We start from the raw sequence: 72,089 nt of genomic DNA, 5'->3' as shown, positions 1-72,089 counted from the left end.
ATATCATGATGTTCAAAAAACCTTTTTTCCCTGTCTCCTTTCTAGAGTGTTCACTTATTCAGCATATATTATTGTGAAAACAACCCAGTGTGACATAAGGTATACAGAGACCTCAACATGGACAAGACCTGGGAAAGAATCACAGCCTTGCAGCATCCGGCTCTGTGAACCTCAATTACTGTTCAGATGCTTTGGAAGCCCTACAATTCTTTAACATAGCAGAGGCGATGAAAAGTATCATTTCTGGAGCCAGAAATACATGTGGGCGTGCTCAGTTGCTTCGCTTGTGTCTGTTTGCAACCCTCTGGACTGTAGCCTGCCAAGCTTCTCTGTCCATGGGATTTTCCAGGCAAGGATACTGAAGTGGGTTGCCATGTCCTTCTCCAGGGGATCTTCCCCACTCAGGGATTGAACCCACATCTCCCGTACTGGCAGGTGGGTTCTTTACCACTGAGCCACCAGAGAAGCCTCATATAAGTGATTTCTTCTTTAAAACACAGATCTGCATGCTTGTACACACACACACACACACACACACACACAAATGAAAGCTATTATTTCAGAACTGAAGCCATCAGATGAGAAAATCAAAACTCCCCTTTCTTGTTTCTGCATCCTTTTCTTTTCACCCCTCACTTGGCCAAATTCTGTTCTAGATTTCCTGATTCCCTTGTTTTTACAACTTTGTATATGTGTGTCTTTTAATCACTGTAAGCTTCCTTTGCCTACTTTGTATGCATTATAAATTTTGGAAGTTTTCCATTCCCAAAACACAAGCAGGAGCAGAACCCAAAGAGCATGTTGTACATATAAATCAGAAAGGGAAAAGGAAGCGCGGGAGCCTGGAGAGAAGTCAGTAGGTAGGGGAAAGGACTGGAGCCGAGGAGCCTGGTTTAAGACTCTCACTTACTAATGCCTACTAATATTTAACAGCCCTTCATAAAGTGGGCTTTGCAGAGAATCGGACCTGGTGTGAGTCTTGCCTTGAGTATACACTAGCCGTGTGCCTTTGGTAAATTATTTATCTGGCTGAGTCTTAGTTTCTTCATCTGTAAAATCAGGGTAATAAAATTACCTCCCTCCTAGCACAGTTACATAGATTATATAATATAAATTAGGTGAAGGGCTTAATAGAGTATCTGAAACATAGAAAGTACACAAGTAACAGCAGTTATGACTATTACCACTAGCTTCCCCTTAGTCACAGAGGAGTGTGGGGAAGGAATCACCTCTATCAGAAAGAAGGAAGAGAAAAGAAACCTCCCAGCTCTCTGCCTTTCTTCCCTTCAGAGGACTGATGCTAAAGCTGCAGCTCCAATACTTTGGCCACCTGATGAGAAGAGCCGACTCACTGGAAAAGACGCTGATGCTGGGCAAGAAAAGGGGATGACAGAAGATGAGATGGCTGGATGGCATCACGAACTCAATAAATATGAGTTTGAGCAAACTCTGGGAGATGGGGAAGGACAGGGAAGTCTGGGGTGCTGCAGTTCATGGGGTCACAAAGAGTCAGATACAACTTAGCAACCGAACAACAACAACAAACTTCTGAAAACACCTTCGCCTTATTCTTGATAGAAGAGAAGTGGGCTAAGGAGAAACCACAGGCTGCTGCCCAGGAGAAGACTTACCTTTAAGGAAATCAACACGAAAACCGAAGCTCAAAGAACTTAGGAGGAAAGTATTGTCTTTGTAAGGGGCAATAACAATTCTTTGTGCCTGAAACAAAAAAGAAACAAACAAACAAAAAAAAACCCAAGCCAAATATGCCAACAGATCAGGAAAAATTAAAGAATGACTTGAATAGATCATAATCTTCACAAGCGATTACATTTGTTCCATTTAAAAAAACTGACACTTATTAATTAGGGTAGAACAGTTCAAGTTCACGATTCAAGGACTTACAGAATCATCCCAGTGTGGAAGCCCATAAATGAGTCACTTGGAGAACAGCACATTTTTCTCTTCTTCCAAATTCAGTAACAGCAGAAATCAAATCTCTAGAAGCCACAGTGATAATCTGCCTTATCCAAACTATTTTCACTTCAGGAGGAAGGATGGTGTGGGGACCCAGAAGATTTTTCCTGAAGTTTATGATGGGTTATCTAAACAAACATGAAGTCCACTTTTTATTTTTTTTTATTTTATTTTTTTACTTTTTTTATTTTTATTTTTTTATTTTTTTTCATTTATTTTTATTAGGTGGAGGCTAATTACTTTACAATATTGTAGTGGTTTTTGCCATACATTGACATGAATCAGCCATGGATTTACATGTATTCCCCATCCCGATCCCCCCTCCCACCTCCCTCCTCACCCCATCCCTCTGAGTCTTACCAGTGCACTAGGACCGAGCACTTCTCTCATGCATCCCACCTGGGCTGGTGATCTGTTTCACCCTTGATAATATACATGTTTCAGTGCTGTTCTCTCAAAACATCCCACCCTCACCTTCTCCCACAGAGTCCAAAAGTCTGTTCTGTACATCTGTCTCTCTTTTTCTATTTTGCATATAGGGTTATCGTTACCATCTTTCTAAATTCCATATATATGCGTTAGTATGCTGTATTGGTCTTTATCTTTCTGGCTTACTTCACTCTGTATAATGGGCTTCAGTTTCATCCATCTCATTAGAACTGATTCAAATGAATTCTTTTTAATGGCTGAGTAATATTCCATGGTGTATATGTACCACAGCTTCCTTATCCATTTATCTGCTGATGGGCATCTAGGTTGCTTCCATGTCCTGGCTATTATAAACAGTGCTGCGATGAACATTGGGGTGCACGTGTCTCTTTCAGATCTGGTTTCCTCAGTGTGTATGCCCAGGAGTGGGATTGCTGGGTCATATGGCAGTTCTATTCCCAGTTTTAAAAGAAATCTCCACACTGTTCTCCATAGTGGCTATGCTAGTTTGCATTCCCACCAACAGTGTAAGAGTGTTCCGTTTTCTCCACACCCTCTCCAGCATTTATTGCTTGTAGAGTTTTGGATAGCAGCCATCCTGACTAGCGTGTAATGGTATCTCACTGTGGTTTTGATTTGCATTTCTCTGATAATGAGTGATGTTGAGCATCTTTTCATGTGTTTGTTAACCATCTGTATGTCTTCTTTGGAGAAATGTCTGTTTAGTTCTTTGGCCCATTTTTTGATTGGGTCATTTATTTTTCTGGAATTGAGCTGCAGGAGTTGCTCATATATTTTTGAGATTAATCCTTTGTCTGTTGCTTCATTTGCTATTATTTTCTCCCATTCTGAAGGCTGTCTTTTCACCTTGCTTATAGTTTCCTTTGTTGTGCAAAAGCTTTTAAGTTTCATTAGGTCCCATTTGTTTAATTTTGCTTTTATTTCCAATATTCTGGGGGGTGGGTCATAGAGGATCCTGCTGTGATTTATGTCAGAGAGTGTTTTGCCTATGTTCTCCTCTAGGAGTTTTATAGTTTCTGGTCTTACGTTTAGATCTTTAATCCATTTTGAGTTTATTTTTGTGAATGGTGTTAGAAAGTGTTCTAGTTTCATTCTTTTACAAGTGGTTGACCAGTTTTCCCAGCACCACTTGTTAAAGAGGTTGTCTTTTTTCCATTGTATATCCTTGCCTCCTTTGTCGAAGATAAGGTGTCCATAGGTACGTGGATTTATCTTTGGGTTTTCTATTTTGTTCCATTGATCTATATTTCTGTCTCTGTGCCAGTGTCATACTGTCTTGATGACTGTGGCTTTGTAGTATAGTCTGAAGTCAGGCAGGTTGATTCCTCCAGTTCCATTTTTCTTTCTCAAGATTGCTTTGGCTATTCGAGGTTTTTTGTATTTCCATACAAATTGTGAAATTATTTGTTCTAGTTCTGTGAAAAATACCGTTGGTAGTTTGATAGGGATTGCATTGAATCTATAGATTGCTTTGGGTAGTATAGTCATTTTGACAATATTGATTCTTCCAATCCATGGACATGGTATATTTATCCATTTGTTTGTGTCCTCTTTGATTTCTTTCATCAGTGTTTTATAGTTTTCAATGTATAGGTCTTTTGTTTCTTTAGGTAGATATAAGCCTAAGTATTTTATTCTTTTTGTTGCAATGGTGAGTGGTATTGTTTCCTTAATTTCTCATTCTATTTTCTCATTGTTAGTGTATAGGAATGCAAGGGATTTCTCTGTGTTAATTTTATATCCTGCAACTTTACTATATTCATTGATTAGCTCTAGTAATTTTCTGGTAGAGTCTTTAGTGTTTTCTATGTAGAGAATCTGACAGAATGTGGTCCACTGGAGAAGGGAATGGCAAACCACTTCATTATTCTTGCCTTGAGAACCCCATGAACAGTATGAGAAGGCAAAATTATAGGATACTGAAAGAGAAACTCCCCAGGTTGGGAGGTGCCCAATATGCTACTGGAGATCAGTGGAGAAATAACTCCAGAAAGAATGAAGGGATGGAGCCAAAGCAAAAGCAATGTCCAGTTGTGGATGGGACTGGTGATAGAAGCAAGGTCCGATGCTGTAAAGAGCAATATTGCATAGGAACCTGGAATGTTAGGTCCATGAATCAAGGCAAATTGGAAGTGGTGAAACAGTACATGGCAAGAGTGAATGTCGACATTCTAGGAATCAGTGAACTAAAATGGACAGGAATGGGTGAATTTAACTCACATGACCATTATATCTACTACTGTGGGCAAGAATCCCTTAGAAAAATGGAGTAGCCATCATGATCAACAAAAGAGCCCAAAAAAGCAGTACTTGGATGCAATCTCAAAAACAACAGCATGATCTCTGTTCCTTTCCAAGGCAAACCATTAAATATCACAGTAATCTAAGCCTATGCCCCAACCAGTAATGCTGAAGAAGCCGAAGTTGAACAGTTCTATGAAGACCTACAAGACCTTTTAGAACTAACACCCCAAAAAGATGTCCTTTTCATTATAGGGGGCTGGAATGCAAAAGTAGGAAGTTAAGAAACACCTGTAGTAACAGGCAAATTTGGCCTTGGAGTACGGAATGAAGCAGGGCAAAGGCTAACAGAGTTTTGCCAAGAGAACGCACTGGTCATAGCAAACACTCTATTCTAACAACAGAAGAGAAGACTCTACACATGGACATCGCCAGATGGTCAACACCGAAATCAAATTGATTATATTCTTTGCAGCCAAAGATGGAGAGACTCTATACAGTCAGCAAAAACAAGACCGGGAGCTGACTGTGGCTCAGATCATGAACTCCTTATTGCCAAATTCAGACTTAAACTGAAGAGAGTAGGGATAACCACTAGACAATTCAGGTATGACCTAAATCAAATCCCTTATGACTACACAGTGGAAGTGAGAAATAGACTTAAGGGACTAGATCTGATAGACAGAGAGCCTGATGAACTATGGATGGAGGTTCGTGACATTGTACAGGAAACAGGGATCAAGACCCTCCCCACGGAAAAGAAAGGCAAAAAGGCAAAATGATTGTCTGAAGAGGCCTTACAAATAGCTGTGAAACGAAGAGAAGCTAAAAGCAAAGGAGAAAAGGAAAGATATTCCCATTTGAATGCAGAGTTCCAAAGAATAACCAGGAGAGATAAGAAAGCCTTCCTCAGTGATCAATGCAAAGAAATAGAGGAAAACAACAGAATGGGAAAGACTAGAGATCTCTTCAAGAAAATTAGAGATACCAAGGGAACATTCCATGCAAAAATGGGCTCAATAAAGGACGGAAATGGTATGGACCTAACAGAAGCAGAAGATATTAAGAAGAGATGGCAAGAATACACAGAAGAACTGTACAAAAAAGATCTTCACGACCCAGATAATCACGATGGTGTTATCACTCACCTAGAGCCAGACATCCTGGATTGTGAAGTCAAGTGGGCCTTAGAAAGCATCACTAAGAACAAAGCTAGTGGAGGCGATGGAATTCCAGTTGAGCTATTTCAAATCCTAAAGGATGATGCTGTGAAAGTGCTGCACTCAATATGCCAGCAAATTTGGAAAACTCAGCAGTGGCCACAGGACTGGAAAAGGTCAGTTTTCATTCCAATCCCTAAGAAAGGCAATGCCAAAGAATGCTCAAACTACCACACAATTGCACCCATCTCACACGCTAGTAAAGTAATGCTCAAAATTCTCAAGCCAGGCTTCAGCAATACGTGAACCGGACACTTCCAGATGTTTAAGCTGGTTTTAGGAGAGGAGGAGAGATCAAATTGCCAATATCCACTGGATCATTGCAAAAGCAAGAGAGTTCCAGAAAAACATCCATTTCTGCTTTATTGACCATGCCAAAGCCTTTGACTGTGTGGATCACAAGAAACTGTGGAAAATTCTGAAGAAGATGGGAATACCAGACCACCTGACCTGCCTCTTGAGAAACCTGTATGCAGGTCAGGAAGCAACAGTTAGAACTGGACATGGAACAACAGACTGGTTCCAAATAGGAAAAAGAGTATGTCAAGGGTGTGTATTGTCACTCTGCTTATTTAACTTATATGCAGAGTACATCATGAGAAACCCTGGGCTGGATGAAGCCCAAGCTGGAATCAAGATTGCCGGGAGAAATATCAATAACCTCAGATATGCAGATGACACCACCCTTATGGCAGAAAGTGAAGAAGAACTAAAGAGTCTCTTGGTGAAAGTGAAAGAGGAGAGTGAAAAAGTTGGTTTAAAGCTCGACATTCAGAAAACTAAGATCATGGCATCTGGTCCCATCACCTCATGGGAAATAGATGGGGAGACAGTGGAAACGGTGTCAGACTTTATTTTTTTGGGCTCCAAAACCACTGCAGATGGTGATTGCAGCCATGAAATTAAAAGACGCTTACTCCTTAGAAGGAAAGTTATGACCAACCTAGATAGCATATTAAAAAGCAGAGACATTACTTTGCCAACAAAGGTCTGTCTGGTCAAGGCTATGGTTTTTCCAGTTGTCATGTATGCATGTGAGAGTTGGACTGTGAAGAAAGCTGAGCACCAAAAATTTGATGCTTTTGAACTGTGGTGTTGGAGAAGACTCTTGAGAGTCCCTTGGACTACAAGGAGATCCAACCAGTCCATCCTAAAGGAGATCAGTCCTGGGTGTTCATTGGAAGGACTGATGCTGAAGCTGAAACTCCAATACTTTGGCCACCTCATGTGAAGAGTTGACTTATTGGAAAAGACCCTGATGCTGGGAGGGATTGGGTGCAGGAGGAGAAGGGGACGACAGACGAGGAGATGGCTGGATGGCATTACTAACTCGATGGGCATGAGTTTGAGTAAACTCTGGGAGTTTGTGATGGACAGGGAGGCCTGGCGTGCTGTGATTCATGGGGTCGCAGAGTCGGACATGACTGTGCGACTGAACTGATGTAGAGGATCATGTCATCTGCAAACAGTGAGAGTTTCACTTCTTCTTTTCCTATCTGGATTCCTTTTCTTTCTTTTTCTGCTCTGATTGCTGTGTCCAGAACTTCCAAAACTGTGTTGAATAGTAGCGGTGAGAGTGGGCACCCTTGTGTTGTTCCTGATTTTAGGGGAAATGCTTTCAATTTTTCACCATTGAGGGTAATGCTTGCTGTGGGTTTGTCTTATATAGCTTTTATTATTTTGAGGTATGTTCCCTCTATTCCTGCTTTCTGGAGAGTTTTAATCATAAATGGATGTTTCATTTTGTCAAAGGTTTCTTCTGCATCTATTGAGATAATCATATGGTTTTTATCTTTCAATTTGTTAATGTGGTGTATTACATTGATTGATTTGCAGATATTAAAGAATCCTTGCATTCCTGGGATAAGGCCCACTTGCACCTTCCTTTTTGATAACTGCCTTTTCCTCCTTATGTGTGCTCATTGCTATGGTCATGTCCAACTCTGTGCAACCCTATGAACTGTAGCCTGCTCCCGTGTCTGTCAGATTTCCCAGGCGAGGATACTGGAGTAGGTTGTCATTTCCTCCTCCAGGGGATCTTCCCTGATCCAGAGATCAAACCCACATCTATTATGTCTCCTGCATTGGCAGGTGGGTTCTTTTCCACTAGAGCCATCTGGGAAGCCCCTTTCCCCCTTATCTAATGCCAACTCAACTCAACTTGTTATTAGGTTTCTATGACTTCAGTGTTCTTCCTGGAGACTCAGCTCTTATAACTAACTGTTATAGCTGAGGGTAGTTTAGTACTTTGAACATTATTAACTCATTGCATCATACAGGTTGGACACATTTCCATCAAAAGCTATTACCTTGTCCTCCAGCCTAGAAACCTTGGCATGATGCCCACTCAGAAGGCCTGAATTTCATCTAAAACCATGCGGCAAGAAGGAAACCAAAGATGGGCTGTCCTGGGAAGATTTAGGCTGGGAACAAAGTTATACTGTCCAAACAATAGGAAATCAGCCACATTCAGAACTGCTCCACTGGCCAGTCCATAAGTTTCCACATTTCTCTGAGCAGTTTTACTTGCTTCCATACTTCTGCCCTATCTTGACCCCCTCCACTTCTACTATAGTGGCAAATAAATAAAAAACTCAGTTTCAACCATGTCTTCTTTCCAAAATGTATAAAACTTCAGTATACCAGGTATACTTAATGTTTGTCATAAGCCAATAATTATTTTCATGGAGTAGAAAAGAAATTCCTCTTTTCTCCATCATCCAGTGGTTGTCTTTATGAGTCTCATGCCTAAGGATAAATAGGCTTGTTTCTGTTATTTTACTGAAGTTTTACATGGTTACTACAATGGATATGAGGAAAGAATGCTTGCTAAGTACACATTATATGTCAGTTCCATTTTCTGACTTCAAGGATCTTACATTCATGTTGTTAATATAAGGCTAACAAGTTCATATTAATGGCTACCACTTTTTAAGCACTTGTAGTGATCCTGTGTTATGCCTCTATGAGTTTCTCTTTCCAGTCTTTGTTGTTGTTCAGTCACTAAGTGGTGTCTGACTCTTTGCAACCCCATGGACTACAGCACCCAAGGCTTCCCTGTCCTTCACTGTCTCCCAGAGTTTGCTCAAATTCATGTCCATTGAGTCGGTGATGCCATCCAGCCATCACATCCTCTGTCACTCCCTTATGCTCCTGCCCTCAATCTTTTCCAGCATCAGGGTCTTTTCCAAAGAGTTGGCTCTTTGCATCAGGTGGTCAAAGTATTAGAACTTCAGCATCAGCCCTTCCAATGAATATTCAGAGTTGATTTCCTTTACTAGTGACTGGCTTGATCTCCTTGCAGTCCAAGGGACTCTAAAGAGTCTTCTCCAGAACCACAATTCAGTCTTCACCTCCTAAAGAGAAGTCCCACTGAAGCCCTCCTGGGGATCACAATGCTCATACTTCTCATTTTCCCAATAACTCAGGTATAAGATTGCATATGTTCAGGTGTTTAATAGCATGAAATTAACTTCCCAAATCACAGAGATCTGGCTCTCATTGAAGCTTGAGGATTATGCTGTCCTATATGGTAGACACTAAACCCTTGTGGCCATTGAACACTTGAAATGTGGCTTATGAAACTACAAAAATAGATTTTAAATTTTACTCAATTGTAATTAATTTGAGCTTAAATTTTAAAACAGAAGCAATGTAAAATATTTTTCCATTAAAACTTTAATTTTGGAAAGGTTACACTGAAAAATTATCATCTAAATTGAGATGTGCTATTAGTGTAAAATAGATACTGGTGTTCAAAGACTGACTAAAAAATAATGGAAAATTTCCCATTAAGCATTTTTATATTAATTACATTTTAAATGATAATATTTAGGATGCACTGGATTAAATAGAATACTTAATGAAAGTTAATTTCACCTGTTGATTTTTAATGTGGTCACTAGAAAATGTAAATATACATATGTGGCTCATTTTATACTTCTATTGGGCAGTGATGTTCTAGAAAAGAATTATAAAGAGAATAGAAAGCATAGTTTCTACACTGAAATGCACAGGGAGATGGATAGAGGAGGGGAAAATGAGAAACTATTAATTTAGCCTGTCTAACTATATGAAAAGGCTTCCCTGGTGGTTCAGACTGTAAATAATCTGCCTGCAATGCAGGAGACCTGAGTTTGATCCCTGGGTGGGGAAGATCCCCTGGAGAAGGAAATGGCAACCCACTCCAGTATTCTTGCCTGGAGAATACCATGGACAGAGAAGCTTAGTGGTGGACAGTCCACGGACGGGGTTGCAGAGTCAGACAAGAATGAACAACTAACACTTTCACTTTTCACACAACTATATGAAAGGAAAGTAATTTTATTTGAGACAAAACCACCGGCTCATAATTCCCTTCAGGGTTAATTTTCCTGAAGGTTCTATGTTCCTAACCAAAATGCTGCACTGGCCACTTCTGGGTGCTGAGATTGTTCTGTGTGATGCCAACTGCTCAATGCCTGGACAGGCCACGTCCCTCTCCCCTTATCAAAGTGCTTCAAATGATAGAATAAACACACAGCTTACAGCAATAGCATTAAGTGTTCCCCTACATGATATCTGTCTGGAGCTTGATTAGATGGAAGGATTACAGGAAAAGTTTGTTTCATAATGATTCTCTAAAGTAAAACCATAGATCAAAGTTCACCACTGCCAAATATACAACTTGAGAACAAACTCAAGTGCTGCTATTAATCATGGTTTCTAGGGATTTGATGACACAGATTAAACTGGTGTAAAGAATACTACTGTGCATGATGTTCTTGCAACTGTCATCAACGCTTTTGCCAAGTGTTCACAGAGCAGGAAGGAAAGCTGTTCAGCCTTCGCTGTAGGTGCCTCTCTCACTGAGATTAGTCAAAAATCTGCAACAGGTTTAAGTTTATGACAACACCACAAAGGTATCTGCAAAGCCTCTGCTTTCTTCTTGTTTAGTCACTAAGTTGTGTCTGCTTTCTTTGAAGGTGAGAAAAGTCTTGGAGAGATCGAGAGACAAAATGGAGGTCAAACAGCAGGTCAAGTAAATTGAGATCAGATTGACACTTAATTTCACTTCCGTTGAACTTTCAATCAGGTATAAACCTTTCCATAACGATTCTATGAAATAATTTTAAGTAATTTATAGTAAATCATGGGCTTCCTTGGTGGCTCAAATGGTAAAGAATCTGCCTGCAACGAGGGGAACCTGGTTTCAATTCCTGGGTTTGGAGGGAAGATCCCTTGGAAGAAGGCATGGCAACCCCTTCCAGTATTCTTGCTTGGAGAATCCCCATGGACAGAGGAGCCTGGCAGTCTACCGTCCATGGGGTCGCAAAGAGTCAGACACAACTGAGCGACTAAGCCCAGCACCACATAGTAGATCATATCACATATATCTGAGGGTATGGAGTTTTTTCTACATTTTTAACACCTTCCAAACAGAAATGCTTCTTGGAGTTGATGGCATCTTATAGTCTCTGTGGCCAGGCAGCAGCTATGATGAAATCATTGTTGCCTGTATGCTGTATGCCCATTCAATAATATTGGTCTTATTTTAATCACTTTCTTTGAGTTCTTTGCACTGTTGGTACAAGAGTTAACTGCAAAATATAATGTCTCTAAGAGGACTGCATCAGGATACAGTATTGAAAACAAAGGCTATTGTGCTCATAAACAGGCATGAGAGAGAGAGAGGAATGGGAGATGGGGCATAAATTGACATTAGTGAAGTTATCATTGGCGGGATGATGTCAATGCCACCTTTTCTTACAAAGCAACAGCCAAGTGCTCTAGTTCGTTGGAGACATGTGCAAAAAGGTATCCTATTGCCTGCCAAACAATGCAATGGAAGGCAGAAGAAATAGGAAAGAAACAATAAACTGGTGTGATTGATCAGGTGTTACACAGGATGATGATAAGGCCTTGTATCAAGTTTAACTAGCATCATGTTTTATTCTTAGTGGCTCAAAAAAAAAAAAACAAAAAAAAAGACAACACAGCTTATATTCCAAAAAATTCAATGTGTGAGTAAACATACAGACAGATAGTCTTAAAGAAAGAACTGTGCTCTCAGCCTGTTTTGGACCTCACTGATACACTCCTAAGAGACTTCTTTGTGTCTGGTAAACAATAAGTCATTCCCTGTTCTCCCTTCTAACATACGCAATGCTTGGTTAAAATTTATGTGTTTACTTTTTAAAGTGATTATTTTAAAATATGAATCACTTGAATTTTTCATTAGTTAGCGAGCAACATTCAACTATAAAAATGATAAAACTTCCCTGTGCCCTCTTGCTTGTGAATAAAATAAAATAAATCTTCCCTACTTCTTTGCTAAAGATCTAATAGGAATGACCATAGAGATTTGCAAAATAATATTGATAGGCTGTTTTGATTGCCAGGAGAATCAAATGCTTCCTAGTTAGATGGAAGATGAGAATCAAACACATGCCATTTTCATTTGGGTATCAGGCACATTTGCGTTTCAGGTTTGTGTTTTCAATACTGTATTCTGGCAGCTGCACAAGAAACATTCCCTTTTCTTCCTTAGTAAAGCAATTTCACAAACACACTTGACTCGTGGAAATTAGGAACTTGGGAAACCAGTGCTACTCGTGTTAGATGGTACAAGCGCATGTACTTATTTTAAACTTAAAATCAAGATCAAATATTCCTTTCTTCAATCATATTCTTCTTAGTCTATGCTCTCATAGCATCATGGATGCTCTTTTCATGGAGAACATTTATGCCATAGTGCTTTTATATTTATTTGAGCTATTGTTTGATTATGTCTCTTTCCTCTGCTAGATCATACACTCTTATCTGTGCAAGGCAGCTCTGTGTCTTATTCTGATTCTTAGACATTATTCCAATGTCTAGAATGAGACCTGAGTCATAAATAATGTTCAATAAATATTTGTTAAAGATTGAAAGAATGAATACCCAAATGATTGTGAGATTTATTTTCTAGTAGCTATGATGATTATTTTTAGTCTTTCTCACTAGAATTAGCACAGTGCCATAAATGTACTAGCATTATGCTCTAAACTTTCATTTTAGTAAAATATACATAACAAAATATACCATTTAACCATTTTAAAGAGTACAGTTCTATAGAATTAAATATATTGACATCACTGTGTAACTAACACCATCTCCAGCACAATTTTGTTTTCCCAAACTGAAATTCTGTATCATTAAATACTTACTCGCTTTTCCTATCTCCCCCAGCCCCTGACAACCACCACTCAACCTTGTGTCTCTTAGAATTTGACTATCCAAGATACCTCATATAAGTGGAATCATGCAAGAATTGTTTTTTGTGTCTGGCTTGCTTTGCTTAGCATAATGCTTTCAAGGCTCATCCATGTTGTAGCATGGATCAGAATGTCATTCCTTCTAAGTCTGAAAAGTATTGCATTGTATACATAGGCCACACTTTGTCTGCTTATTTGTCAAGGGACACTGGGATCACTTCTACCTTCTGGCTACTGTGAATGTGGCTGTACAAATATTTGTTTAAGACCCTGCTTTCAGTTCTTTCGGATATATGTCCGGAAGTGAGGAGCTGGGAGTTCTATTCTTAATCTTTTAAGAAGACACCCCACCTTCTTGCACAGTGGCCGCACCATTGCCTCCTGCAGCGCATGAGGGTTCCAATATCCATTCTGTTGTTTTATGAAATGATAGCTCACTGTGATTTTCATTTGCATTTCCCTAATGCTGTGTGATGTTGAGTGTCTTTTCATGCTATTGGACATTTGTATGTATGCTTTCAACTCCCTTGCCCGTTCTCTAGGCTTCCCTGGTGGTTCAGACTGTAAAGAATCTTCCAGCAATGCAGGAGACTCAGGTTGCTCATTCTTTTTTTTTTTTTTTTATGTGCACTTTATTATTATTACCCCAGCTCCACCTTACATTATCAGGCATTAGATCCTAGAGGTCCCCTGCTTTAAGCAGGTTGCCTTTTAAATTTGTTTTAATAGCCATTTCACACCATTGTATATGACAGATAGTTATCTGCATGGACTTGCTTACTTTGTGCATTATATATTAAGCTAATTAGTAAATAATATTAATCCCTTATCAGATATACGATATTTTCAAATATCAAATATTTGCAAGTATTTTCCCCCATTCTATAGGTTGTCTTTTCACTCTGTTGATTGTGGTCTCTGATTCACAAATGTTTCAGTTTTGATGAAGTCCAATTTATCCATCTTTTGCTGCCTTGCATTATGTTTTGTAACACAGGGATTATGGCAAAAACAAACCTGGAATCAGATGGACTTGAGGTCAAATCCTGATTTTGTTCCTTTCCAAGCTGGTTGGCCCTGGGTAGACCAGACCCTTATTTTGCTTCAGCTTGCTTATTTATAAAATTGTACTAAATAATACTTGTTAGGATCTTGTAGTGGAGAAGGCAATGGCACCCCACTCTAGTACTCTTGCCTGGAAAATCCCATGGACAGAGGAGCCTGGTAGGCTGCCGTTCATGGAGTCGCTAGGAGTCGGACACGACTGATGACTTCACTTTCCTTTTCGCTTTCATGCATTGGAGAAGGAAATGGCAACCCACTCCAGTGTTCTTGCCTGGAGAATCCCAGGGACGGCGGAGCCTGGTGGGCTGCCGTCTATGGGGTCGCACAGAGTCGGACACGACTGAAGCGACTTGGCAGCAGCAGGATCTTGTAGATCAAACCATGTAAATGATTTTGCAGATCATAATTCATGTTAAAAGAATATTAGGGAATGACATCAAAAACTGTAATATTTAAATTTGAAGCTGGTGTAGTTTTCCTTGAGCCAATACAGCTACAAGGTCAGTGAACTTTGGCATAAGGTCAATTTTTCCTTCAAGAAATGAGTTGATACCATTCTTCTTCTCTCACTCTTCACTATCTCCATATATTTGCTTCTTTGTTTTAAAAGGCATAGAAAAATAATTTTCTCAAATGAAGACCTGGTTTCAGAAATAACTTCCCATAGCATTTTGACATTTGATAAATATATTTCTAGGCTTCCCTGGTTGCTCAGTAAAGAATCTGCCTGCCAATGCAGGAGATGGGAGTTTGATCCTGGGGTTGGGAAGATCCCTAGAGAAGGAAATCACAAACCACTCCAGTATTCTTGACTGGAGAATCCAATGGACAGAGGAACCTGGCGGGCTACAGTCTATGGGGTCGCAAAAGAGTCGGATGTGACTAAGCAACTGAACAACTACAACACCACATATTTTCAGGGGGATCATAAGAGGGACAGCTGACCATTTCATTTTTCCTCTTCTCAATCCCTAACAGTAAATAAACCCCGTTATGTTAATTTTCAAGGCCATTATACTGAGATGGCTTTGAGGCTACCTGTGTAACCAACCCCTAATTTTAGCCTGCAGATGCTTCAAGTTTCCAAAATCAAAATCCTAGGGACAGCCCATCACAAACAGTCAACTAGGCTGGACTGTAAGCTGTAGTCAAGCAGTAATTCCCTCCTTTTACTTTGGACTTTATAATAGACTAACCCTAAGCTCCTGTCTGTGGAGCTCTCCTAACCACTTAACGGTTTAGCACTGCCATGTTAGAACCAATTTTTCGCTCAGATAAACTCTGAAAACATTTCACATGCCTCAGTTTATCTTTTAACAACTCTTAATATAATTAAGATTTTCCCACTGGCTTCCCACTGGCTTGGAGCCAGCTCCCACACAAGGTAGGGGCTGTTCCCAAGGAAGCAGGTAACAAGAGGAAGGGAGGCTGTACTGATAATTCTGGGAATTATTCCTGCCAACCAATTGCTTTTCCTGGAAGGAGCTTCATGTTTTAGTTACACAGAATCAGCAGGAGCACTTCCCTTCCCTTTTTTCTCTTCCCTTCTCTACCAGTTAGGATTTCCCCTCAACCATTATGACTGCCCCAATCACCTTCCTTCCGCACTATCAGACACTATGTAGGCATCAGAAAACAGGCTTTACCCCAGTTTGTCACCCGATGGCCCAGTGTTTGTGGGCAAGTCCTTAATTGTTGTGAACCCCAATTTCCTCACCTATAAAGTGAAGATGAAAGCATCTCACAGGAGTGGTGTAAGGACTAAATGGGATAACGTATGTGACTATGCAGTATGTTCTATAAAATGCTATGCAAACACTAGTCATTTTTTAAATAGCTCAGGTGAGGAACAGTCTGCATTAATTTTCTCCTATCTCCCCCTAGAAGGAGTTGTCTTCTTAATTTATTTAATGGAGCTGAGGCAAGAGAAGGAGGCACACTCACTAATAAATAGTTACCTGGACTTTACCACGGTTTGACAAAGGAATACAATGACAACCTTTCATCCTGTTATTCATCAGTGGGTACTGCAGGGACAGGGTAGGGACAGAGCAAGGAGAAGGGGCCTGAGGTATTTTTAAGTCGCCTCAGCCAGGAAGGAACCCACTAATACCAGAAAAAGTCCTTTTTGCTTCAGAATTAATAACCATTTTCCCCCAAAACAAGCCTTGTCAAAGGGAATTATCATGTGTAAAGACCCCTGAAAGAACTTTCTCGGCTTCTCCCTGATAGGAGAGAAATGACCTGAGGCCTGACTCATTGCTGGATGACTGTGTGACCAGCCCAGCCGTGTGGAGGACAAAGGAGAACTGCACAGGCGCTCAGTAAAGCTCATGGACCCATTCATGTCATGGATGGTTGCCAGGCAGAGTTTTGTAGCTTAGTCAGTTTTCAGTGACAGTAGAGTCACCACCTGCTGGTAATAGCCCTCCGGAGCATCATCCACACTGTGGCTGAACCGTGTATTGAGGAAGTTTTATTCTGTTATCCATTCCACACTTCTCTTTCTGCTTCATAGAGCTTTCTGGAGCTTCAGTGTCCAGCATGGTAGCCTCTAGCCAGGTGGTTTTATTTTTTATTTAAATTTGAAATAATTAATATTCAATGAAATAAAAAATCCGGTTCCTAAATCACACCAGCCTTATTTTGCAGTGCTCATTAGCCATGTGTGGCTACTGTAACGGTTGGTGCAGATAGAGAATATTATCACTGTTGCACAAAGCTCTACTGGACTACTGGAGAATTCTGCCCCAGAATATTCATTCCCTACTCCGGCAAGCCTTCCCTGAACTTCATCAAATAGCATCTCATCTTCATAGCTTTACTTGACCCCTCCTTGTCCCCTTATAACCTCAGTCACATCCTCCAATGTTCCCACAGCTCTTGGTACTGCCTCTATTGTGACATTTACTATATTGTGTTAGGACTGTGTTTTTGCACATGTTACCCTCTGATAGGGCTCTGAGCACCCCCCAAAGAACAACATTTTCTTGTTCATCTCAACTCCAGCAATAGCAACTGGCATGTGGCAAGTGTTCAACACTAAATACAGGGGTGAACAAATGATTGAAGTGCATGTAACTAAGCAAACACGTGTATTAGGAGCTCAGGGTGTCCTTCACAGCCTTCTCTTTGGGGCTGTGACAGGTACATCACACACACATGCAGAAAACAGAAAAAACAGAAATGAAATACAGTCTTATCAATCTGGGAAGATATCTGCTACCCCACCCCCCAAAGCACAGTTATGGTTAAATTTACTTTGTGAAGGCAGAGGATGCTCACTTCTTTATGGATGCTCACTTCTCTTGTTGTATGCCCATTTAACTCCCAATCTCTTAGGTGGATCTTATCACTAGAATGAAGAAAAGCCAAGCCAAATTCTCTCCTATATATCAGAGAAAAGGGAACAGGCAGGTAGCAAGAAGAGGCTCCTTCTATGCCCCAATACACAGTGCCTCACTCATCTAAGCTACTCATCCTGAAGACAGCACCAGATGCTAGGCCAACAGCCATTGTTATGAGTTTCCTCATAGAAAACAGATTTTCCCCAAGGAGTCTTGGGTCTCCACCAATGGAGAACATATGTTTTTTCCTGACAGAACACTCCTAAACCATGAGAGCTAGAAAGATCTCTAGGTCCTCTTCAGTAATTTTATTTTTTCATATTGCAAAATAATCACTTTTTCTAGATGAAATGATATTGCAATATGAACTCACTCACACACATGTACAATAATAACCTAGAAGTGACTATGTTAGTAACCTCATGTGTTATCTATGTTAGGAAGGAAGGAAAGAAAAAGGGGAGGAAGGAAGGAAGGAAGGGAAGGCAGGTGGAAGGGAAGAAGAAATAAAGTCTTTCTCTTCCTGACCTTCTATGAGGAGCTACTGACCTCTGTGTCTCTGCTGATAACAGCAGATTGGCAGCTCACCAAACAAAACTTCCAAACCTACCAAGTTTTAGATTCCTTTGCAAGTCTACAAAATTAACTCAATTTTTCATTAATTTATTCACGTACTTATTCATGTATCCACTTCTTCATTAATCACTTAAAAAAAACTTTTCACCACGTGTTGTGCAAAAATAAATGAGATACAGCACCCTCCCTTGTGGATCTCCCATTGTGGCTGGGCTGGTTGACCTACATGAAAAGCATATACTGAAGTACTTTTTTTTAAGAGAAGTACGCATAAAGTACTGTGCTGGCATTCTGGAGGGGGGCAGTATTTCTCCTGGGGAAAGGAAGACAGAAAGAATGGGAATTGGAAAGGATTCACTGAGGAAAGAGAAAGTAATTCCTTGAAAAATGAGAATGTAGGCTTGAAGGACATTCAGGGCTGAGGGAAAACCATAAAGAAAGACAAGGAAGCTTGAAAGTGTTTAATGTCATTGATGGAGGCTATCACTGAATTTTCTGAATATCTTGTTTGAAGCTTGTAGACAGATCAACATTGTTATTCTGAAGGTCACTAGCTACTCCACATATTACTCTCCTACTTGACCCCTCAGGATCTTCTAGCTCTAATTTTTATATTTCTGTCTCCCCACCATGCCCTCCCAAGGTAAAATTGAGTGGACAGCAGACATTTAAACATACACAATTTCTATTCCCTCTCTTCTCTACACACCAAGTTCATCAAATTCAGAAAAATAAAGCAAGCAGAAGCTTCAAGGCACCCATCATGATATTCATTCATTCCTTAGTGCCTAAAGCAAAGGACTACTAGAACTTTGTGACATTCCTTGACAGAAATGACTTTTGAAATTGTCTTTATTATTGCTGAGAGCTTCTGTTTTGTTGGGAAAAAAAAGAAAGTTCAAGTCATTTTCCCTTGAAATTCATTTAGGCAAATTAATAAAAAGAAATATGCAAATCTCTGCAAAGCCATTTCGCCAAATACCTTTAAGAAAAATGTGCAGGAGTTTTCCAAAACCCGAAACTAGTAAGTTTTCCCCTTCCTGTTATTAATAGAGAAATATCTTATTACAGTTCTGTAAACAGAGCCAAATTGAAGAAATTGCATTTAAATGATGTTAGGGTTTCCAAAGAAAACCACAAAACAAACTCAGAATTAAGGCGATAATGCATCCCTGTTGGACCTTGGCACAGGAGCAGGCATTTTGCAGTGACCATCTGGGATATGTAATATCATAATAAGGGCGAGGGCACCAACACACAGGGAAGCCAAGAGGCAACACTTTTTTCCTGCCAACTGTGATATGTTGCAGTTTGAAGGCTTTTCCCTAGGAAACCAGCATTTCAACTTTTACAGGACATTTGAAGACACCAAAAGTTTTTTTCCACTGCAGTTCCCCAAATGTCTAAAATAATGCCAATGTAGATGCTGGGTAAATACTTACTGATTGAACAAATATTGAAAGTGCCAACCTTTTTTCTAGGGTAATAGAAGTGTCATGATGTTTTGGGATCCTTTCACTTTCCTTTTAAGACACTGAAGGGTGTATAATTATTTTCATGTGCACTCTGTCACCGAGTCGTGTCTGATTCTTTGTGACCACATGGATTGTAGCCTGCCAGGCTACTCTGCTAGTGGAATTTTCCAGGCAAGAATATTGGAGTGGGTTGCCATTTCCTCTTCCAGGGGATCTTCCCAACCCAGGGATCAAACTTGTGTCTCTTGCATCTCCTGCACTGGCAGGCAGATTCTTTACCACTGAACAACCTGGGAAACCCATGTAACTATTTACCCAATGACAACATTTCAGGTGAGTTGGGAGGAGGGATAATTTCTAAAGTACTAGCAGATATATACACTCAAAAAGAACTTTAAAATGCACTTCTGTTACTACTACTTTTACTAAGAAAGTGAAATGGCAGATTTAAAAAAATCCATCCAGTGTCTCAGGCCTCATACCAAAGGTACAAGCAATGAAAGAAAGAAAGAAGTAAACTGAATCTCTTCAAAATTAAGACTTTTGTGAAGCAGAGGACATCAACTTAATAAAGTCAAAACAAAGCCTACCAAATTGGAGAAAATATTTGCAAATAATATATCTGATGAGATTTATATCCAGAATATATAAAGAAATCTTATAACTCAATAATTAAAAGACAACCCAATTAAAGATGGGTGAAGAATCTGAACAGACATTTCTCTAAAGATCTAAAAATGACAAATAAAGCACAGGAAAACATGCTCAATAGCATCAGTCATCAGGGAATGAAAATCCAGACCACAATGAGATATCACTCATACCCATTAGGATGGCTATATACAAAAAGACTGATAAATAACAACGGTTAGTGAGGATATGGAAAAATCAGAACATTCACACGGTGCTAGTAAGAATGTATAATGGTGCAACCACTTGGGAGACAGTCTGGAAGTCCCACAAAATATTACGACAGAATCCACAAAATATTATGACAGGAGTCATTCTTAGGCATATACTCAATAGAAATGAAAACATATTCACACAAAAAGATGTACACCAGTTTTTATCAGCATTATTCATAACAGCAAAGAATGAAAACAATCCAAATGTCCATCAATGAATGTATTAATAAAATTTAGTGTATACCTTCTGGAGAAGGAAATGGCACCCCACTCCAGTACTCTTGCCTGGAAAATCCCATGGACGGAGGAGCCTGGAGGGCTACAGTCCATGGGGTCGCAAAGAGTCAGACATGACTGAGCGACTTCACTCACTTAGTGTATACCTACAATGTAATACTATTCAGCAAGAAATTGTATACTGATACATGCCACAATTTGAATGAAGCTTGAAAGCATTGTGTTAAATGCAAGATGCCAGTCACAAAGGACCACATATTCTATTGTTCCACTGACAATGAGAAGTGGGCCAATCTATAGACTGAAAGTAGATTAGTGGTTGCCTAGGAGTTTGGGGTAAAAAAAAGTAGAGGGAAAAGTGAGTGACATTTGATGGGTATGGAGTCTTTTGCAGGGTGATGAGAGTGTGGTGAGGGTTGCACAATTATACCCAAAACTACTGAATTGTTCAGTTTATTTAGGCCACACCAGCGCAGCTTGTAGGGATCTTAGTTCCCCAACCAAGGATCAAACTCGTGCCCCCCTGCAGTGGAAGCTCAAGAGTCCCAAGCACTGGATCGCCAGAGAATTCCCTGAATTGTTCACTTTAAACAGGTGAATTGTATGGTTTGTGAATTATATCTAAATAAAGCTGTTATTGAGAAAAATATCTTTGCTTTATTATTAAGTTATTCTAGTGACTTGATTAATATAATTTTGAAATTGTGAAAACACACATTACCATATGTAAAATAGACAGCCAACGGAAATTTGTTGTATGATTCAGGAACTCAAACCAGGACTCAGTAGCAACCTAGAGGGGTGGGGTGGGGAGGGGAGGTGGGAGGGATGTTCAAGCGCAAGGGTACATGGGTAAACCTATGACTGATTCATGTTGGTGTTTGAGAGACACCAACATAATACTGTAAAGCAATCATCCTTCAACTAGAAATAATGTCATTTTTAAAATATTTTAAAATATAATTTAAAAATTAATATAATTTTTCTAATGAACAAAGAATAGGTATGTTGATCCAACCTTGTGTAAACTCAGTGAATTGCAGAGTAATCAGCTGTTTCGTATCTAATTCAGCATGAATAAAACCTTTCAAAAAGACTAATTCAGGTTTTTTGCCAATGAAAATTTAATTCTTTAAAATTTATCTTTTCATTTAAATGAAAGTTTAATTTCATGAAATTTAAATAAACTTTGAATGACTTGGAATTCAAATTGGAATCATTTCTAAATGTTTTACTAGATGGAAATAGATGGGGAAACAACGGAAACAGTGACAGACTTTATTTTGGGGGACTCCAAAATCACTGCAGATGGTGATTGCAGCCATGACATTAAAAGACACTTGCTCCTTGGAAGAAAAGTTATGACCAACCTAGACAGCATATTAAAAAGCAGACATTACTTTGCCAACAAAGGTCTATCTAGTCAAAGCTATGGTTTTTCCAGTAATCATGTGTGGATGTGAGAGTTGGACTATAAAGAAAGCTGAGCACTGAAGAATTGATGCTTTTGAACTGTGTGTTAGAGAGGACTCTTGAGAGTCCCTTGGACTGCAAGGAGATCCAACCAGTCCATCCTAGAGGAAATCAGCCCTGAATATTCACTGGAAGGACTGATGTTGAAGCTGAAACTCTAATACTTTGGCCTCTTGATGCGAAGAGCTGACTCATTTGAAAAGACCCTGATGCTGGGAAAGATTGAGGGTGGGAGGAGAAGGGGACGACAGAGGATGAGATGGCTGGATGGCATCACCAACTCAATGGACATGAGTTTGAGTAAACTCCAGGAGTTGGTGATGGACAGGGAAGCCTGGCATGCTGCAGTCCATGGGGTCACAGAGTCGGACATGACTGAGCAACTCAACTGAACTGATAATTATTTAACTTATTTCCAAACTGAAACAATTTTATACCATGCAGTTAAGAGCATCATGAAAAGGAAATTTTATTAACATCTTTTTCTGTTCACTATAAAATAGTAAATGCATTATTAAGTGCAGCTTCCTTCAAACAGTAATATATAAAAGTATGTGTTATGTATTATAACTAAATAAAGCACAATTCCATTTTTAAAAGTTGTAAGTAATCCAATAAATTTTTAAAAATCCTGGTAATGTAATGTTCTTTATAAAGATATATACCTAAATATATTTATAAAAAGATATCTTTTGGAAATATATATGTATCCAAATACTTGTACATATTTCTGAAAATTTTTATAAAACTATTTTTCTGTTATTAAGCTGAATATTATTTATACACCAAGGTTGTATGAATTTGAAACTGAAAGGACTAGTAAAACTTCTCATCACAGACACTCCTTTAACACGTAAAAAACTGAGATCTAAAGCAGTTACATTTTGTCTAAAATCATGATTGGGAAATCCATGGTTTGAAATCAGCTTCCCTCATTCTCAAGGAAGTGATGATCTCCTTCAAAATTCCAAAAAAAGAAAATTCATGATTTGAAAATCTATCAGCATGTAGACGGATATTAAGGTTTATAAACCTCTGTTGGATGTTATCTATACTTGAAATATATATGTATATATATATGTAAATATATGTATATAAATTTATATGTAAAGATATATGTATATATGTAAATATGTGTATATGTATATATATATGTAAATATATGTATATATGTATATAAATATATATGTGTGTGTGTATATATATATATATATACACACACACACATATATATGCATATATATTTCTTCATTTCCCCCGACAATATTTTTAAGCTTTGAGCTCCTGGACAGCTGTAATCATGTATGTCTACTTTACTCTTCACATAGTCAACTTCACCTGCAACTTCTCTGAGCACCTATTTTAAGGAATGATGATCACTGAGATTAAAACACAATGTGGTAATGATTTAATAAAATGATTTAATATCCAGTGGAAGAAACTCTCCATGTAGATGAGTCAATAAACTCTCCATGAGGACACCTGGCAGAGTTACACTTTGAAATAGAGGATTCTTTACAAACCTAATAGAAGATAGCATCGGCATAGCACCCACCAACTCTACCATGACTCCTGAAAAACACTTAAGAAATTATTTTTAATGGCTTTACACCAGACTTGGTTAGTGATCACTCTTCTTGCACCTTCTCCTTCACATCCAAATCTCAGAACTACCCTACTCCAAAATTTACTCTCTTCTCTTAATCAAACCTCCAGTTATCTCCAAAACTTCTGTGCTATCTATTTCATACTAAGGTGTGAGTTGCTTGTAGGTTTATATCTTGGGAGTGAGGTCTCAAGAGGAATTCGCATTTTAAAAGTGGGGTGCATTCTGTTCAAAATTCCACTAATATAAAGTGTGTGATCCACTGCCGTATCAGCAGTACTATGTCCCAACCTCCTCTGGGGGCCACCAAAGTCTCCTCACCCCGCTACATTCCAGAAACCAGGGGTCAGCAACTGGGTGCCCTACTAGAGAAAAGCTGTTGACCTCTGGGAGGGAGCTTGGATAGAAGCAAGTGTTAATTTTCAAAATGTGACTGGTTGTGATAGCAACAACCTCACCTCATCACAATGTCCCTTGGAATGTTTTCTGGGCAAGGGGTCTAAAAGTGATCTGTCATCACTGGTCAGTGGTACAAGTAGCTTATTCTTACATCCTTGCCCTTCCCCCTCGGACCCAAAACAAAACATCCCAGTCTGCCCTCCTCTTCTCACATTTGAATTTTCATGTGTTCACCATTTGTCAGGGCTTCACCTTCAATGACATGGTCAAGGCACCAAGAAATTATATTTAACACATGAAAAATGAATACCAGGCCCATTTCCTCATGCCTTATAATTGTAAGCTACAAAGTTTGTGTTTGGAGTCTGCATGTGTGTGCCTATTCTTGGAACACCGTTTATAGACACTTTAAATGATTCCTCTCCAAAGTCATAAAAGGGTTTAGTAACACACTTTAATATATAATTTCTTAAGTATTTTTTAATAAAATACAGATATATAATTATAATTATCAATGCATGTATGTCATTTAATATAGTGATAAAAGGCTAGTCTTTGAAGTGACATGAAGATTCATATTTACAATAAAACCTAAAGGAAATAGCACTTGTACAATATTGCTGATCAAAAGGAAAAGATTAAAAATTCTCCTCGTATTGTGGTATCATCTCAAATCACAAAGAGGAAAAAGGAAAATTCTCATCTTATATATATAGGAATAGATCACTACTTTCCATGTTTTCTCAAGATGGAAAACCCTCTTGTTCTCCTGAAATTATGCCAGATTCTGAGGCTGGGATATGTTCATAATAAGGACTTTTCCCAAATCTTTATCAAGCTATTAATACCATACACAAACATGTTACATAGATCTAACTATTGGAAATATGTCATGTACCTTCACACTAATTTTAAATTTAAAGATCAATACTCACTTGACGAATTGCTAGAGAATCCATGAGGAAATTTATCAGTATGTATAAAGAGTCACATTGTGTGAAAATACTGTTCAAATAGTAATCTCCCTAAACATATAACATCCATGCTGCTTTAAAGTAAAGAAGCAAATTAGGAACTACATTTTTTACCCATCAAACTAGGGATAGGATAATGTTTAGCATTGAAAGGAAACCCTACTGCTTTTGCTTGACAAACATATGAGACGTAATGAGTCAATGTCCAGACACATAATTTCATTCTCAACAAATAGATGGTAATGCTCTTCACCTTGCATTCTTAACTTTTCCTATTAATCTCATTTTGTGCTATCAAAGTTACTACTTGTTTTGAAACCATGCACACATTATTTTGTGGATTTTTTAAAAATAATGCCGTTTTTTCTCTTTTTTTTCCAGTTTCAAGGCTAAAAATGATGTTGAGGTTAAAAGTTTTACAGCTCCTTTATCATAATTGGTATCTTCCTCCTTAGTCTTCCAAGAAGGACTTTATAGTAATGGGTTTTGGCCTTTGCACTGCAACCCCCAAAAGACAGATTGCCGGAGATAACCTCCTGAAATTCCTTACAGCGCTATTTAACACCAGGAAGGCCTAGAATCTATCTGTTTTGAGAAAGACTCAGACAAAAGGACAAGGTTCAGGGAGGGGGGAGGTTTCAATTTGCAGGAATTTTCGACACATAAATAAGTAGTGTAAGTGACTTTTCTCTTTACTTCTAGATCATGGGTCAGGAATCTCAAGGCAAGATGGAAAAAGAAACCTGAATGAAAAAAACCACACTATAAAAACCTAAGGGAAAGCAGAAAATATTATTCCTCTTGATTTAAAATGTTAGACATTTTTCATTGGAATCAAAGTATTTGAGGTGGATTTATTTTCTTTTTGCCATTCCAGTCATGTCACATATTCCTTTCCTGGTGAAAACTGGAATTTAAAATATTTATTGGTCTACTTGATACTAAATAAAATGAACCAAGAAAGTCCAAAACATTGGAAATTTATTCTCTGCATATGAATAAATACCTCTTATATATCTGACAGAAAGTGAAAAAATTACAAGCCTCTCTATCTTCTTTAGGGAAATAATTATTATGGACTATGAATTTTTACAGGACCAAAGTCACCTAATAGATGTGTTAAATAAGAACAAGCAGGAACGCAAAAGCTAATCCTTCATGATTACAAATACCTCAGAACTATTACTAAGACTTCAACTGGCTTTTGCATCTTAGGTTCTCACACTGTGCCCAAGAATAACAAATCGCAAGACTCTGTGTGCTGGTTTACTGCTGGTTATCAACACTCAAGTAGGAAATCTGTGTAGAGCATTTTCCTGATAAATTAAGTTATACTTCTTAGTCTGGTTAGTATCATTGCCAAGTTTTAAGTTTGCTGTTTTTTTTTTTTAAGTATAAGAACTTTGGTTAAACATACTACATGTATGCCAATACTCTGTCCAACTGGGGAGAAAAATAGAGGGAGGATGTGGTTTTGTAGGCTGCAAACTCCACATGCCACATACAGTATACATATATACCATAGCTAATCACAGTCTCACCATAAGGAAGTCAAAAACCTCAGTGAGCCTTCATTTTCTATTATATATACATTTTACAAGCTACTTGATAAGTTTCTTTTCATATTGCTTTCCAAAGAGAAAAAAAAAAGTAATAAAAGAAAATGAAGAAAGAAAATACATTAGCTGGATTTGAATGTAGTTTAACTTAAAGGCTTCATCAGACCATATGTGCAGATACTTGAGATGATGAGAGAGTTAAGCTTCCTAGGGTCCTAGAGTCAAAGAAACTCTGCTGACCCCCACTGCTAAGCAGGTGCACGCCTTCCACGGGGGGCAACATCTGCCGATCCGTCATGGTCCCACTTGGTGAGGACCCCAAGAAACTTCCTTGGGAAGAAACAATTTTCTCAGGACTGGCAGCCAGTTTAGGGGATGTGGAGAAGTTATACCCATACAAGGCACAGGGGCTGTGTAATCTGAACGTGTTGTAGGAACCCTGGTGGGTCTGGTTAGCAGCAAAGGCGTTGCTGGGGGGTGAAGGCATGATGTACTGGAGCTGGGGAGACATCCCTGAAATCTGCATGGACAAGCTGGTCTGTGGGCAGCTGAAGGTGTCTCCATCCGTGCCGCCCATGGACATGTTCACCGAGGCGCTGCTGCTGACGCCCACGTAGGAGGGAGTCCTGGGAGGGGCGAAGGTCTCCCCTGTCTGGTTGGTGAGCCTGTTGTAGGTCTCAGCCAAGGACGTGCTGTATCGGTTGAGGGTGAGGCCAGAGCGGGCACAGGCGGAATAGTCAGCTGGGGCCAGACCACACAGTTGGCTGGTGTTGGGTCCCAGATGGAAGGCAGGAGATGAGCAAGGGGAGCCGGACAAAAGATGAGGGTGGGTGGCCGCAACACCATTCCCAGAACCTTGGAGTAAGGTAGAGGAACCTGTGTTTCCTACAAAAGAAGTTGAAATGTAAAGAGCCTCTTTTCCTTTCAATTTTGTACACATGAGCTAGACGCAACTTGTTACACGCGCAGGTACAAAGACAAAAAGGAGATGGTCTCCACTCTCAGGAATTGTAATGTAATTGAATTTAGACTGAATGACTTTAAACACAGATACTCTCAACATTTTCAAGAAAAATTATCTCCCCAAGGGATGGTCTTTTTTGTTTATTTGTTTGCTTTTTGTTGTTTTTGTTTGTTTGTTCACAAAAGGTATGAGGACTCTACCACATCAAATTTTCACATTTTCTCCCTCAATTAGTGTTCTCAGAGTTTTCTCATTATTTTGTAATAAACATTATAAATATTGACTTTCCCAGCAACTTAAGAAAATATAAATTTCATCTTACTGTGTAATTTTTTCCAGAAGTATAATCATCACCTCACTTCTACCCACTTTTTACTCTTTTTTCAGCAGAGTTTGCTCTGGATCAATATATTTTCTTGCAAGAAAAAAAAAGGAATTCAAAAGAAAGATCCAAACTGGCCAGACCCATCCTGTCTCAAACGAAATGGCAACTTCCCACTGAAAGCTTCTGTGGGTCAATGACTACCACGCATGCGGGGCTATTACAATAAGGCAACAGTCTCGAACTTCAAAAATCTCATTTCCAAACAGAAAGCGGTTTGGTGAATCACATGCTAACCCAAGAGCAGAGGTCCAGCAGATAAACAGTCCTGTGAAATAGAGAGGGTGTTTAACCCTGCCTCCAATCAATAACAGTGGTGGCGGCTGATCGCCCCCCACCCCCCAGATTTGCTGGCAGATTGATGTCTGCAACTTGATGGAACTTAGGGAGAGAAGAGAATTCCAGTGGGCTGGACAGGTTGTAAAACCTTCATTGCTCTAGTGACAGTGTTTTATATAGCTTCTCAAAATAATCTAAAAGCCCAATCCACCCAATGATAATTATCTAAAAACCTAGCATGCTAAATTCTCATGGGGATGCCGGGCAGGGTCAGGCATTAAGTGCAGGACTGAGTGCAGGATTGGACTGTGAGTCCTAGCTACCCAGTAGACAAGGAAGCATCATCCTGTTGCATGCAGCCTCTTTGAGGAAACACCAGCCCTGGGCTTGTTGAAAATGCTCAACAGTGATTTCAGGGAAGGCTGCCTCAGTGTACCTGAACTTCTCATCATAAATCAGCAGGAGAAACCTGCCTAGAGGCAATACAGTTGAAAGAAGTGAAGAAAGAAGGGGGCAAAAAAGGATAACCTGAGACCAGCATCTGCAATTTCTTATGACGTACACCTGGTACCAGGGCCAACTAGTCTACCTCTAATTTTAAGGAAAAGAAATTAAAGGTGAAATAAAGGTCATGAAATACATAAACTGCCTAAAACATCCAAAACTTCACTTATGACCACACTAGCCATTTTCCTGGCCCATACCTATACCAGACACAAAAGGGAGGGATCTTGTAATAGAAGGATGTTGGTAATAAGGTAACCATTAGACAATAGTAATGACTGGGGCATTTTTCAGTGCCTGAGCATCTAGGTAAGAACTGACCAAATCTACGACCCAGGAGACTTCATGATTTACCTTGCTTGGGAATTCCAGGGATATCTTCAAAGGTGAGGGTCCGTAGTGAAGGTCTCCAGAATGCATATGACTCCACAAGGGCTTCCAAACCCATTCTAAATGGAAGGGTCAGGACAGGGAATGAACACAAGAAGCCAAGTTAGGAGCAGGTGGAGTTTTCAGCAGTGATAAGCTGCTCAGGAAACACCACCGGTGTTGACAGCGTCTCCCTCGTTGGCAGGGTAAGAGCTCGGCACAAACACACACCAAAAAAAAATGGTTTGTCACCAAGAGCACAAGAGGATAGAAACCACCCAGCAGGTCCTGTTAATATTCTCTGAAAAACGAGATGATCTCAGGGGATACAAAGCTGCCCCCTGTGCTAGGAAGATGACGTGAAGACCTGGCTGCCCTGAGTCCAAGGCTCTGTGTGATCTGGAGCCACCCTCTCTCCCTGATACATTACTACCCCTCTGATGAGGAAGGCTCTGCCACAACAGTGTGCTCCTGCAAAGAGGCATCTCTACCCATCAGTCAGTGCCTCGGCCACCAGCCGAGAAGAGCAGTCATCCAAGGAAAATGGACTTCTCTCTCCGAGGCATGATCACCACCCCCAGGACAGCAGCTCTGACTTCTCAACTCAGCCTCCAGGAGGACCACAGCAAGGTGATCTCACAGGGCGCTAAGGTACATAGACCTAGTGTTAGCACCTGACATTATGGTAAAGCCTCTACATACGCTTAGTGAATGGACACAAAGAGATAGGATAACTTTATAATGGACTACTCACACGATATCTATAAATTTTAAAACCTGGCTGACTACTCTAAATACACACAGAAATGTATGCATCTCCTACCATAAGTGATTCAGAGTCTTCCCTATTGTATATCAGATAATTAAGTCCTCCAGGTCCTAGAAATGAATCCCTTCACTCAACTAGCACCTTCTCAAGGCCTTTCCACTTTGCCCTCAACCATCTTCTCAGCCCTAATCAATCTGTTAATTCAGGTAACGTTATGCTTTCCAGGAAACATGCAGCTTTGCTGAAGAAAATGCCTGATTCCTGAGTGTCACACTGTACAAGGCAACCTCTTGAGATTGTCAGATACAGTTTTAGTGAATACAGATAATCTGTGTTTAATGCAAATTTAAAGACAGGGAGTATGATTAACAGCTTAGACTCCCCGTGATAGCTGCTGTAGATTCCCTGCATCTCCAAGTCATAACCTATGAACTAGAAACCTATGAAGTAGAGAACTAGAGAAACACCCCCTTCAGAGTCACACCTCCTATACAACATGGTGGAAACTCCCGGAAGACCCAGAGTAAGTGACCTGTGCATACAGATAAAACCATCTTCCCTTACTTGCCCTGGGCTGCACTGAGCATGAAGGACAGAGTCTGGCTTTGGATGGAATCATTGTGCCCCAGAGAGAGGACTAGTTAGTGCTCAGGACACTGGATTGGGGTCAGGAGAATTGGGCTGTGACTACAACCCTGTAACATTGAGTAAATATTTGGAGCTCCCTGGACTGCCATTTGCCACAAAGTGAGGACTAGAATACAAAGTTCTGAGTCCTCTCCTAGCCCTAAAGTTTACCACTAAGCGATTTATAAACCAGACATTATATCTGTGGCTGACTACAAACCAGGGCTAAGAACATTCTACTCAACAATACTTTATGTAAAGTATTGACTGAGGAGAGGTTTGGCAGCTCTATCAGTCTCAAAGCCCCACAGAACCTGAAGGTTTCATTCAATACTAGACTCATGAATGCTGCGCATGCATGCATGCTAAGTCGCTTCCGTTGTGTCCAACTCTTTCTGACCCTATGGCCTGTAGCCTACCAGGTTCCTCTGTCCATAGGATTCCCTAGGCAAGAACACTGGAGTGGGTTGCCACGTAGGGGATCTTCCTGACCAAGGGATTGAACCCACATCTCTTACATCTCTTGCATTGTCAGGCAGGCTCTTTACCACCAGCGCCACCTGGGAAGCCCCTCATGAATGCTGGGTGCTGCTTATTCTATTACTTTATTTTAGCTTGTACTAATACTCAATTTTTATGACTTTCTAGAAACAAGCTTTTTTAAGTTAAAGAATTTAGAACACAGTTTTGTCCTAAACTGCTTTGTTAAACACAGATGAATTTTTGTAATTACAGTTTTAAATATTCAGGATACCTAATTCGTCCTGGAGAGGCCTCAAGGGGAATTTACTAAGAGACAATTAATGAACATCTACAGGACTTAGAAATTTATTAACTGTGGAGATGAGCATCAGTGCATTATTTGCGTTAGTGGTGTAAACTTGACTATGTTTCAAATACAAGCCCATATTCCAAATTCTTAGGGTGAAGTTACTAATCCTCACAAATGGGCAACCCTAAGCCTTAAAGAGATGCTCTGAAGGTTACAGATCTACAAGTGGTCTGATTTGGAGCTATTGATATTTTTCTTGAGGCTGCTGTTTCACACTCCAAGTTCCAGAAAGGATTTCAGATATTTTGCAGGAAACAGTTATAAAATATTTATTAGCTGAATCTGGACTTTAAAAAAAAAAAAAAAAAGTCTTCATTTTCCCCAGTAATGGAGACTTTTCCCGTCTAGTTAAAGAAAAGATAAAAGGCACCTCCTGCAGGCGTGTAGCCAAGGCGATAATTTATACAAGATGCCTTTGAACAATTTCCACATTTTATCACCCCCCTAATTTATGCTATCAAATGGCCGAGTTTATTTAGCAAAATGGTTATGTTTTTTCCTAAAGTATTTAAAGAGAAGAAATTTTTGTACCTTCCTGAGTAAAAGATTTTATAGGGTCAACCCTAAGGCCTAACTGAAGAATGAGACTATTCTCAGCACATAAATTCTCCTTCACGTAACAAATGTCCTGCAGGAGCGCTTTTAAGGGCTGAAGCTACTGATTTCTATAAAATAGGCTGTAGGACCATAAATAGCCAGGAAGGTATAATTTTTAATTAAAGCAAATTGTTTTATAAAGTTTAAAAAATCACAAGTCCAAGTTTATTCCTTGTTCTGCATAATTTGTTTATTTCATATATAGGGAAAAAATAAAAACAGAATGTATATTAAAAAGTAATAATAGTACAACAAAATCAGGGGTATTAAAGAAATATTTTGCACTTTTTCTCATGGGCTTTTTTCTCTATTAATATATGAAAACATATCACCCCTTACCCAAGTCCTCAGCACCAATGCACCCTCCTGATCTTATAGATAACTTCGGCTCTTTTTTTTTTTTTTAAGGAAAATTTTAAAGAAAAATCTTTAAAGCTTACCACATTCTCTCTTTTCCATAAAATTGTCTTTTGCATTTATCAGTGGCAAAAGTTAAAGTATTTAATACTGATTCACAGATATTTAAAATTGAGTCATAGATATTTAGCATTTAAAAATAAGCACTGAAGAGTTTGTCTGTCATAAGCAGGAGAATTCATTTTAACGAGAAAAAAGTGAAACTATTCATTTCACCAACAGGGAAGCTATGTATAAGCTCTGTAGGTTTTTCCTATACTAAGGTATTATTTAAACAGTTGGAATAAAATAAAAATTTGAAAGTTTAACAACCTTTTAAAAAGTGTTAAGATATAATTCATTATTTTTTGCATATCTATTAAAAACTTTAAAAGGTGTAGAATCAGGAAATAAACAGTAGCCAGCGCCATGATTGCAATGGCTTATACTACCTCAACAGCAAAAGGAAAGAAAAGTTTCTACTGAACCTAGCATTTCGACCTCATCATACCAAACAAGAGGCTTAGTGGTTTATTTTGACCAATGCCTCTGATTTTTTTTTTAACTGATCAAAAAAAAAAAAAACCTTTAAATTGTGCCAACTTACCTAAAATTCTTTTTGAAGCTTTGCAATATCAGGTTGGCCAAAAAGTTCGTTTGGTTTTCTCCATTACATCTTACGGAAAATTATTCCGAACGAACTTTTTGGTCAACCTAATATGTATCTATCACCTCACTTCCGTTTACAGGCTTATCCACTATAAACACTACCCAAAATACATCTTTAAAAATGTTTAAAGTTATCACTTCAAAAATGAACTGGCAGTAATATACAAAATGATAAATATAATCAACACTGTTCTATGTTATATAAGAAAGTTAATTCTAAGTGTTCTCATCACAAGGAAAAAAACTGTTTTTCTATTTCTTTACTTTATGCCTATATGAGATGATGTATGTTCACTAAACTTACTGTGATAATCATTTCATGATGTATGTAAGATAAATCATTATGTGGTACACCTTAAACTTTAGCAGTGCTGTATGTCAATGACATCTCAATAAAAGTAGAAGGGAAAAAAAGACAGTGTTCAAGCCATGTGACCCCACAATGTCAACAGCAGTGAGGTCTTTGATAGAGTCGTCCTACAGGGGAACCTGGAATTAGTCCTGGCATGGCTTATCTGCCTGCAACGCAGGAGACCTGGGTTCGATCCCTGGGTTGGGAAGATTCCCTGGAGGAGGGCATGGCAACCTACTCCAGTATTCTGCCTGGAGAATCTAAATGGACAGAGGAGCCTGGCAGGCTACAGTCCATGGGGTCGCAGAGAGTTGGACACGACTGAATGACTAAGCAGAGCACAGTACAGTTTCAAGTCTTAGTGCTGCCTCCCTGGAATTTCAGTAAATTCATTCTCTGCTTAAAAAAAAAAAAGAACTGAAAGCAATGCAAGGTTCTTAAATAGAAAAATATTCTGCTATCAGAAGAGTCACAAGAAGATTTCATCAAAGTATTTGTCAAGGTCGAAAAAGGAGTCATCCCAGGGGCTACCTCAGTCACCTCACCAATAAGCACCTCAGTTACTGATTTATTCAGCTTTCAGAAACTCCTCTGAAAAGCAATGTTAACCAGGAGCTAATGCAATGATGTAACAAAAGCCAAGCAAAGTTTTTCTCCACATGGAAAGAGACATCTAAAACAATAGAATAATCTCAGCACAGCAGACGTATGGTAGGAACACCCGGAAATCTGCCTACAGAGTGAAGGATTTCAGAGGGAAGCTGCATTATTAGTCAGTCTTATTGATCTGCATGCGCTAAATTAGAGGCTATTCTACTCTCAAACATTTTAGTCCTCATATTCAGTCAGTTCAGTCACTCAGTCGTGTCTGACTCTTTGTGACCCCATGGAACTGCAGCACACAGTTCATCCCTGTCCATCACCAACTCCCAGAGCCTACTCAAACTTATGTCCGTCAGGTCGGTGATGCCCAGTCCTCATAAGTACATGGTGTTTAAAAGAACCACTGCATTACCAAAGAGGGGGGATAAATTAGTGATTAGCAGATACAAACTACTATGTATAAAATAGATAAACCACAGTGTTCTACTGTATAGCACAGAATATTCAGTATCTTATAATAAACCACAATGGAAAATAATCTGAAAAAGAAAAAAAATAAATAAAAGAACCATTGCACATGAAGATGAAATCAAGTCTTTCTGCAGGCACATAAGTTTATTCTGAGAAAAGGTCTCTGTCTATGCTTACCTTGCTCAGCTAATCATCTGAAAGAACTAAAAGTCTGGACTATTACCTGATTGTTTTCTCTCTACAATTTTAAGCGAAACTGTTCCTAAAATAAGATAATAGAGGGTCTGGACCTCATATAGCCACAGCCTATCAATACCAAGTTTTTAAGTATTAGAACAATGTCTGGAATAAAGTGATAAAAATGTCTCAAATACTTTTTAAAAACAAAATGCTTTTCAAAACATTTAAGTCAAAGTCTTACCCAGAGAGGGCATCTGGAGAACGTTAGTCTATTATTACTATCAACAGTTATAAAATATTTTAGAAAATGTCACACCAACTCTACTGGAATAGAATCATATCAATAAATTCAAAAACTCGTGGCACACAGACTAAGGAGATCTGCTTTTTGATAAAGAGTAATAGAGTGGAATTCATTACTGTAGCTCTCCCACTTAGTACAAACACCATAAAACACGACACAGAAAAAAAATAAACAAGTGTGTGGCTGTCAGTAGAGCCAAGACAAATTTGGAAACTAAAGAACATCAGCTGTCTCGGCAGTGGGGAGTAGTTTCAAATTCTAGCTGAAAATCTGAGTGAACAAGAGTCTCTGTCATATTTCGAAGAGAGATCAATACATAGTTGTGACATTGCTAAGCAAATTCTAAACCAAGAGCAGATGCAGACAGTATTTTGACTTGGGATACTAAAGACCCTGGGCCTGGAGGCACAGGTTTCTACAAAGCCCCTTCAGAGGCAGCATGCACTGTATACCCTGAGAACTTCTGTTTTCACCCCAGCATTTCACATCAACATTCAGCTGAGAAATGAGTAAGCCACAATGATGCACCCAAAATAAGTTATATTCATGCCTCAATGACATTAACAAATTTAAACTTCATCAGAAATGATTTCAAAACCACATAAGTAAATTTAACTGTTTACTTTGTAGTGGAAAATTCACCATAAAATCAAATGTATTTATCACAGCCAGAATGTTTTTAACTAAGACTCACCTATTACGCCCGGAGTCTCGGAAGCCTTTGGCAAAGGGATTCCTATCTATCTTTAGACGAGTAATCTGCAGATTAGAAAAAAAAAAATCACATCAGATCTTAAGATAAAAGTCAAGGAAGGTTATTAAAAATGGTAGTGATGGAAGAACTATAAGAAACTCCAGGATCAACTGTCAGAGAATTCTTCTCCCCTGTTTCTCAGGTATTTTATTATCTTAGTAGCAAAGCAACAAGAATATTTCAGACGTCATCTAGACAATCATTTGCTATGAAAAGAACATTCCCCTACTTCTATCCAAGCACTGTAATAAAGTTTGCTTTGCTATTAATATCCCTAGAGACAGGAATTCTGAATCATCTGTTGATAATTGCCCTTCGTTTGACAATCTCTTTAAAATTCTTCCCTTTATTAATTCTGTGAAACGTGTCTGCTTCTCTTGCAGTAGTGGTGATGGAGAACAGCTAATATCCAACTTCTATTTAACAGCCACTTATACACTTAAATGTAGCTAACGTTCTTCAGAAATAGGCAATATACACTCCTTGAATGTTCCTGCCTTCCGTTTTTCTTTGTCTCTCCTCAAATCATCTTTACAGCTCTCATCTCCTCCTTCATCTGTGGAGTCGTGACCTGGTCAGAGCACTACAGTGAATGTCTAACCAAAGGTAATCATGACTTAAAGGTTTCAACAGGATTCAATCTTATACACACAGGAGAAATAAATAATAGCTTCATTTTAACTACAGCTGTAATTTGTTGACTTATAACTAGATTTTTATTCAGGAAGATCCCAGGATTTGAGGGAAAAGTTTTTATAAGTGGTCTAATCATCTCTGTTAAAAACAATTTTTTTTTAGCTATACCATCTTGAAATTGACACTAATAAACAACATCCCATCTGTTTCTGACCATATCTCCACCTTGCCCAGAGAAGTTGATAGCCTATTTTCTAAGAAGCGCATCATGCTTCGTTTTCTGTGTTCCTTGGTTTAGGAGAATCTGCTAAGTTGTAATTGTGCCATTTTGGTCAAGGACAAATGAAGACCGCTGAATGACACTAAGGCAAAGAAGGGCATCTTTGGAGTCACCTGAAGTCCTCCTGCATCACGCTGTGTGAACTTCCAGCCATCTGCCAATCAGCTTTGCAACACCTAAGGCAGGTGCATTCCATATGCTACTGTCTTAGTTTGTGGGTTCTGCTGCTGCTGCTGCTGCTAAGTCGCTTCACTCATGTCCGACTCTGTGCGACCCCATGGACAGCAGCCCACCAGGCTCCTCCGTCCACAGGATTCTCTAGGCAAGAATACTGGAGTGGGTTGCCATTTCCTTCTCCAAGTTTGGGGATGAAACTACATTATAAACAAGATAATGTAAGGGTCTGCTAAGCAATTCACTATGTTTACCACTCTGCCATTGAAAGAATTATTTACAATTCATTATAACTCCATTAGCTATTCATTTAAATAATGCTTAAAGAAAACTTAATAACTTAAACATTCATTTAAAACAGTATTTTAACACAGTGGGAAAGGGGAAGGTGGAATAAATTGGGAGAGTAATATTGACATATATAAACTGCCATGTATAAAAGAGACAGCTAACGGGAAGCTGCTGGATAGCAAAGGAAGTTCACCTCGGGGTTCGGTGATGACCTAAAGGGGTGGGATGTTGGGGTGGGGTGGGAAGGAGGGTCAAGACAGAGGGGATATACACGCATACATGTGACTGATTCTTATTGTTGTATAGCAGAAACCAACACAACACTATAAAGCAATTACACTCCAATAAAAAATTAAAAATTAAAAAAAAAGTACAGGGGAAGAAGTTTAAAAAAAATTTCTGAGCTATAAATACATGAAAAAACAAAGCAAAAAAAATAGCATTTTAAAAAAGAATTTACAGCTATTAAAAAGAATGCATTTGAATCAGTTCTAATGAGGTGGATGAAACTGGAGCCTATTATACAGAGTGAAGTCAGAAAGCAAAACGCCAATACAGTATATGAATACATATTATGAAATTCAGAATGATGTTAATGATGACCCTATATGCGAGACAGCAAAAGAGACACAGATGTAAAGAACAGACTTTCGGACTCTGTGGGAGAAGGTGAGGGTGGGATGATTTGAGAGAATAGTATTGAAACATGTATACTATCAAGTGTGAAACAGATCGCCAGTCCAGATTTGATGAATGAGACAGGTGCTCGGGGCTGGTGCACTGGGAAGACCCAGAGGGATGGGATGGGGAGGGAGGTGGGAGGGGGGTTCAGAATGGGGAACACATGTACACCCATGGCTGATTCAGGTGAATGTATGACAAAAACCACGACAATATTGTAAGGTAATTAGGCTCCAGTTAAAGTAAATAAACAAATAAATTTTAAAAATTAAAAAAAATAAAAAAGTTCAGATTTATATCATGGTGCTTATTTAAAAAGAGGTACATTGCAATCACTAGCATCCTTATTTTTACTACTGACATTACATCTATTACATGTGTACCATGTCTGCTGCAATATGAGTTTTGTGCATATTATTTCATTTAATTCTCATAGCAACTTAGATGTAGTTATTATCCCGATTTTAAGTTTTCTTTTATACTGGCTTAAGTTTTCTATGATTTATAAGGTTACTTGGCCATAGAACCAGACTGGGACCCCAAGTTTCAGAGCTTATGCTGGTAACCACCAGGCATGGAAGCCTACCAATTTCCCATAAGTTCTTCAAAATACAGCTGGGAAGTTTAAAAGAAAAAGAACAACTGCATTTTTCATGATCAATTTCCTTTCTTCTAACTTTTCCATTCTTTTAACTGATTTATCAGCATTTGTGAGTATGTGTTAGTCACCATTATGTATCAAAAACCCACTGTATCTTGTTTATTGTATAACAGAGGCGTGGAGAAAATACACATTTAAAATAACATTTAATACACAGTTAATTGAATATGTAATTCAGAGAGAGACAGACAGGGAAGAAAGATGAACAGGGTTGTTTAAAAGGTACCAAAAGTACAAAATGCCTCTTTTCTCCTTATACATTGTATTTTTCCTGAAAAAAACAATCATTTTCTATGACTGATACATTTTAAGAATATATTCCTGGGACTTCCTGGTGGTCCAGTTGTTAATACTTTGCCTTCTAATGAGGGGGCTTCAGGTTCCATCCCTGGTTGAGGAGATAAGATCCCACATGCCTCACAGCAAAAAACACAAAACATAAAACAGAAGAAATATTGTAACAAAGTCAATAAAGACTAAAAGGGAGCATGCACGTGCAGCTTCAGTCCTGTCTGATTCTGTGTGACCCTATGAACTGTAGACTGCCATAGACTCATCCACGGGATTCTCCAGGCAAGAATACTGGAGTGGATTGCCATGCCCTCCTCCAGGTAATCTTCATGACCCAGGGATTGAACCCACATCTCTTACATTTCCTGTATTGGCAGGTGGGTTCTTTATCACTAGGGCCACCTGAGAAGCCCTGAAGAGGGGGCTATATCTTTTAAAAAAAATCTTAATTATCTCCAGCCCTTTTAAAGGTTAATTTCATGTTCTTTCCTAAAAGCCTACACAAAATTGTGACAATGTGAGCGTGAGAGGAAAAGACAGCTTGGGTGGTGTCACCCATGGACGAGAGCAGATAAGCCTCTCAGCCCTAAGGGAGAATTCACAGGGCAGGGTTCAAATCTCCCAAGAAAAGTTAAAACAAAAGAAAACAAAACAGAGAGCTTATAAAGCCTTAGATTGTTGACTGAGATGTATATAAATGTCAAGAGAAGTGGAAATCTAAAATAATGCTGCTGACCTTTGAAAATTAAAAAAAAAAATCTACCACAGACCACATTGCTCCACTACATAGCTATTTCTTAAGAAAACTGGCCAGAAAATTGCATGGGTCAAATAACTGCCTCCATTCAATTTTCCACCTGCTTGATACAGCCTTAAATAATGACATATATTAATGCTCACTTATAGAGAAAAGAAAAATTTCACTTCTCAAATTATTTCTAATTTAATGAAAGGATTACTCCACAATTGCTTATCTCTCAGACAGTAAGTGTATGTGTAGCCCTCTATCACAATTAATGAAATAGCCCTTTTGTACATATAAGAAGGATAAAGGATTGTGAAATACTTCCCATAACATACGGATGGCAGCTTTAAAATAAAGTGAGCTGACAAATCTCATGTCCTGTGATACAACTCACTTTCATATTCTACAGGTCTATTTCCTAGTCAGTACATATGCTTTCTAATTTTAATTATGACATCAGGATTCAATGTCTCAAAATAGAAAGTAAACCTACACTGTCAGTCATGAGAGACATTCTGGTCTAAAGAAATCTTCACTAGAGTAGCTTTACATGGGTATCTTGGGTAAATAATTATTATTACTACATATGCAAGCATGCTAAGTCACTTCAGTCATGTCCAACTCTTTGCAATCCTATGAACCATAGCCCACCAGGCTTCTCTGTCCATGGGATTCTCCAGGTAAGAATACTGGAGTGGGTTGCCATGCCCTCCTCCAGGGTATCTTCCCGACCAAGCGATCGAACCCCTTTTGTTATGTCTCCTGCGTTGACAGGTGGGTGTGTGTGTATATATATGTGTATATATATATATATACACATTCTGGATGTCATACATGGCAAGCACTTTATGACAATTCTTAACTTTTATAAAGAGTGAAAGAGAGAGCTAGCTTTTAATCTGCACGTGAAATTAAAAGTCTAGAAAGATTCCAATTCTGAAAACAATACCTGCTGGTTCTGATAGGCGGTGACAGTGGTGAAAACAGTTTCTGGAAAGGAGAATGCCTTCACTCCCTCTCCAGATGGAACCGGCTTGATGGGAGAAAGATCGTCCCCACAGTCTTTACGGATGATGTGGACTCGCGGTTGGTATTTGTGCATAGAATGAAGTATAATCTATATCAAGGAAAGAGAAGACAAATCTGTCAGCAACTTCTACCCAATCTCAACCCCTTGACTAAATATTGAATGTGTAAAACAAATCCCAGTTAGAAATAAAGATACCCAAGGCTGTGAAAGTCCCAATTTAATAAAGTGTATCAAAACTGGAGTGAGACAATTAGGAAGTTGTTTGGAAAGTGTGCATACAAAAGAAAAAAAGGCAAGTAATTATTTTGGTTGAAGCCCTGTGTGCAACCATATGAATACAGCATCACATTTTCTGTTTCTGAAAACACAAGAATAAATTCATCAGCATTTTTATTTATAATGAACCTAATAGAACACAGAGTCCAAAACAATAAAACTAAAAATGAGATTGAAATGATTATTTTAATTCCACCACACCCATCCCCTAAAAATAAGTATTTGCACACCAAGATTTTCTTCAGAACACATTTTTCCTCTGTTGGTGACTACAACATGTCTACTCAAGGGCAAAGGGATTTTAAGTATACTCCAGGGTCTGCCTTATGTGTGGTTCACAAAGTCTCTGGTTTGCCTGGAGAGTCCAGCATTCATGCTTTCATCACAACAAGGCTTCCAAAACCCAGATGCCCGGGGATGAAAAAGCTTTCAGACTCAGCTCAGGGAATCTGATGATATGATTCAACTGCCTTCTACCCAATGATTCCACTTCTGAGAATTTATCCTAAGGAAATATTCCAAATCCCAAAAAGTGTTTCATGTACAAAGATGTGTAATGCATCATTTATAACAGTGGAAAAACTATAAACCACTGACATGAATAGATTGGTTAGGTAAATGAAAATCCACACAATTGGTTACAACATTATTCAGCCGTTACTAACGCTTTAGAACATTTTTAGCCACATAATGAAATACTTCTTTTTAAATCCTAAATTAGAATAAAGGATCTGAGTTGTTTTTAAACTTACCATAACTACATAAAAATAGACAGTAAAAGGACCCATACAAAGATATGAACAGTGGTCATCTCTAGATGATGGAATTGTGGACGAATGTTTTCTTCTTCATTTGTTTTACACTTTCAAGGTAGAGGAGGAAGGTAAAGAAATAGCTTCACCCAATGAGATTTTCTATGTGCTGCTGGAAATCCAAATTCAATTATTCACTAATGAGTTTAATTAACAAATCTATATCTTTCCTGAGCTATACAACTTGAATTCAAGCTTTGAAGTGTTAGGAGTTTGGAGAAATGCTTAAACAAAAGTCTGAGGAAAAAAAACACAGTAGTTGGTTGACCTGCCTCATGCTTTTCAGGACGTGCACAGTTTAATAAACCAAATTCAGAATCACTGGTCAACCCAAACATCTTTCTACTTATAGAGTGTGTTTGCTGCCCCAAGGGAATGTGTTTACCTTCCATTATTAGCCAACAGTTGTGAGGTTTTTCTAACCCTAAAATTTTCTTTCTATCAGTGGAGGAAATGCCTGGAGAGTAAATCTAATGATGATACTCGCCACACGTGCCTGATGGAGGGATAGCATGAGTCTGAATAAAGGACAAGAGGGGACAATAGCCCTCATTGTCATCTGGGGGGTCACAACACAAATCAGCAACGTCTGGAAAAATCTTTTTCCATATATATAAAAGGACAGAATTTCAACTTATCCATGACTCACAAAATCAATTTAAAGGGTTACAATGGGAAATCTTTAGATAACTAAAATTAGCAAATAAAGCAGAAAAATAGAACGTGCTGTATATAGTAAGGATAAATTCTGTTTTGAAAAAAAAAGCCTGTTGGGGTGTGTGTGTGTATATGCTAAGATAAACATAAAATGTATGTCTGGCTGTAATCAGATAAAAAGTCTGAAAAAGCAAGATTTAATTCTAATGATTCATAAATTCCAGAGCCGAAGAAAAATTGGAAAAAGTCACTTTACATTAAACAAAAATAAAAGGCATGGTCAGTTCCAGAAGACGAGAGTTAACTGACTTGAAGTGAAGGAAATAAAAAGTCATTTAGGTTTCTGTTTACTAGTCAATGAAAAGTAAATTTTTGTTTTGTGAAATCTTTTTTCTCTCAAGCAGATTTCTCCATACAGCTCTATATATTTTAATAGTATTTATTTGTTTATATCCTTATGCAATCTCCAAAATGACTTAAGGTGGGATATACTGGGAGTAGGGTATAGAAATAGCTGAGGCATGCCTATGTTTGCACTTTAAAGGGTAACTGCCAGCAGTAACCTGAAAATTATTTTGAAAAATATATATATTCTCAATATTACCTATAGGAATTTAGTATATCCCTACAAATTTTTAGGGACTGCTAAACAAGCCTCAGTTCTTCTATATAAAATAGCATTATTTGTTTTTTAATGACTTTCAAAGTTATAATGACAAATGGTCATGAATAATTTGCTTATTTATTAGAACAAGTAGAACTAGGAGAACCATTGCCCTTATGAACAAAAAGACCACAATGATAAAACCCATTACTGAAACTCAAATAACTATAATCTGATCTGCATGTTCTATATTCTCTGTTCTGTTTAGACAGAGGATATTTTTTCTTTTGGATACTGTCTATTAGCACAGATAGTAACATAAATCTCTGTCCATAAACACAGGGTGCTTTCCCATGTGTAGGTTAGTACACATTTTTCCCATGTTAAAGACATTAGGTTTGACATTGGTGGAATAACTGATATTTTAAAATTTAACCATTACTAGTCTTCCAATTTCCTTCTCATATATTCTTCACAATTCTAATTCTGCCTTTACTTCAATTTCTTTACTTCTCATGAAGCAGAATAAATGACTTTTTAAAAAAGACACTAGGTTTGAGTCAAAAGAAGCATATTACTTAGTTCTGATGCGGCCTATCATATGAGGGCAGAGGGGTGAGGGTCCCTGCGAGGTCCCTGCATCAAGAAAGGGACTGAGTTAGTCCCATCACAATAGTACTGTTGTCTTCTCAGACCCTGAATCACACCAACAGTAGGATATGACTTCCTAATCTCTAATCTACTCTTATTCAGGGTGATAAAATTGAGCAAAAAAAACGTAACAGACACCTTCCTCGCAGAGCTTTACCAATCTCTCTAGGCTGGAGCAAAATGGCTGCCGGACTGCGCTGCTCTGAGGGCGCGATAATCTGTGTGCTGACAGGGAGGCCTGGCGTGCTGTGACTCTTGGGGTCGCCAAAAGTTGGACACGACTGAGCGACTGAACTGAACTGAACCAAATCTTCTCTTTTGCCTAGGTTAGAAGATAACTGAAGCCAGAGACTGGCTTTTCATCTCTTACTACATTTTACAAAGTCTTCAAAATTTTTGTTTTTAAATAAATGACAGACAAGAGTACTTTCCCTCCTACCTCCTCCTCTAGTATCAAGCAATACGTGATTTCTGCTAACCGCAAAGGCAATTTTCTTGCTTTCAAAAAGCATAGGTACATATTTTTCTCTCTCCATTCCCCCCACACACTATTTTTTTTTTTATTAAAGTATTACATCCTGCCACAACTTTAAAAGAAAAAAAATTTTTTTGAAGATGACACACTTCTATAGATATTGCTTGTTTTCTAAATTTTTATTTTTCTTAATAGTGAAATATTATAATTACTCAGGTATAAACAACTGGGGTTCAATTGGCAATCTATTATTTTGTGTTTTAAACAAATGCTATGTGATTTAAATCAGTAGACATCTGAGTAAAGCATATTATCCTCTGTAATGTGTGTGGGCCTCATCCAATTAGTTGAAAGACTTAAGAAAAAAAGATTGAGGTCCACTGAGGAAAAGGAAATTCTGCTTCCAGACTGCCTCCAGACTTAAGTTGTAATATCAGGTCTTCTCTGGGTCTTTGCCAATCCACCCTGCAAATTTTGGACCTACCAGTCCTACATCTGTGTTAGTCAGTTCCCTAAAATAAATCTCTTGTGTGTGTGTGTGTATGTGTATGTGTGTGTGTGTGTGTGTGTGTGTGTAACATATTCTGTTGGTCCCATTTTTCTAGAGAATGCTGTTTTAAATAGAATATAGCTAAATTATGAAGCTAAAATCATATAGATAGATAAATTACTACCTCTAATAATGTAGATATATTAGGTATTAGGTATAAAGCCAGTAATTTGATCAGAATTAGAATTATAGAATTCACCATATTTATTTAAATTATTTAAAGGAGTTTGTATCTTATCTAGGACAGTGTATAGTTTTTAGATCCATTATCTCTTTAAAAGATATATACTCAAAAAAAAATATATATATATATATATACACGCAAACTATAGAACTCCAAAAAAATAGAGTATATTTAAGCTTTTGAAAATCATCAACATTTAGTGCCATTTATTTTTCAATTTTTTATTCTAAAAAAAAGTAAAGACTCTTCAATGGACACACTGGCAAAATTTCACACTTAGCTCCCTCATTGAGACAGAAAAAACTAATGTTCTTTCACTGAAGTCAAGTGAAAAAGAACTGTTACAACCTGACTGTGTACATAAAGAAAAAAAATAAGAGAAAGTAATGTACTAAAATTCAGGACATGAAGTTGTATCATTCTGAAGTGAAATGTACTAGGCTTTATTTTTTTTTTTTCCCTAGGCTTTAAATTACAAAAGGCAACAAATAAAAAGCACTGGCGACTTGAGAAAGATGAGTCTTAAAAACCCAGATACTGCATCTGTGCCACAATGAAATGTGTACTTGAATGTCTTCATTAAGGTCAATTGCTTAAGATTGTCTAGCAACTTACAAATCACATCCTGTCATCACTGTATTACTATCTTACGACAGTTTGCATTTTTTTTATTTAAAAGATTGGCCCATAAACAAGCTTCATGTCACCTCTTTGAGAAATGGATGAATTGGTATTCCTTTTATGTACGATATACTCTTCAAAAGGCACTTCAATCCTGCTTCAGTCAAAACTCTCTCAAATAACAGAAATCTAACAGAAATGCTAGCACTGAGTGGAAATCACCACATATCCAGAGTTACTTATTTATTAAAACATTGATAATAAGGTAGACATCTCACCTGCAAACACCACTGGGTGAATATCATTAAACTGTTAAAAATGACTATATTATTGAAACGACTGACTTTAGCATATATTTCACATTTTGGTTTTAAGATGAAAAGGAATTATTATTACAACATATTTTGACATATTAGATGTCATTACAAAACAATTGGGAGCTTGCAGGTGGAACATACAGACAGCATAAGCCTGGGCCAATATTGACAAATGATGAGCCTCAGCTAGGAAAAGAAGAGGATATAGGCAGGACACCATAAATCATTATCCCTGTTCACCCAACTTCAAGAATTCATATTCAAAGTATAATAATTATCACTTTATGAAATTTCAAACAAATGTGTTGGCTAAAAATGTCTTCCAACACAAACGCAGTATCCAGTTTTACCTGTGAAAAGCTTCATAGAATATGCTGGTCACAGACATAGCCTCTAATGAAAATGTACCCTTGACGTTGCATAGCTATGCACACTCTAGTCAACCAGGAGAGGAATGTCATGATCTTAGAAAAGCTCATTTCCTTCAGGCAGACACAGCATAGATAATGGTCGTGCCATCCAACAAGGCAAATTAGGGAGGCCCTCTACTCACGTGGCCTTGGTCGTCCAACTCGTTGTTGGTGAGCTTCAGCTTGTCGAAACTGATCACTTGTCTCATCCAAGTCTCCCCCGAGGCAGGCGAGTCCGGATGAATGTACACGCGGGGTGGCACGGGGGAGTCAGCATTGCCCGCCACCATCCATTTAGAGCTGTGATAAACATACCTAGAAGGCAAGGACAAGGCTTGTTTGTGGATTGTTGCTTTCTTGGAATTTCCAATTCTGTAGACTCAGACAAAATGGGCACCCTTTTAAGTCTAAAATTCAAGGATTTGCTGTCTACATTCAATGTGTATAAAATAAGAATTCGAGCACTTTTAAAAAAACTCTCAAGCAGTGGTAGCCTGCTGACCACTCAAGGTGATATGTTAAGGATTTAGTGAAAAATACGCACACTATTTCCACCATAAATGCAAGAATTTCAATTTGGATAAATCATACTTATTCACATTAGACATTCTGTCTGTATTCTGATGTTTTCCATTTTTCTTCTGGATATGCAATTGACATGAAGAAACTATTAAGTTGTCAAGCTCTGCTTTAAGGAAATCTCAAAAATACTTGAGAGTTATATCTTCAATGGTCTAACTTTCTTTATCACTCCCCACTTTAGGCTTATGTTCAAAGTGATGAGAGACATGGCAGAAAGTCAAGGGGAAATTGTCAGAATGTACAGTAAATTTATTTTCATAGGGAAAAAAGTCCCATCTATTATCATTTACAATTATTTTTTTCTAACTCCATTACACTAGAAACTGAGGATATTGTTTAATTTAAAAGTCTGTATAATCATAAAACATAGGCTTTTATCTCCTCTAATTCTCTTTTTTGACTATTGTCAGAAAATCTTTAAATTCTTATACCACTAATTAAAATATACATCAAACTTCTAAAATTATGATTTATCTGATTAATATTACCTTTCTAATTAAGAGGCAAAACATCCTATTCTACTTGTTTATGTCTGTCAACAACACTGACTCTATAAAAATAACACACTTAAATAACAATGTTTCAAGTAGTATATAAGATAATAATGTTTAATCTTATATTCAGACTATCACTTATTATTAGTTTAAAATAGACTAACTTAAAAACTAGAAACTAGTATATCAATGATTAATTTAGAAAAGGATAGAAAATGAAATTATATATTTGGACGCTTGTCTTCCTTTTGTTTTAAAATATGCCATACAATTTAAAGCAACAATTTATTAATAGTCTCAAAGAATTCTACCAGTATAGTATGAAATTTTCTTTTTAAAATAGCATGAAGTATTTTCATAATATCCCTAGTGAGGCCCACTGTTTCAACTATGCTCACATATTTCATTCTCTTTTGAATTCAATATGCCTTCTATTCTCTAATTCCTTTTCTTGGGAAAAAATACATTATCACAAAAGTAAGAATAACAATAAAAACAATTTCCCTTAATTGATATAGTGTAATTTCAATAAATAAGCTCTGTGCATGGGCTTTTGTGAATATGAATTTTATATTCTAATAAATCACAATCATTTTTTATTTGACCAAATACCATTCTTTGACAGCAGAGAATGAGCCAAAATATTTATTTCTACTATTGCTGAAAAAGTTGGAAAATAAAATGTAAATCTTAGAAATGCAAGAAAAAGCAGCACAATGGATACAGAGCTATTGCCAAAATAAATAGAACAATATGCTCTGTCAAAATTTTGAAAAGTATGCATATTGAACAGCTCAAAAATCCATACCTATTAAGAGAATAAATGCTACATGTTACATATTCTTTGTGAAACATTCTAAATACAAATGCTAAAAACAATTTTTTCTTGAGAAGCAATTTAACTGAAAGCAAATTTATGTTTTAGAATTTGATCTTTAAAAATCTGGCATCTTAATATTAATTCTTGAAAATTTTCTTGTTTTATATGTGAATAGTAAGGATCAATTAAATAAAATAAGCCATCCAAAATATATGGAAGAGATTTGGAGGAAGGAATAGAAGACAAACTTAGAAGAGAAAGGAAAGATTTCTAAACTCAATAGAATTACACTGTTTTCCTCTGCACAAACCTAAATTAGAATATGGATTGTAAACCAAGTATACTTAAAGAATAAACTTCAAGGCAGTTCTAGCTTCTATCACATAGCAGACAATTTTAACAAAACTCCCTAATGAATTATTTAATTAAAATAAGTGATACAACTTATACACAAAATGCAAATCATAAAACTGTCCTTTTTACTACCCATATTTTTAGCATTCCATATGTGCCTCTACTAATTAAATCTGTATACTTTTGACACCATAAACCTGTTTCCAAAAAGTGACTCCCTAAATCTTAAAAAGCAATAAAAACCAAATCTGATTTCATTTAAAAACTTACTAAATGCTCTAGGTGTTTATTTAAAAGACAGAAACAAAAAAGACCAAAATTTAAAGCAGGATCTTCCAACTTGCCACTCGGAATTTCCTTTTTTTAAATGTTAGCATTTTCAACTCCCCAGGAAAATAATAATAATTGTCAGTGAAGACTGTTGATTTGTTTACTCACAGAAGGAAAAGCAAAGTTTGGTTTGATACTGAAGAAAGTATCTTCTCCAGCTTTACTGGAATCCAGCTTTGCTTGATATCTAGATAAATACATTCTCTCAAAACCCAAATATTACAATAATTTTTAAACATTCACTGTTAACCACCAGCCAAAAAAAAAAAAAACAAGATAACAAATTCATTACCAGCTTAAAGATGTCTTGATATCATAATGAATTATGATTTTGTTTTCCTAAATTATAAAAAATCTTCAATAATTCTCTCATTTTAAAGGGAAAAAAGCCTGTAAACAGTTACGATTTTGTGCATAACAAAATAAAGGGAATTTATTTAAAGGTCATAAAATAATCAGGAAGAAATTGAAACAGTTTGTTAACTATTACGTACACCTACAAATTTTACTTCATATTTCCTCTCAAAATCCTAATCAAAATGCGATCAACATAAAAGACATACTTAGTTTACCAACACTAAACTGGCCCCTTATTAAAATTCCTCAACACTTAAAGACATTTCTGTATCTATTAAAAGCAAACCAAAAAATAAATGTTCACATTTACTGCAAGAGAAGACACCATCTAGACTACTGCAAGTGACTGGGGTTGGACTGTGGATCCAATCATTCTACAGGCTTCTGGAAACAAATATCATAGTCAGTACAGATGAAATCCACATAGCCTGTGAAATCCTGGGGCTTTCTTATCCTCTGTACCCATCTGATCACTGTACCTGTATCTTTTGTTGTCCACTGGCACAATATCCATGGCAATATAATACTGCTGGTGAGGATCTAATCCTGAGATCTTCACTCTCATTGCTGGAAACATGCGCCTATGTATAAGGGAGGGGAGGAAAGACGGTTTGGGTTTTGCTTTGGGTTATGATTATGCTTGAAGAATGAATAAGCAAAGAAAGCTCTTGAATCTGTATTTTTCATGTGGACAAATTTATAGCATTCACTTTGGCAAATGTAATTCAAAGAACCTGAATGCAGGATGTATCAAAACTGAATCATTTAAATGTAATTTGTTATACCTGTACTTGCATTCTATGTTTACTGAAATGTCAGTGTACCTAAAAGCCAAATACTCACACACACACACATATATATACTGAAGAAATAATGGTACAGAAAGCACTTTATTTTTTAAACAAAAATCAGTAAGCAGGCTGACTTTAATAAAACAAATAATAAAGGGTTTCAAATAGTAGAAATAGAAAATCTGAATTTCTAAAAGTGATAAAATATAATATGAAATTTTAAAAGGGTTATAAAATAGCACAAGGAGCCAATGTGCCATGCCATAACCAAACAATATGTTCTTTATTGAGACGGGACTTCCTGTCTGCCGCATGGTAAAGGTGAAGTGCAAAAGTTGCCCTAAATTTGAAAGGTATAGTAAAACTTCTTTATTGAAAGCAGAAACTAAATACAATGTATATTTACCAAATCATTCCTTCCCCTACCATGCCCTGAAAATACTTTATTTAACCACACTTACTCACAACTTTGCTAATTAAAACAAGTGAAACCCACATTTCTTTTAGCTTCCCAGAGATGCTTATCAAAGGAGATACTAAAGTAAATGCATCTATCTTTTAAAAAGGCACAGTAGCAAGGAATACAACAGCAAATTATTGTGTGTGTGTATATACACACACACAATAATTATATATATATATAATTATATATATATAACTTTATATATATATATATATATATATATATATATATATATATATATAAGTTATATATATATATATAAGCAGTTCCCTCTTTAAGAAAAAAACAAAAAACTTTCATCTACTGATTTATGTCTAGGACCCTTCCAGGTAATCTAATTTTTGCTAATTTAACCTTATAACACAAATTTTAGTACTGTTATTTACCAAAAATGTTTCCATAACAATAATGCCATTAAAGACCACTTCCAGAGAAAAGAAAGTCCATTATTCCTAACTAGGCATGAGAACAGTTTAATACACTGGCTGTTTAAGTGTTTTTCTCAGTGCACCTGTAAGATAAAGAGTAAAGGTGTTTAACTACATCCTTTATAAGACAACTGCTGCTTTGTGTTGTTGAAGACTGAATTTGGATCATTAATAAAAGCTCTGTGAAAATGTAGAAGGTAGCATATGGATTCAATAAAATATGTTTTTGTAATTTCTAATAAGTTTGGATACTTTTATACTATCCAGGTTTTTGCCATGTGTACTCCCTGAAAGAGTTGTGTGTGTGTGCTAAAAGTTTCTTTTGAGGAAGATAGCAGTCACAGATTTCACTGCACTAAATGAACTGAAAACTTAAAAACGGAAATATTTCTGTGCGCCTTCGAATTAACATGATCTGTTTAACAAATCCATTTATTTTACTAACTGATGGATGTGGAAATTTCACACTTTCAAAAAATAGATAAAACTTACAAATTTTGTTCTGGTATTCCTCAGCAAATTTAGGCTAATTTGTTGGATTTCACTTAGGGGAAAAAAAAAGAACTATAGTAACTGTGAATCTATAGAAAGAATGGTTTTTAAAAATCAGAGCAATTGTTTTTGCAGGGATTTAACATGGTTTACCGATTATTCCAGTAATTTTCATCCTAATCTAATATCAAGATAGCATAACACAGCACATTCTCATACTGCCAGCGAATCTTTGGATAAAGAAGCAACTGGAAGTTTCAAATCTATAAAAGCAAACGACAGTTTTGCTAAAGAGTACACTGCGTTTTTTAAAAAGGGGTAGTGGTGGTGGTGGATAATCTGTTCCACAGTTCCAGAAACATAACGAAAGTCTAACTAAATACCTGAACAGATGCTAAGTCGGATCACGAATCTTTAACACCCCTGCACACGGAATATCAGTAGTCACCCGTCACCGCCTCGGCGGCCACAGTGATTTCTCCGCAGAATCCAACGAGAGAGGACTGCTGGTCTGTGCCCCGTGGCGACTGCACTCCAGGTTAGGGAGGCAAAATCGGTCTCAAAAGTGAACCACTACCGAGGGCCTCGTCTTATTTGTACAAACTGCTAACCAGAGACCCCACCGTGCTGCAGATCCTTTTCCCTCGCCCATCAAGGCGTGGGGTGAGGCCGGGGCCGGGCCGTTCACGCCAGCTTGCCCTTTACCTGCCCGCCTTGGTGATGATCATCTCCGTGCCGATCTCGTGAAAGCGCTTCCAGAGCTCAGCTCCTTGAAGATCCACCCGCGGGGCCTGCGGCGAGGGCAGCGGGGTCCCGGACCGGGCCAGGGCGGGCGCCGGGGACCCCTTCGGGGAGCCTCCTGGGGATGCCAGCGGGGAAGCGCCCTGCAGGAAGCCATCCTCACAGCCGCCTGGGCAGCAAAGGGCAGAGAGGGGGTACCGGTGAGGGCTCGAGATGGGAAGCCTCGTGGGGAGATAAACCCCCCGAGGGCGACTCGGAAGAGAAAAGGGCCGCGGGAAAAACGGAAGCTTTCCTGCCATCCGGCCCTTGTAACAGGCCCACGGGTAGTTAAATACCTGCTCCGCCAGCCGAAGGGACGGACACTCGACGCTCAAGTAGGGCCCTCTTGGCCCCCAAGTCTCAAGTCCCGAAGAGGCGTGCGGCCCAAGTCCACCCCACCCTCCCTGCTTCCGCCCGGTCAAGGCCCCAAAATAAGTTTTGTGCCGCAGCCGGCGGAGTCTGGGATCCGTGCCCGATACACCCCGAGCCATGGAGAGCACAGAGCAAAAGCGCCTGGCGCTCGGGTTCCTGGTCTCAGATCCTTGGGCCTCGCTTCGCAATCGGCGTTCTTGCTTAGGGCCCGGCCGGAGGCATCCTCTAGCAATCTCTCCAGACACCGCTCTCGCCAAACTCCCTGGCCGTCCTGAGCGTCTTAGCAAAGCGGCACAGGGAAGAGAAGAGCGCGAAAAACAAGCCCAAGATCGCCGTCGGCCTTGGCAGCGGGAACCATGGGTGGGGGGAGGCAAGGGAACCGCTTAGCGAGCCCTTGGGAAACCACGTTTGCAAATACACCGCCCTCTTCCTGGTTTGCCCAAACGGTTTAGGCATTTGTTTCGGTTTCGGGGGGGGGGGGTTACGCCGTCGCTCACCCCTCTTTAGCTTTGAAAACTTAGGAAATAAAAAAGAGCACCCAGGGGCTAGAAGCCCAAGGGAGGCAGATGCGGAAAGCACAGATCTGCACCGCTGAGCGCCACAAACTGCAGCTGCTACGGGTGAGCTTCGCCGAGTGGGCGGCGGCCGCCTGAGAAGCCAGACTGGAAGCGGCATTTTAACCGTTTGGACCGTGACCCGAATTGCGCGGAGGAGCGGCCACGGCAGCGGGAGCTTTGAGCCCTGACACCCACCGCTAGTGCGCCTGTGGCCGAGTTGCCCTGGGTGCGTAGGGACACCGCGCGCTCCCACGCCCACAACTCGCAGAAGTTCAGGTTCTCCGCCGCGGTACGGGCCCGCGGGACCGGGAGGGGACGTGCGGGGAAGAAGTTTAGGCGGGAGGGGCCGACTCACCCGCGGCTCCCCGGGAGCCGCAGCTCCGCTCCAGGTCTGCGCAACTCCGGGTGGGCCCGGAAGCCGCCCCAGCCGGCGGCGGGAGCGCAGAGCCTTCATCTCCCTCGGAGGAGCCCTTTTCGCCGGCGCCGCCGCCGCGGCTGCAGCCTCCGTCATCTAAGGCCCCGGCCGCCTCCTCAGCGCCCAGCTTTCGCCGCTTCTTCTGAAGCTGTTGCTGCTTCTCGGCGCCGATCAGTGCCTCCACCGAAAAGGCGTGCGCCTTAAGGCTTAGCATGCTGCACGGCGAGCCCCTCCGCTTCTCGGCCATCCCCGCCGCCCGGCGCCCGCCCCTCGCTCATATACACGCGCGCGGGCACACGCACACACTCGCTCTCCTTCCCCCACCAAAATCTGAACGACTCTCGGGGCCTCCCGCAGGCCCAGATCAGCGCCCTTCCCCGCCGCGGGCAGAGACAAATTTGGCGTTTCCTCTCTCGCGACTGTGTTGAGATCCGAGGAACCAGCGACGCGCCCGCCAAGTTTCCTTCCCTCGGTCTCTCGCGCGCGCTCTCTCACTGATGGACTCCTTCGCTCCCACCCCCTCCACCTCCTCCTGCTGCTCCAAGATCTGCCTCGACTGATGCGCCAAAGAGAACTAACATGGGTAAAAAACACTCTGCGGACACAAATTAGGGATTGTAATTGAAATTTGTTGCCTTGATCTGTCAGCACTTCCAGGCAGGAGAGCGGTGGGAAGAACTTGCTCATTAGTGTCAATAAAGGGGCGGGGGCGGAGTCCGGGGCCCTGTCAATCACTGAGACGGCCAGCCAATCAGAAGGCGCAGACTCCGCTCAGCCCGCGCCCACTTCCTTACAAGGTTGCAAAAAACCTAGAGTGGAAAGCGCCGCCATCTGGCTTGGAAGCGCCAACCCCGGCGTTGAACTGGGTCAGTCTCCCTGCCTCCCACAGCCCAGTCCTGCCCAGGAGTCTCCAGCTTTCTCCACCGGGACCTGGAAAGGCTGAGGTTCCTGGCTTTGAACCGAAGTGATCACCACATTAGAATACCAAGAATCTTTCAGTAAACCTAAAGTTCCAGTCCCTTTCCCTTATCGCTTCATATTGCCACAACTCAGAACATTTTGAATGGAGAGAATTCACAGCCACCAGGCCCATCTTTTCTCCTCTACACATTCCTGCCTTTAGTAACACCCATTCTGCCCCGGGAGTGGCATAGACGTATTTATTTGTTTTACTCTGTGAATTTTTCTTGGGGAGGGCGGGAGAATTCAAGGCATGTTTAAATCCTTATATTTAGGAAAGCAAAATTCTATCCCATTATAGCAAAGTTCTTTCTATGAACTAGTCAGAAAAAGCACGCTCTTTCCGGAGCCTCCCATTTCTTTCATACCGTGATAGTTAATTTAAACCTAGGATTTTAATTTTTTAACGATAAGGACGTAGGTTTAAGACGCCTAAACAGTTTGCAAAGTGAAATAAGTTTTAAGATGCAGTAAGATTTCCATTGCAGTTTTAAAAATGTCTCTGTGATTTAACGTAGCTTCATATTTTCCCTGTTTTTGACAATTTGCTACTTCTTTTCTTAGACTTTTATTAGAGTCAACATGTTTCTTTAAAACAAATTTTAAAATGCGTTTTAATTGAATAACACTAAGGTCGTATCTGCAGTTTGCTTTGTACTTTCTACTCGACTTTTGCCCTGGATTAACAAAAATAATGGAGGTGGTGTAAATAGAGCAAGTCTCTTGTATAATAAAATTCATGACGCATATTACTCTTAAATTTTTGATGCAAAATACAGGACAAAGGGTTGTGTTGTTTTGTTTTCTCTCTTTCCCTCGCTCTGTTTAACCTCCACGCAGTCCGCTGCCCCATCATCTCTTACTTCTCTCGTAGTTTCCAGTATAGCTATTCAGGCAGTAGCTTCGAATTTCTTTTTTTTTTTTTTAACTGTAGCTCCAGGGGGAACTCGCGGTTCCTTCAAGGCAACCAGGAGAGCAGAAAGCAGAGCAAGCGGTGCTCAGAGGCGTCCCCGCACTCGCCGCCCTCCGGCGGGCCCAGCAGCCTCGGGGTCAAAAACGACTCCCTAGCAACCTGCGGAGGAGTTCTCTTCTAAAAGATTGAGAACCGTACTCTACCTGGAGGAGGTGTTTTGCATTTGCACAACAAGGCTGTACGCAAAGTCTGGAGCGGGTCGATCTTCGGAGGACCTCCAAACTCCGCGGCGCCCTGGGCGGGTAGTATAGCTTTAAAAGTAAGCGCAAATCCGGTTCCGAAGCCTACCCTAAGACGGGCGCGAGCCTGGGAGAGCGAGGAGGCCGCCCGGAGGGCTCGGGCAAGTGGTGGGGAGGGGGATGCGGTGGTGGGAGGGCCGCAGACGTGGCAGGAGGCTGCGCACCGAGCTCCGCGCGGCTGGGGCATCTGGAGCCAGCATCCGCAGCCGGCGGGGACCGAGCGCCCTGGGCCAGGCCCCGGCCCTCGGCGACCCCTAGGAGAAGCGACGCGATGCTCCGCTAAGCCGCCCTTGCGGCCTTGGGGATGTGGAGGCGCTCAGGCCCAGAGATGGAGTCCCCGGGGCCCTCAGGCCTACTCCGGCCCCCCTGCAGGGGAAGGAGCAACCCCAGGTCGCCTGGGACCGTCACGGTTTTCCAGACGCGAAGCCTGCTTTGTAGATGGGTTCTTGCCCGTTTACATGCGTCCCAGCTCAAACTGATTCAGAGAGAACTGCACGGCCTACAGGGCACTCGGAGGTTCACACGGCGACAAGGCCTCCTATCCGCCTACCCCACTTTCTCCTTTATCCGCGGCGGCGATGGACGCGGCCTTCCGGACGCGCGGGCACCTAGGACTTGTGTCCACTTAGACCAGCCGGGAAGCCGGGCCTCACACACACACACGATGTCAGATGGAACGTGACCCGTAGAAATAATCCAGGTGTGTGCCCTGGGCGCCGGGTTCAGGACCTAGTCTCTGGTCTCTCTAGTCCAAGTCCGGGCTGGGCTTTGGGAAGCACAGCCATGGAGCCGCACCACATCTCTCCACTTTGGGCTCGTGCTGAATCTGGCTCCGACTCCTGGACCCAAGGACCCAGCGGGACCAGGTGCCTCCATCCGCCGGGAAGCAGAAGGTCGCAGACCTCAGCGCACCCGCGACTTTCGCTCCAGAGAGGGTGCGCCGAGCTTTTCCCGGGGTCGGGAGGGAAGGAAGGCTGGCTTGGCATGCCATCGGAGTCTCGGCCTTCGAAGTGCTGGCGACGCTAGCACCTTATTGCTGCGTTGTCTCAAAACACGGCATGCGCGTGCCAAAGCCAAGCCAGGGCCTTGCACTTTGCGAGTCAAGAGAGCAAAAGAAGCAGGGACAGGGAGCGAATTGGCGGGAGAAAACTTAAGCCGGTGCGCGCGTGCACGTGTCTGTATTTGCATTTTTGCATAGGTGCGCGTGTGCACCTGCGCGGGTGCAAACATGGGTGGGGGGGCGTGTGACCGGGGAGCGTGTTCCTCTCGTCACTTGAAGAGAGAAAATGTCTGTTCCCAGTATGAGCTATGTTAAGGAAACGATTAAAACGGAATTAAACTGTCAAGCCTTTGACAAGAATAGCAGTGCTCTATTTCAAGTAAAAGTCATCCAGGCAAGAACGTTGTCAGTGGGCTTGTCTCCAGAACTTGGGGTGTTGGGGGGCACGGAGAGGAAAGAACACAACAGCCCTGTGAACGGTAACTAGTGGAATCCGTGTCCAGCTAGATAGCAAAACTAACCCAAGAAGGACAGTGGGCTTTGAAAAGCAAGTTGGTTCCTCTTTATTTTTCTCCGTGCATTTTAAAATTGGACAGTTCTGAAAGATTTTTTTAAAATGCATTCTTTCAGTAGGTTCCCACTGTGCTTTCTCAGCCTAGAGCCTATTTACACTATAGTGTAATATATATAGATTCCACCTGCCAATGCAGGAAACATGGGTTCCATCCCTGGGTGGGGACGATCACCTGGAGAAAGAAATGGCAATCCACTCCAGTATTCTTGCCTGGGAAATCCCATGGACAGAGGAACCTGGTGGGCTACAGTCCATTGGGTTGCAAAGAGCCAGACACGACTTGGCAACTGAGCACACACACATACATGTTTGGAGACAGCTTGCTATTTACGCTCACTTAACATATCTACTTGTATTATATTTATAAACAGCATATTTTTAAATTCTAAGTTTAAGAAATCTAGCGAGGATTTCCTTCTCTAAATAGACTTTTAAAAAAGTCTTTTACACTTGCCGGTGGCCGTGAGTTTCTAACCCTTGTGATAATTTTCCCCACTCAAGACCTGAAAACAGGAGGTGAGCCCTGCACATGAGAGAGTTTGTTCTTGGCTTTTGGATGGTAGTTGCATCAGATAGTCCCCGAACTTCCGAACAGGCAGGATCCTAACTTTCTTCTCACGCGTTAAAAAAAAAAAAAAAAAAGTTTATTATTAGCCACAGGATTAACAGAGTGAGAAATACAGAAATAGACGCGAGAGAGGGGGTGATAAGGGCACCGAGGGAGTATTTGTTTGGCTGCCTTAATTTGTAAGTGAATCTGGGAAGAAGCCGCATCCTAATTGGGGGCGTGGACTTCAGAGCCCACCTCCGGAGTCATTCAGCAGCACTTTACCCGAGGGCAGTGCTCCTTTTCTCCCCCACTTCCTTCCTTTCTTCTCTGCTCTGCACTTCTTTTCGCCTCTGCCTCTGATCTGGGTTAATAAAAATAATAAAATGTAACCTGTATAAGCTTACAAAAACTAAAAGAATAAATTCAATCTCCGGTCTCGCGGGCCTCCTCCCTGCCGAGTCTCCAACTGCAAAGCCAGGCCCCGTAGAGAAAGAGATTCAGAACCGCAATTCCTCGAGGCTTCTGTGGCGGATTTGCACACAGAGACAGCACAGCCTACACGCTAGCATTTGTTTACCCTTCTCTTCTTCCAACAACCAGTCTCTCAAGTATTCTGGTCAGTTGAGAGCGAGTCTCGCTACCAAAGTGCCGCAGCGCACAGAAGCGCTCTTCGGGCTCCCAGGCGCCCACTCTCGACTTAGAGCCGGACGCCTTCTAGTGTTGGTTTTTCAGTCAATGCTCATTTCTCAGTGAGGTTTAGGGGAGGTGCGCAGTTTGGGGAGAGCAAAAGGAGTGTACTCTGATGGTTAGCTTGTCATCATTATTCCCTCCCTCCCATGTCCCTGTTCTCCAGTTTAAGGAAGGAAAGGAAGGGAGAAAGGGGTCCTCTAATCCACTAAGTTGAGGGATGGTGAGGAGGGAAAGAACCTGTAGTGAATCCGGAAGGAAACTCACTCTGCTAGGGGGAATGAGCTTCCCCACTCATGTCCAATTTCCAGCAGTTATCGGCTGTGTTTCCAACCGATGCTGGAATTATTTTTCACCCTGTGCATGAAAAACCACTCCCTTCACTTCCTCATTCATTGACCCACACTCTGATGACCCTACTACAGTAAGGGGTTAGTAACAGAAAAGTCCAAGAAGCAAAGTTTGTCTCTATCACTAATCAGGTATTAGCCGATTTGAAGGTGGTAATGAAATTAACACCTAGATGTAAATGAATACCCAAAGGTGGGTAGTTGGACATTGCTGATAGCAATATTGCAACAGGTCAATTTGGACATAAACCAAATTGGGACAAAGAATGGGGAAATTAAACAATATTCTCTAAATAGTTGATGGGCATTTTAATAGTTTATACTTCATAAAATCATGTTTAAATTGATATTTTTAAATATGCAGCTTCATATTCTTAGAACTAAATATTTAATGCTATTCTCCCATGAATGAGGATTATCTTGAGTCTGCTGGTTTAATAAAATGAATTGAAAAGAAAACTGAGTCCCTGTTTAGCTTCCATGTAAGAATCATTAGGTAAGGTTTTTAGCTTTTTATACAAATTATTACACCATCTAATTGGCTATAAATTGGACCCTGTTCTTCTATTTCACATCTGTAGATATCCACAATTATTAAACAGTGAATATTTTGTGTGCATTATATAATCTGCTGAAAGTATGAACAATAAAGAATGTGGCTAGAATTTATTCATATTTTTATACTGACAGATGAAACATTTCAGTTTCAGCTGAATGAAGGGGATTTTGACAGATTAAGTCTAGCACTGGAAATTCACAAAAAGAAGTGAGCTATTGAAATATAGTATTAGCATTAATAATGAACTCTGAATTTGAACACACAGTCAAAAAAACCTGAAAACAAGCTTTGGCTTTTCTACATTACTTTTGGGTTTGTTTTCATTTTTAATCATGTAAACTCTTCCATCCTTGAACAAGTATAAGGTGAACAGCTAAGACAGAGGAAAAATGAAAGAGCTTATGATTTCCCTCTTTTGATATAAAAATATTAAAATGTGTCTCAAAATAATCTTACTGGAAAACACTTCCAACCTGGGTTTTCAGAAAGAACTGAATGAGTATCTTCAAGCAAAAGGCTAAAGAACAGTAAAAACAAGAGGAACTCTACCAAAGCATTTAGACATTTTGAATATGCTCCATGGAACGAATTCTCAGCATACACAATACTGCATTTCCAAATTCAGTCTCAAGAAGGAAGAAGAGGGGAAAAAAAGTAACTCAGGCCATGCACAATAGGTGATGTAAATTTTGAATAACTAACGTTTCTAGAAAGGCTTGTGCTTTTTTATGTTAACCTTTAGTCTTAGGTTCGGGTTCCTTCTCAAATTACATAAAATGTACTTTAAGAAGCACTCACTACCTGCTACAGATGTCCAGGAAAAACTGAATTATGGAAGTCGGAAACATATGGCAGTTGCCTATTGCAAAAGGAAGGTACATATGAAAGTTATAAATTTCTTTCTTTAAGTCAGCATTGTAAACGCATTTTATAGGGTTCACAGTATGTATTACATCTGTAGATTTTTTTTTAAATATACGTTTTTAGGAGATATTTGTGGTTTGAGATTCTAAGAGAAAGAAATCATCTTGATGTGTTAGAAATAAAGAAAAAACAACAAATAAAAATAAATGTGTGGAGAGGCAAATTTTTCTTTTATTTCCCCAACTCGTTACACTGAAACGGACATCACACCATGTATTGGCAAAGGAATACTCACAACACAGGAGTTGCCTGTCAGCAGAGCACGCTGAGCTTACTGAGTTCCCAATCTGAAGAAGCAGAGATGTCAACTTAAGCAAAACCAGTTTGGGGTTGATATAAAAACCACCAGGTTAAGAATTGGATCATGCAAATGTCAAAACCACACAAATTAAATTTGTTTTTGGGAAAAATTTCCAACTATTAGCCGATCTTTTCCCCCATAAAAATATTAAATTTAATTTTATTTCATTTAACACCTTTGAAACCACGTTTTGATTGCAATCACAATTTAATATTACATATTCAGAAGAGATACCAAGGACTATCAACTATAGAAGTATCTTAAACTTTCAAAGTTATTTGAAAATAATCCTGCCAAGTTTCTACCTGAAGCCCTCTTTGGTATCTTGAAATTTAATTTTAATTTGTGGATTTTAAGAGTCACAGCTCTCCTGTTACAGTTTATTTGGAGAAATGTTAGAAGTGAGTTACGTGAACGGTCTTGGTTAAAAAGAAGTTTAAAAAATATATACTTGTTTAATACCCTATGACAGGGGCAGGTGTCTACATTTAAGGTCGCCGTGGCTTCATGTCAAGAAAACGGTCTTCAGATTTCCCGTGTAGAAGCTTGAGAAATGCGGGAGGCTGATCTCCGCTTCGCTGTGCAGAAATGAAATCTACTTGCTGGAGTTCGGGCTGTGTGAAATAATACAAAAATAACAGCAGATGCTCCCCCACCCTGGCAGAATTTTTATTTGGTTGCGTTTTGAGTTCCTCTAATTGATCAATTGTTGAGTGGTCGGACGGGTGGGTTTTCCCTTCCAGTTCCTGCCTTACTGAAAGCCAGTCCTGGCCAAGGTTTAGACCACTCGGTCTTGGTGCGGCGGTAAGAAATTGAGCTTTCATTATTGGGGGCTTCCAGACAGGTGTTGGGGGTAGGGGAGGAATGCCAGAGAAGCCGAAAAGGTTATCAGATTCTTTTCTACCTATTCACAAGAAATTTGGCAACAGGAAAGTGCCAGGAAATTTCTGACCTCTTTCTCCAAGTTTTAGGTGGTTCCCAGAGTTCCTACCCCGTCCTACCCAGATCATTGTCCTTAACATTTACAATTGGAACTCTTCAAGGGGACCCCACCCCAAAAATAGCATATATTATTTAATAACAAAAACAGCAGTAGCAGTAAAAAAGAAAGAAAGAAAGAAATCAGTCCAGTTTCCAGGGCACCCTAGAATCCCCAAGGCGGATCCGACTGGTAAAACATTTACTAATTCACATTCTCGACGAGGTTCCACGCCTAAAATTAAAATCCAGTCTGGGTTTCTGAAGCTCGTTTTGCTTTGGTCAATATCTGAGTTTTCTTTCATTTTGTTTCCATTCCCTTCTGGGTTTGGTGCTCCCCGCCCCACCCCCCAATGGCTGAAGACAATTTGATTTACAGTTTGACTGAGAGTTGCATTTCTGTTTAGAAGGTGAAACGTCCAAGTCAGTTAGCCAAATTATTCCCCGACGGCTCCAATATTGCGCCAGAGCCCCAGAGTCAGTTATTTTTATGTCTGACTGTATTTCAAATGTGCAGGGTGATAAATAAAACCCGCCTCAAGCTGCAAACTATCTCAGTGTGATGAGGAACAATTGACAAAAATTAACCCAGCCAAAGCGTTGGGGTTCTCCAGAGCGGCTGGAGCATAAATCTGCATCGCGGCGGCTTCAGGGAGCAGCGCGCTCGAAGCCGCGCACCCGCGGCAGCCACGATGTTCCAGCAGCCGCTGGGCTCGCCTGGTTGGTGTGAGCGAGGCTCGGCTCCGGGGATCTGAGCGGGAATCGGATTCCACTGCGAGTTCAGAGTCATCCGCGGAAGGGGCATGTAGGGTAGAAAGGCATGGCCACGCTTAAGCGACTCCCCCTAATTTATCACTGAGCGTAGTCCAGTGGGTTGTCTGTGAATGAAGTCAGGAGGACTAGGGAGGCAAACTCAGTGGTGGGGGACGGAGCAAGGAATAACAATTCCTCGACTCTCTCTGAATCCCAGAGGAGTTTCTCTGATTGCTCAAGTCACTTGAAATCGAGATTCTCCTCAGCCATTAAGTAAATCTATTTTACGGAAAATCAAAGGAGCCCGGAAAGCTCTGTGCGTCGGAGTTGGAACTGCTTGGAGCCCGTGGCCCGCCAGTATTTTCACTCCCCAGGGCACAAGAGTCCTCGGCCTCTTCTTCGGGGCGAAGTGGCCGGCCACGACACCCAGGAGATGTGGGTCAGGCAGAGGGGAAGGTGTCCCGGTCGGTCGCCGCCGGCCCTCGCCACCTGTTGCAGAGACCAAGTCTATGATTCCGCGACCCCAGGCGGACTCGCGTTCAGCGGCCACAGGGAGTCAAGGCTGCGGAGCCGAGGGTTTCTTTCTGTTGCTAAGAGCAAAGAACAGCCCTCTTGGTGCTAAGTGCACAGTAAGTGCGAAGAATAAATACATCATCTCCCCGGCCGGCTCTCTCAGAAAGGCCTCTCAGCCCCCTGCCGTTCGGAGCCAGCCGAGGGTTATTGATTAGTGTGGGCGCCCGCGACGCGCTTGCGCCTCCGGTCATAGGCTGAAGGGGCGTGCGGCCCCGGCCGCCGCGCGCCCCTTGCCTAGCGCGGCGCTGGCTCCTCCGAGGGAAACTAATATTAAGGATCCTTAAAACCCTCAGAAACACCCACAACCGCACCGCCGCCGATTTTCCAGGCTTCAGCCCAACCAGCGGGAGCTGCTAGAGCGGCCCCGCCGAGCCCAGACCTGACGTGCGCGGCGTGTGCGCATGTGTGCGTGCGTGTGCGTACGTGTGCGTGCGGTGACGGCGCGGGCCGTTAGGCCGGGTGGTCTGGAGTGGGGAGTGGAGGCTGTGTTCGTCCCTTGTAGCTGCCAATGAAGCCTCTCCTTTTAAAAATGGCTTGAAGAGCGAAGTGAGCGGAAACCTAAGCCCTCTCCTCCTCCACGCCCCGCGGAGAGCTCTGGTTCCCGGGTAGCGCGTGGGAGTTGGGCGCCCGCCGCTGAGGTCGGGCGGCCGCGTCCTAGGGAGCCTGGGCCTCTTTGTGGCTCCTGGGCTCCGCGGCGCAGACCTCCTCTTCGCCCTCGGCTCGGCGGTTCCGGGTCCCTGACCTCGCCAGCCGCGCCGCCCACCGCTTCCTTCTCCGAGGGCGAAAACCCTAATTCACTCGGGCCTCGGCCAGCTCCCTGGCCTGCAGCCCGCCCGGCTCCGAAGTTTCGGGGCGGGGGCAGGCGTACTGAGCTCCTCTCCTGAAGTGATTACGCACGCATTTGTTTCGGGACCCCGGCCTCGTCCCGGCCTTAACCTCCTCAGCTTTACAACGGGGAATAGTTTTTGCCGGCTCGCCCACCATGTGGTGGCTGGATAATATATATTCCGGCTGAGAGAGACTTGTCAACTATCCCGCCGGGTGGCAGTTCACAGCCCTCCCAGATTGGAGGGTGATGGAGTGAGGGGGTTTCAGGTCCCGGCCTGCGACCTCCCAGTAGGAGGGGCTGGTGGTCGTTTAGGTTCCGCGAAGCCCGCCACGCTTCAGGCCAGGACACGTGATGCCCTTGGGGACCGCACTGTCCCTGAGTCCTGCCTAGATCAGAGCAGCCTTCCTGGAGCCCTGTACTAGGCTCTTGGTCGACCTCACCATCTCGCCGTGGGCAGCTGCCCCAGCGAGAGACTCAGAAACTCCTGCCTGGAGCAGGAGCTGAGCGTCACCCAAAACCCGGGTTGAAAGGGGACCCTCTAGGTTGTCCTTAGCTGTGGACACGGTGGAGGCGACCCTGGGTCTCATCGGAAAATCAAACCCAGAGAAGAAATTGGTCTCTGATGATCAAACCTCCTGGGAGAGTCACAATTGAAGACATCCCCAAACTTTTTACAAAGCTATAAATCTGGAAGAAAAAGAAGCTACATGGATGGAGGGAGACAGTTAAGAATTACAAGGTAAATAGAAGGAAGAACTTAAAAGCAATATTAATATATTATTTGCATCTGAGTTTAGGTTAACCCCATAGTTTTAATGGTATAAACCATCAGTACCCCAGATACAGATAGTCGAGGAATGAGCTGCTCGTTGTCATTTACTTTTAAAACTGCAGGGCACTCCACTGATGAACTTTCTTGACTTCTCTCATAAGTGAGGTTTTCTTGGGTTTTGTTGTTGTTGTTCTGTTGTTTAAAAAGGCACGTTTCACTAGTTTAAAAGTAAGTTAGATTGTTTCAAACTGTCCCGTCTTGAATCACACAACACACCAATAAATGAATACAAAATAACCTGTATATGGGGTAGTAAGCTAAGATGACTATGGGCTCTCAGTTGCATAGTTATTTCTAACAAGACTTCATTTGAAAAAAGAAAAACATTTTGGGGGCAGTTACAGTTACATTAGAACATGTTGTGGAAATAAGCTTGCAGTTAGAGAAAAAATTATTAGAAACAGCTGTGATGTTAATGTTTCAAAACCCAGAGTACTCAATATGCTCAGTATCTACTTTTCATCATCATTTTTTCTTGTGCATCCACATAACGCACTACTCTGTGTGTAATACAAGACACTTGTTTAATAAAGCAAATGATTGTCTGTGTCAGGGAGATTTGGTCCTATTTCCCTCTCCCAGTCCATGTGCAGAGCAGATCAAAGACCTGATTACCTCTGTCTTTCCAAAGCCTCCAGATGGTGTCTTGATTTTCTTTTTTTTTTTTTGCTTCAGATATTTTAGCAATAGAATTCAAAGGACTAAAGAATCTGTGTGATGCTACAGATGAAAGCTGCACCCAGGTAAATTATTTTTTAAATTAATGTCATGCATACCTTAACCTTATTCCACTAAAGTTTTGAGGTTTTTCATGAGAATATATATTATGAATAAATATATAAGTGGTGAGTAAAGGTTAGAACCAAGTAAAATAGAAATCAAAATCCAGGATCAAGATGAGAAGAAAATACTGATATGCATGTGGCTTACTGCACAGTTACTAAACAGGAGCTTTGGGTTTGTCTCTGAGCTTCCTAGAAGCAAGAGTAAAAAGCAAAACAAGATGCTTATAATGCACAAGGAGAAATCTAATCAGTTTTTTATACTAAGCAACTGTTCCCATCACTTTAGTGTTGATGATGATAGTAATGATATTAGTAGCAGCGGCTGTTCCATTTGGGAGATCAACTTCCTTTCCCCTTCCTGGCTCCCAAGTTCCAACACACTCAGGTACTCTTCTTGGGTTGTTTTTACTTTATTAGGCTGAAGCTGCTTCTCTACACAGAAGTAGTTCAGTGTCTGGAAGAAACTTTGAAATCAGAGGGATCTGAGTACATTACTGGCTTTTGCACTTAGGGGTCTGCTGTAACCCTTGGCAAGGCCTCTCTGAGACCCAGTTTTCTTTATAAAGCGGAGACAAACTATCCCATAGGCCAGAAGGAGAGGGTATTCTTGTTGTTCAGTCACTCAGTCCTGTCTGACTCTGAGACACCATGGTTTCCCTGACCTTCACCGTCTCCCAGAGCTTGCTCAAACTCATGTCCATCAAGTCAGTGATACCATTCAACCATCTTGTCCTCTATCGTCCCTTCCTCCTCCTGCCTTCAATCTTTCTTAGCATCAAGGTCTTTTCTAATGAGTCAGCTCTTTGCATCAGGTGGCTGAAGTATTGGAGCTTTAGCATCAGTCCTTCCAATGAATATTCAGGATTGATTTTCTTTAGGATTGACTGGTTTGATCTCCTTGCTGTCCAAGGGACTCTCAAGAGTCTTTTCCAGCATCACAGTGTGAAAGCACACAGTCTTTCTGTGCACAGTCTTCTTTATGGTCCAGCTCACATCTGTACATGACTACTGGAAAAACCATAGCTTTAACTAGACAGACCTTTGTCAGCAAAGTGAAGTCTCTGCTTTTAAATACACTGTCTAGGTTTATCATAGCTTTCCTTCCAAGGAGTAAGCATCTTTTAATTTCATGGCTGCAGTCACCATCTGCAGTGATTTTGGAGCCCAAAATAAAGTCTGTCTCTGTTTCTATTGTTTCCCTATCTATTTGCCATGAAGGGATGGGACCAGATGCCATCATCTTTTGATTGTTGAGTTTTAAGCCAGCTTTTTCACTGTCCTTTTTCAAAAGGAGGTTTTTTAATTCCTCTTCACTTTCTGCCATAAGGTGCCATCTGCATATCTGAGGTTATTGGTATTTCTTCTGGCAATCTTGATTCCAGCTTGTGCTTCATCCAGCCTGGCATTTCTCATGATGTGCTCTGCATATGAGTTACGTAAGCAGGGTGACAGTATACAACCTTGATGTATTCCTTTCCCAGTTTTGAGCCTGACGCTAAGAAACTTTTTGTGTGAGGCCGTAACTGCTGTCTTTATTGTCCTTAACAATAACACAACCATTAGTTTCCTTTCTCCTTTTCCACAGCCACAAAGCATTCAATGGCACTTCTCCGTTTGGGCCTCAGAGCAAATAAGAATGCCAAGCTTTAAGACTGGAAGACCTGCCAGTACAGGCATATGAGCAAGGTCTCTGAGCTCCTTTACTCTCCCTGCTTACCTGTAATAGTTATTTTTCTGGAGAGAGAAGGAGGTATTGGTAAGATAGACCTTGTCTTAACCCAGTAGGTATAAGAAATGTCAGTCCTTGAGGCTGCAGGTCCCCAGGTGGATGCTGTGCAGTAGCCCCACTCCTAGGTACCAGTGGAAGTGGCAACTGTCTGGGTCACCTTGGTAATGAGGTGAGTCAAGGCATGAATGAATTCCAAGAGAAGGTAGTTAGCTCTCTTCAGTATTTTTTTGAAGGGGCCAGGAGCTACAGCTTTGCCGTCACTATTGAAAGTCAGTGATCTTAGAAGTATTGAGGATTTGGGGCAGGAACTAAATACAAGATAACCCTCCCCTTTCCCCCTACCTCCCTCACTCTGCCTCTTACTGTGTAGAATTTCTAAACTGAGTACTTGTGAAGAATCCAGTAGTGGTTCTAGGTTTTACAGAGATAGGTTCTCTGTTGCGGGTCTACCACCTAAGGATATCCAGGCAGTTGCCCCCCAAGAGGTCCTCTCTTTTTATCCCTCTTCCTTCTTTGTTCTCTTTCACCTGCTCAGTAACCACTAAACTCTCAACATTTCTCCTGCTAAAGTTTGAAGGTTGATAATGGGTCAGATATCAATCTAGCGTATCCAAGTCTTTGTATTTTCCAACATTAGTTATATCTTAGAAAAGAATGGCGATGTATATGTGCATGTGTGACCTGTTCTACATGATTGTAAGCATCCGAAGGCCATAAACATCTTGGTGTTTATGCATTGATTGACTGCATTTAGAATGGCAGGTAATTTGTTTCAGGTTGGCGTGGCCCCATGATTAAGATGCCAAGAAGCACACTTGTCCTTGTTTTTGAATTACAGGCCAAGTGATCCAGAATAAATATACAGCTCCTTTCCTTGGAAAATGCACAGAATATGGTAGAAAGGAAGCAAGCTTTATGATGTTTTCTTGTGATGGGACTTTTCCCACCTAATAATGCAGTTATTGGGTACAGAGTATGGCTTGCAGCCTGCAACGTGGTCCACCTGGCCATGTGAAGGAGTTTAGAGAGGCTGGACTATTCGAGTGGCATGGTTTTTGTGGCCATGTTTGCCAACTGCCTGAAACTCTCTCAGGGGAAGGGAAAGAAGGAGTGAGAAGACTACTGTACTCTGTTAAAGTATGTGAATCTGAGTTCTTCTACTGGTTTTAATGGATTCCAGAATTAAGGCTGCAGGCAGAACCAGTAGATTATTTTCTAGAAGTATACTGGTAGGAAGAGGTTATAGTAAATTCTCACAGTAAGGCATTTTCTTGCTTCCTCTATCAGTTGGGTCATGAGACCTGTAACCCAGCCCCTGCCTCAGTCCTCTCTGCTCACGTCACTGGAGCTCCTCTGAGCAACCCTTCGTGCTGGTGGTCCACCCAGAGCTTCAGCCTGGCCAACTGGTGCAGCACTCCTGCACTTCCTCCCTGGAAAACTGGTGCTTCTGGAGCTTGTGCTGCTAATGCTTGCTGCCATTACCTGTTGCCCTGGTTACCGATATTATCTCTATGTTTACTCCAACTTCCCATTACTGGGCCTGCATACATGTTAAGGTCTTATGTGTTGGAGGCCCTGTCAAAGTTCTTCCTTCTTGCCTGCATGGGGTTGGGCTGCGGTAGTCCAGATTACTTGTCTTTTCCTCCTGCTGTACATTCTCCTGCATTTTCCGTGCCTGGCTTCACCCACACACAGCGTAAGAATGAGCTAGTGCATGGTAGCCATTCCTTCTAAAGGTCCTTTCTTTGACTGGCGGCCCAAAGGTGTGGCATATGACTTCCTGTGCACCTTTCCTTGTTGCTGCAGAAAGTCCTCACGTACCCACATATGAAGGTTGGTTGCTGTTCGCCCTCAGGCCAGTTAGATTTGGATGCATATTTATCCCCATCCATTTATGGTGCATCTGTCATATAAGTCTCAGGCTTATTTGTTTTCATAAATTTCAATATTGTAGAAGTTACGTATTAGTCATGGAAAGTAATGCTAACTGATGTATCAAGCAATTCTTGAGAACTCCCCTGGTGGCGCTAGTGGTTAAGAACCTGCCTGCCAATACAGGAGATGCAAGAGATGTGAGTTCAATCCCTGGGTTGGGAAGATTGCCTGGAGGAGGGCATGGCATGGCACCTCAGTTGGCATGGTGTCAATATTCATGGCACCAGTATTCTTTCCTGGAAAATCCCATGGACAGAGGAGTCTGGAGGGCTACAGTCCATGGGGTTGCAAAGAGTTGGACATGACTGAAGCAACTTGCACAACACCGCAGTAGATTTTTCTCTGTCCTAAGTTTTGAAAGGAAACCCTACTCTTTTCTGTACAAGAGATACCAGACTGGTATGCCCCAGACTCAAAAGGACAGAGAAAAGAAGAGTGCACTGTTTAATCAGGTATAAAAACTAAGATGAAGTACTATAGGCCAATGTTTGGTTTTTGTTTTTACAAAGCTGGTTCAAGGACAAAGGTCTCTTTGAGGTCAGGGAGAATTACATTCCATGGAATTGAAACAAGGTGTCTGGAGGAAGATGAGGGTATGAAGAGCCAAAGGATCTCCACTTATTGTGAGAACAGCTGTATCAGTGTTAAAAGCCCTAAATCCATCTATTACAGATCTCCATAGTGTTTTTATTGCCAGAGTAGTTTCCAGTGACTTGGAACTTGGGAAGGTTTAGCCAACAAGTTATAGAGATATTCCAAATCCAGAAATTAATCATGTCTTTTCTGGCCTTTTACTTTTAGTCCTAATACATGCTATCAGCACTCTCCCTTCCTTCTCTGTCTTGGTTAACATTTTATTTGTCCCTTTAATGATTTAACAGATGTCAAACTTTGTTAAGGGTTTGACAAGGGTTGATGTTGCTCAAACGTCCTTGCCCAGGTCTGGTTCATTTATGAGGGGATAACAGACCACTGATGTCATTTTCATGTGCTTTGATGGAAGTTTTAGTGTCCCAACTCCCCTGTGGATGGAGTTTTACACTTCTAAAGTGGTTGCAGCCTTCTTGTTAAGTTCTTTTCCCAACATATTCTTGCATTTTACTTTTTCACCAAACAGTATATTGTAATACCATTTAGAATAGTTGATTCAACACCAGTACACTCAAATTTTCCAGATGAGAAATAGAGTTAAGAGAAGAAAGTGCAAAACCTCCTCTTTTTAAGAGAGATGATGGTTGTTGCACGTTGATCTGTAGTTCTAGTCTTCAAAGAGACTAGAAAAACCTTTGTGCTGTCTGTTCTTAGAATAGTTGTATTTATTGTTTAAAATAGCCTGACTTATTATTCTCGTTCCTGAACTTTTGTGTGAGAGAAGGTCTTAGAAGTCCTGCCAGAACCATAGAAGCTGTTTGATTGGTTAATGCTCACTGGCCAGATTCAAAGCACCCAAGGAAGGTTCTGGCCAAAGAAAGAAACTAAATGGGGATCCCTTGAGTGCCAGGAAACACATATGTCATGAACAGTATTGACCATGGAGAAGAACTGGCCTTCACCTTCAAGAGTTTACAGCTAAATGAACTGTATGAAAACATCAAAAATAAGTTAACTATATTAATAGGGCTAGGAAAGCATAGTCAGAGGCAAACTAATGGTAGTACCTAAATACCATAAAGACAGTGAAAATACTTCACTGATATTCTTTTATGCAGAAATATTAAAAAATGCCCGAATAGGAATCAGGGCCAGGTGAAGAAGTAAAGAGTTGAGAGGTTGTTTCTGGTGCAGAAACCACAGTCAATGTGGCTCAGACGGTAAAGCATCTGCCTGCAATGCGGGCGACCCGGGTTTAATCCCTGGGTTGGGACGATCCCCTGGAGAAGGAAATGGCAACCCATTCCAGTATTCTTGTCTGGAAAATCCTATGGACAGAGGAGCCTGGTCAGTTACAGTCCATGGAGTCGCAAAAAGTTGGACACGACTGAGCAACTTCACTTTCTTTCTGGTGCAGATCCTTTAACTTGCTGCCTATATGACTGAGGGAAGTTTTTTAACTTCGATGAGCCTCTGTTTCCTCAACTTAAAAATAAAAAAAGCAACTGAGTAATGTGGACCCTGGCAAACGCATTAACTGATTATGTGGATCAGATGAGACAGTATATTTGAAAGCACTTTAAAGTAAAATACTGCATACAGGTAGCTTACCACCCCCCAATCCCCACACAAACTGTTGTGGCTCTTCTTTGAAGCAGAAGGAGAGAATCCACAAGAAACAACTCTTTGGGTTGGAGGTGATGTGGAGGTAATTGTTTTGGTGTGCTTTTGACACCAAAAGTACATGTAAAATCAGTGATGTTAGTAGAGGAAATTTTTTCTCCCAAAGTTCACTTTCAGCTGCTGAAGTCATTTGCTACGTGAATGGAAAAGTAATTCAAGTGTGGTAGGATGTGGCACTTGGTGATGGCTGCAGATCAATTCTTTGACAATTTGCCAAATTGCTAATTGCAGAAAACTGTCAGGTATATATCTTTTACCAGGTAGAGAAGGTCCATAAAGAGCCTTTTCACCAGCAGAAGCAGAGGCATGGCCAGGACAGACACCTGAAGAAATATAAAATGATGTAAAGTGTGTTTAAAGGATAACTCCTCCATCCACATCTTAAATGCTAAGTCCCGGAGAATTGCTTCAGTATCTGAAATGTAAATCATGTAGGAAACTGACAACTGAGCTGTCCTATCCAAACATTTGTGAAAACTACTGCTGTGCACAGTCGCCAAACTAATCTTTTAAAAAATTCAACAATAACTCAGTGAATTGGTCATTCAACAACTTCATCAGACCAGTAAACGGTGACCACTGATTCAGATGAGTTTGGGTTGACTCTAAAGTGCTTTCCCCATCTCTCTCTCTCTCTTTTGAAGAAGTGTGAGAACTGCTGTAGTGGCTTTTAGGCAATGGAGATTTTCAGAACTGGATGAGAGAAAGACTCATAGTTTAGTTTATTCAGTTTGAAGCAGGATCGAGAATAGTGTTAAGGGGACGGTAGGAGTAGAGGCCAATGCTGGGGTGAAACAGTCTTTGGAACCCAGGTATATGGGGTCCACCCCATGAAAACTGATGTTCAGACACAGAGAAGCCAATCAGATATCAGAGGCATTCAGTAGGTTTACAGCTGCATTTAGACAATGA

At 40.4% G+C, this 72,089-nt stretch overlaps 1 protein-coding gene across 1 annotated transcript; it reads right to left on the bottom strand.

The window, feature by feature from the left end:
• Nucleotides 1–24,641: 24,641 nt before the first annotated feature.
• On the bottom strand, nt 24,642–53,619 carry TBX18 (T-box transcription factor 18). Its single transcript, XM_061130144.1, has 8 exons — nt 53,313–53,619; nt 51,954–52,158; nt 49,554–49,655; nt 46,281–46,452; nt 40,500–40,667; nt 35,732–35,796; nt 29,223–29,317; nt 24,642–27,624 (listed from the first exon to the last, which is right to left on the bottom strand). Exons 1-8 carry the CDS (start codon nt 53,617–53,619, stop codon nt 26,900–26,902), a joined length of 1,839 nt encoding a protein of 612 aa, XP_060986127.1. The 3' UTR covers nt 24,642–26,899.
• Between the last annotated feature and the right edge of the window lie 18,470 nt (nt 53,620–72,089).

Source organism: Dama dama, chromosome 26 (genome assembly GCF_033118175.1).
Source record: "Dama dama isolate Ldn47 chromosome 26, ASM3311817v1, whole genome shotgun sequence".
Taxonomy (NCBI): domain Eukaryota; kingdom Metazoa; phylum Chordata; class Mammalia; order Artiodactyla; family Cervidae; genus Dama; species Dama dama.
Note: the sequence above shows the minus strand (reverse complement) of the source record. Positions and strands in the feature narration are given on the sequence as shown.

Coding starts and splice junctions, on each gene's coding strand:
- TBX18 (XM_061130144.1), bottom strand. CDS start 53,619: ATGGCCGAGAAGCGGAGGGGCTCGCCGTGCAGCATGCTAAGCCTTAAG. Junction 52,159..53,312: donor CGGCTCCCGGGGAGCCGCGG/GTGAGTCGGCCC, acceptor TTTGCTGCCCAG/GCGGCTGTGAGGATGGCTTC. Junction 40,668..46,280: donor AGTTGGACGACCAAGGCCAC/GTGAGTAGAGGG, acceptor TCCTTGATATAG/ATTATACTTCATTCTATGCA.